This window comes from Suricata suricatta, chromosome 6 (genome assembly GCF_006229205.1).
Source record: "Suricata suricatta isolate VVHF042 chromosome 6, meerkat_22Aug2017_6uvM2_HiC, whole genome shotgun sequence".
Classification (NCBI taxonomy): Eukaryota; Metazoa; Chordata; class Mammalia; order Carnivora; family Herpestidae; genus Suricata; species Suricata suricatta.
Window position 1 is genome coordinate 114,863,311 of NC_043705.1, and position 61,044 is coordinate 114,924,354.

At 44.4% G+C, this 61,044-nt stretch overlaps 2 protein-coding genes across 3 annotated transcripts; one reads left to right on the forward strand and one right to left on the reverse strand.

Moving 5' to 3' along the window:
• Nucleotides 1–10,966: 10,966 nt before the first annotated feature.
• On the forward strand, nucleotides 10,967–31,454 carry HMGCS1 (3-hydroxy-3-methylglutaryl-CoA synthase 1). 2 transcript variants are annotated; one of them, XM_029940929.1, is made up of 11 exons: nucleotides 10,967–11,115; nucleotides 16,960–17,020; nucleotides 22,060–22,517; nucleotides 22,830–22,955; nucleotides 23,497–23,661; nucleotides 24,992–25,157; nucleotides 25,981–26,151; nucleotides 26,610–26,716; nucleotides 28,020–28,145; nucleotides 28,379–28,542; nucleotides 29,652–31,454. In XM_029940929.1, the coding sequence occupies exons 3-11, from the start codon at nucleotides 22,070–22,072 to the stop codon at nucleotides 29,739–29,741; spliced, it is 1,563 nt and encodes a 520-aa protein (XP_029796789.1). In that variant the 5' UTR covers nucleotides 10,967–11,115; nucleotides 16,960–17,020; nucleotides 22,060–22,069; the 3' UTR covers nucleotides 29,742–31,454. The 2 variants fall into 2 exon arrangements, with proteins under 2 accessions (XP_029796789.1, XP_029796788.1); XM_029940928.1 differs by lacking the exon at nucleotides 16,960–17,020.
• A 7,557-nt stretch (nucleotides 31,455–39,011) lies between these two features.
• NIM1K (NIM1 serine/threonine protein kinase) lies at nucleotides 39,012–56,704 on the reverse strand. Its single transcript, XM_029940931.1, has 3 exons — nucleotides 55,703–56,704; nucleotides 41,824–42,092; nucleotides 39,012–39,890 (listed from the first exon to the last, which is right to left on the reverse strand). The coding sequence occupies exons 1-3, from the start codon at nucleotides 55,992–55,994 to the stop codon at nucleotides 39,141–39,143; spliced, it is 1,311 nt and encodes a 436-aa protein (XP_029796791.1). The 5' UTR covers nucleotides 55,995–56,704; the 3' UTR covers nucleotides 39,012–39,140.
• Nucleotides 56,705–61,044: the final 4,340 nt, after the last annotated feature.

Below are 61,044 nucleotides of genomic sequence, written 5' to 3' on the forward strand. Positions count from 1 at the left end.
TAATGAAGTACTGGGGCTGGAGTGCATAGCGGGTGACTCTGTGTGGCTTCAAAGTTGCTGTGAGAGGGGCCTCTGGGTGGCTCAGGAGGTTAAGCATCCAACTTCGGCTCATGTCACAATCTCAGAGCTCATCAGTTCGAGCCCCCATGTCAGGCTCTCTGCTATCAGCAGAGTCTGCTTCGGATCCTGTCTCCCTCTCTCTCTGCCCACCCCCCTACTTGCATGCACATACATGGTCTCTCTTTTTCTCTTAAAAATAAAATAAAACATTAAGGGGGCACCTGGGTGGCTCAGTCAAGCAGCTGAATCTGGATTTCAGCTCAGGTCATAATCTCACCATTCATGGCACAGAACCTGCTTAGGATTCTCTATCTCCGTCTCTCTTTCTGCCCCTCCCCCTGCACTCTCCATCTCAAAATAAATAAATACACATTAAAATTTTTTTTAAAAAGTTGCTGAGAGAGTAGAACCTGGAGGTTCTCATCAAAAGGAAAAAAAATTTTTTTTCTTCCTTCCTTCTTTCCCTTCTTTCTTTTAGGATCTATACGATATAATGATATTAACTGAACTTATTGTGATCATAATATATGTAAGTCAAGCAAACATCATGTTGAACACCTTAAACTTATACAGTGCTGTATGTCAATTATATCCCAATTAAACTGGAAAAATACTTAAAAGCAAAGCAAAACAATACAGGGAAAGTCTGAGAAACTGCAATTGCTTAAGGCAACATAATAATGCAATATGATTTCATGGATGGGAAGCTGAACAAAAAACAACATCAGGTAAAAGCTGAGGAAATCTCAATTAGTTCATAGTAATGTATGAATATGGATTTATTAATCATGACAAATGTACCGTATGTAGGACATTAGCAATAGGGGAATCTGGGTGTGGCGTATAGGAGAACTCTTTGCACAATATTTGCACTTGTCTGTAGAGCTAAAACCCATCTAAATTAAAAGGATATCTTTTTAACAATTAAAAAAGTAGGTTTTCTCACTTCCCCTCAAAGACCTTTTTTTTTTGTTTTGCTTTGATTTCGCTCATTGACATCTCTGCCTTCTCTTTCCTCCAGGCTTGGAGATTCTAGCTCACTCACCTCTCTTTGAGAGCGTGTTCAGTTTCTCCTCTTGCCCTTGATTTGCTCCCCTGTCACTTGCTCTTATCCGGTACGTCTGGCTAGTTTTCGGGCTCCCTGATCTGTGGGTGTTGGTAGCACGCTGCCCTGGGCCGGCAGGGCAGGGCAGACCTGGGTGGCCAAGCTACTATTATCTCAGCAACTCCAACCTTGCCACCCATCTCTTGCCTCCTTTGAGCGGAGGTTATTTCTTTGAGGAACTGACACCCTAGCATTCTCATGTTTGGCACTAAAAAGCCTTAGAGGTTAAGAACATCATGGCAGGCCCTCTGAAAATCATTTGGCCTAAACTCTTATTTCAAAGATGAGGGCCAGAAGAAATCAAGTGAACAGGGTTATGTTCAAAACCAGGTTTCCTAATTCAGAGACCATACGTGCAATTAGTTGCACAATATTTTTAGAGAAATAGTGACCCAGATCAACTAGATTTAAATCAGAAATGAAGGATTTACTTGGGGCAAAGCATTGTACTAGATGCTGGAGGCAGGAGAAACGTGAGCCAGAACTGTCTCTGCCCTAGGCAGCCTCCAATCTAGGGATGCATGGGAAAGAACACCAATACGTGGAATAAATATGAGCAAGAGTAATACATGTGCCAGAAGCACTGTAAGGTTGTCAGGAGGGAGACATGACATCCAATTAAGGATATCAGGAAAGGATTCACGGAGGGGATTTCATTTGCAGTGGACTTTGAAGGGTGGGTGAGCTTTGGGTGGGCAGAGTTCGGGGCAGAGGCCGGGAGTTGGGAACAGAAGAGCATAGCCAAGCCAGAAATGGGAGAAAGGGTAGACTGCATTTGAGGAAAAACAAACCACCTTGTTTGGTAAGGAGATTCTTTGAATAGACTAGAATAGTGTTACGGAGGGCTCTCAGGGACTGTGGCTTTGGTATTTAATTCTGTGAGTAGTAAGGGATGCCCAGTTTGTGCCCCTGGTAATGAAGATGTGGGACTTTCCCTGGCGTGGTGCTTCCCACCACAGAATAGTGAGCTCAGAGCCTCACTCTACCTCCAACGTGGAGCCACAGCATAAGAGAACGGGCGGAAGGCATGTCCCGTGAACGAGGTGGGAACAGCTGGGGAACCCAGAGTGTTCTGTGAGGACAGGAGGCTAAAGTGGAACAACACAAGTGTCGCCAGTAAAATGTGTGAGCAGTGAGTTATGCAGCAAGCTGAGGGTGGGGGCTAGGAGTTTCAGGAAACTACAAATGAGGAGCTCATTTGTCTGGGAATATTCTTTTATGCTGAGCATCAAGAGCGAATTTACGGAAATAAAACTGGCACAATAGAAACAAAATTCCTAAGTGAGTGCTGGAGTAAGTTGCAGATTTTCAAAGGAAATGCTCAAACACTAGTTTCATAATTCTAAAAATACCCACTCCATAATAAGGGTGTCATGGTCAGTCGCCTGTGTCCGTTTAGCTAGGCTACAGACCCCAGACACTCAAAACGCGAATCTAGGTGTCGCAGCAAAGGTATTTGTAGGTGTAATGAAAATCCAAAGTCAGTCGATTTTAGTGTGGTTCTCTAGATAATCTGGGTGGGCTTGCTTCAATCAGCTGAAGTTGAAAAGCTTTCTTTAAAATTTTTTTTTAACATTTATTTTTGAGAGAGAGAGAGGGAGACAGAGCACAAGTGGGGAAGGGGCAGAGAAAGGGACACACAGAATCTGAAGCAGGCTCCAGGCTCTAAGCTGTCAGCACAGAGCCTGATGTGGGGCTCGAACTCACAGACTATGAGATCATGACCTGAGCTGGAGTCAGATGCTTAACTGACTGAGCCACCCAGGTGCCCCTAAAGTTGAAAAGCTTTAAGAGCAGAGCTGAGGTTTCCCTGAAGAAAAAGAAGCTTCACTGGTAGGGACACAGCTTTGGCTACTGCCAGAGAGTTCCAGCCTGCCCCTCCCGACGGCCTGCCCTACGGATTTGCCTCCACGATCATGTAAGTCAATGCCTTATAATACATTTCTTAATATATATCTCCTGTTGGTTTTTTCTCTGGTTGAACCCTGACCGACAGAACGAGTTGAAGGAGGAATGCTCGAGAGACAATTTACTAAAGAGAATGTCCTTGGACAGAGATGTTGGCCCGTGTTCCCTGACGTGGGGGACAGCATGGACTGACGGCACCTGCTGAGGCTGAGTGGTGGGCTTGCTCCTTTAGCAGAGGAGCCCCGAGGCCAGGACAGAGGCTTCCAGGTAGAGCTACAAAGGAAACACACACTGACAGGTGCTTCCTAGTTAAAGAATGATCATACGTGGATTTTCTAAAAAGCCATAAATCCAGCAGTGCCTGGGTTGCTCAGTCTGTTAAACTTCTGACTCTTGGTTTTAGCTCAGGTCATGATCTCACAGTTTTGTGAGTTGGAGCCCCTGAGTCAAGCTCTGTGCTGACGCCATGGAGCCTGCTTGGGATTCTCTCCCTCTCTCTCTCTCTCTCAAAAATATATAAAGCATTAAAAAAAAAAAAAACTCTTGGGGCGCCTGGGTGGCTCAGTCTGTTAAGCGTCTGACTTCAGTTCAGGTCATGATCTCACGGTTCGTGAGTTCGAGCCCCACATCAGGCTCTGTGCTGACAGCTAGCTCAGAGCCTGGAGCCTGTCTTCGGATTCTGTGTCTCCCCCTCTCTCTCTCTCTCTGACCCTCCCCTGCTCACACTGTGTATCTCTCTCTCAAAAATAAGTAAACATAAAAAAAAAATAAATAAACTCTATCATTAAAAAAAGACAAATCATACTTAGCCCCACCATTTTGCAGTCTACAGTGCTTTTATTATTACCAGACAGATCAAACACAAAGTTCAACTTATCAGGAATTAAAGTCCACAAAACAGAAAGTTAGCACAATGCTAAATCTTGGTTCCAAGGAGGAGAATCAAGTAAAAAAAAAATAGCCTAGATAAGAAATATTGAAGTTCTCATGTTCACTATATCACATGTGTTCACTACTTTTTAAACTCGAAGCATTCAGTATGTGGGTACGGTGATTTACTATTGTCTTCTCAGTTCAGAAATGGAGCCTCAAACCAATATTTAAAAATGGCAAGCAAACTTTTGTTTCACTTCTTCCTGTCTTTTCTTTTTTTTAAGTATTCGGCTTCAGTAACAATGTTGCTAAGTGTTCTGGTCAGCTTGCCCCCTTACTATTCTTTAACACTTGCTACAATTCAGGACTGTCATTTTGAGAGTAAGGTTTTGCTGGAATATAAAGTTACTATGTTGTTTTCATTTTTTCTTAAGAAAGAGAGAGAGAGAGAGAGAGAGAGAGAGAGAGAGAGAGAGAGAGAGAGAGCGCATGTGTGAGTGAGGGCAGAGCGAGAGAGGGACACAGAATCTGAAGCAGGCTCAAGCTCTGAGCTGTCAGCAGAGAGCCTGATGTGGGGCTTGAACCCACAAGCCGTGAGATCATGACCTGAGCCGAAGTCGGACGTTTAATCAACCGAGCCACCCAGGCGCCCCAACAGTTACTATCATAAAACAACTTTTTCATGAGATGGAGCTCGGCTGCTCCTTTTCCCACATCAACTCATCAGTCCCGAGACCGGACATACCTGCATGTATGAAAGAGAGTTTCAAAAATATATTTTTAAATATGTTTGTGAATTGACATCCCTTATTCTTGATTACATTTTATTTGCCTGCACTTTTTTCCAAGTAGCTATATTTGAAACTGGCAATCTGGATATATCATAGTAAGCATCAAAACTTGGTTGATGTGAGTGTACTTCTGATTACAGTTATGGTTCCCACACTGCTACTATTAACTTTACCTAAAATAAATTACTCTCGTCCCCCGTGCCCCCTCACCCTGCCCCATATCCAAGTCTGGCTAATGCCTATTAATTCTTTAAATTCAGCTCAGTCATGCTTGTCTTTTGTCTGTTCATCAGTCAGGGGTAACATATTTGTCTCAGAACCTTTGTACTTGCTGTTCTTCTTGCAACACCCAGAGCTTCCTACGACTGGCTCCTTCTAATCATTTCTCAGCTCACCTTTCACAAGAAATGACTGTTTTCCTAACTCCTTCATGTAGCACCATCCTCTTCCCAGCCAATCATATTCTGTCCTATTATCCTGCTTTGTTTTCTTAGTATTCTCTCTGGGAACATTTTGGCTTATTTATTAACTGACTTATAGATTTGCTTACATATTTCGCTGGTTCCTCCCCATGTTTAACAGTGTGATTTATAATTAGAAATGTATTTTTGGTCTGTGTCCCCCTTCTGGCACAGAGCTGCTAAAACTCTTGGAACATCCTAAGTGGTCAGAGCAATAAAGGTGTCATTATTTATAACAAACGCCTTTCAACGCCACCTGAGTTTACGAGGTGACTTTTGGAAAACACCTAAGGATGTTGGCTGGTTTTCAGGGGAACCAACCCTGTGTTTAGAGTATTTAGAAGTTATAGATACAAAAGCAAACCATGTCTAATTAAGAATGGGTCACAGAAGAAGAGATTAGGAGTAGATTATGTATCAAGTATTCTTTTTTTTTTATTATTTTTTTACTCTTTTTATTTATTTTAGAGAGAGACACGGCATGAGCAGGGGAGGGTCAGAGAGAGAGGGAGACACAGAATCTGAAGACAGGCTCCAGGCTCTGAGCTCACTGTCAGCACGGAGCCTGATGCGGGGCTCAAACCCACAAACCGTGAGATCATGACGTGAGCCGAAGTCAGATGCTTAACCGACTGAGCCACCCAGGCGCCCCTGTATCAAGTATTCTTGAGCCATTGGAAAAGCCAGTCTTAAAGTGGCATGGGTGAAGTTCATTGGTAGTTTCATGGCCTTAGCATATCTTCTCTCCTATTGGGAAGACCATCCTATTGAAAAATGGACACATAATGTTATCTTAACCTGAAGAAGAAGAAGAGCTTGAAAGAACTGTGTTTCTCATTTTCTTCCTAATTCCATGTTTACCAATCAATGTTCTGAGGATAACATGACTTCCTGTGTTGGTTAACCTAGAGAGTGAGTCATGTAGACTTTGAGGGTTGTGGTCCCTTTTGTACTATCAGCAGTAAACTGGCATTCTGAATTTAAGCATCATGAACTTGGTTAATGTAGTGCACCCCTCAGAGATGGACTTGTTCTTAGCAGGCTGCTAGAAATCTGCTCAGCCCATGAGCCAGGCACCAAACTGCTATATGGTAAGAGTCCCCAGGGTACTAAGTGCTGTCCTCTGAGGCCTCCTGGGAGAAGTTACCTACATTCCCTTACTTGACATCTACCCTCCCACCCCAGTCCACCCTCTCTGAACACAACCGTGTTTCTGTATATAGAATAGTAGAAGGAATATGGGTTTTGACATCACAAGACCTGAATTTGAATTCCATTTTTGCTACTTTTTAATTGAGTAACTTGAAACAAGTTACCTAACTTCTGTGCACCTCAGTTTCCTCATTTGTAAATTGGATTTTACACAGTGGTAAATTGGAGAGATCGTGTATACAATACACATATGATAATCTCTGAAAAACACTATATACTCAGTAAACTCTTACTACAAATGTTGGCAAGTGAGAAGTAGATTAACCTCAAGATCACACTGTGGGAAGAACATTTCATTGAACTCACTCCTTTTCCTCCCAATTGAATGGAAAAAATATCATAGTCTGTTCTATTCACATTCCTTTTACCTGAAAAACCCAGCACAAGGGAGAGTTCACTGGAACTCACCACCACTTGGACTCACGCTATCATTCTTGACTGAAGTTACAGTTTCCATATTGTACAGCTGATGGATCCCTTTCCCTGAAATTACGCCCCCTCCCTGGTCTGCGACCCAGGTCCGCGACCCAGATACTTCCTGCCACTCCTTCAAAACTCAGCTCAGACACGTGGGCCTTTTGCTTTTTATTCTTCAACCAGGCAAGCCTTTGCCCCTGCTGGCCCCTCCACTTGGCATCCCTGTGACCCCAGAGCTTCATAGACTGGGTCCCTTCTCATCCTTCCCGCGGCATTACTTCAGAGAGGTTTTTCCTATCTGCCTCAGGACCTGTCTACCCCACAGGCATTTTCTGTCTCATTGCTACACTGCATTCTTTTCTTCACAGTATTCTCACTGCCTGAAGAGACATCAACTTATTCTTTTTCCTACCTAATGTTTAGTTTTCCTTCACTAAGCTTGACTGGATCAGATACTGTGTCTCTGTCTTGTGTGCCACAATGAACCCCTGAGCCTAGAACAGGGCCTGGCACACCATAGTGCTCAATAAAGATCTCTAATGTGACAAATGAACAAATATCACTTGCTATGGAAAGCCGTCCTTTGCCACCAGGATGAGTTACATCCCCCTTCTTAAAATTTCTAGCGTCCTTTAGGCATGCTTCTTTGTATAGCACTTGAACTATGTGGTAATTATCAATTGTGCTACTTAAGAAACACCTGTCATGCACCCTCACACAGTAGTAACCCTTTCAGGGGTAAGGTGGGAAGGAGGAAGGGCAAGAGATAAAACCCTAGAGAGGAGTCGTGTTGGAAACACTACCTGATGAGGTAAAAGTGCTAAATCAGTAGAGTTTTCAGTCAAGTTTCCATTAAGAAATCTTTAGGGAGGGGGTGGGAGATGGTTCTGGGGACAGGAGACTATATCCCTGGGCACCACAAGCCCACTTTGGAGTGTAGCAGTGGAGGTGAACTAGTGTCACTGTGCTGTCAGGTTGGGACAGGTCCTGAGGTGTGTGGAAAGACTACAGAAACTCCGTAGGTCACACAGAGCACAGAAGAGAGCCAAAACTGGCCACGGTGAGGGATATGCTGAGGCAGCCTGAAGCGAGATCTGCCCTGAGGCTGCAGAGGGTGGACTGCTGGCAGGGCATCCAGTGAAAGCCACGCTGAGCCTTAGGATTCGGCAGAGCCGAGCCGGGTTCCGTGAGCACAGCGAGGCCTGTGCGAGGACCCAGGAGTGGGGCGGAGCGCCCTGCCCTCCTCTGATGTAACAACAACCCAGTGAGCTCTTCCAGACGCCATCTTGCCCAGTAGAAGGGCTTGTGGAGAAATAGCCCTGAGAGGGAATTAAACTTTGAATCTATGGAATAGGCAAAATAAAGCTGTCAAACCTGAAGAGAGAGGACTAGCAAATTTGAAAATTCCTCCTCCCCCACCCTCTCCTACTCTTTATCTAGTGAGATGGAAACCCAGCCTTTTGCCATATTTACTTTCCTCCATCCGTTAGACTATGAACTCTTTGAGGAAAGAGTTTTTTTGTTGTGTTTTCCTACTGTCTAGTGCAAGTGGGAGCCCAGATAAAGTATTACATTTTCCAGCAACTACACTAAAATGAAACAGGTGAATTTAATTTTAATCAAATACATTACTTAACCCCATAGAATCAAAATATTATTATAACATGTGTCAATATAAAGAAAATTAAGGTGCTAGTTCCTTTTTTGGTACTAAGTCTTTAAAATTGGGGGTGTATTTTACACTGATCCCATCTCACGTTGTGCTAGCCACTTTTCAAGTACTCAAGAGCCACGTGCAACTAATGCTTGTTTTATTGGACAGCATAGGCCTGGCACAATCCCTGCAGAGCAAGAAAAAAAAGTGTTTGTCCAAAGGATGAACTTATAATACTAAAGACTATCATTACATGTTCCTGCCTCTAATAAATTTTTGTTCCTGTCAAAGCAGGGCAAAACAATAAACCATATTTTGCCTTTGATGTGGAGCATCTATGGTGCTTGACCAACACGACTTAACATTCAATTTAGAACTATAAGCAAACATAGATCTTAGTATGTCTTAAAAATGCACATTCAAGTATGGCATTGACTTGACTATGCTTGTATAAAGTTGTAACTCAAAAAGACTTGCAGCTCCTTCCAAAATAAATATATGTCTATTTTTTCCTCAACTGCATGGGCGATAGCTGAGATTTGTGTAGCTTGGTGTTATCTATTATATTTCACAGAATCTCAGTCTTGTTCTTAAAAATTCAATTAAGATGCTCTGTATCTAATTATTAACCCATTTTGTTGCTTATTGCTTAGATTCCCAGGATTAATAACTGTCCTCACTTTGCTTAATTGAAGATTAACTCGATTAAAAAGACAATCTGTGCCTTGTGGGAATTTACTGTTTTGCAAGACGATTTTCCTTATAGCTATCTGCTAATGATTTCCCACTGTGAACTCCAGGAGTTGGAACTTTTGTTCTCCCTTTCTTTTTTTTTAATGTTTTATTTATTTTGAGAGAGAGAGAGAGACAGAGTATGAGTGGGGAGGGGCAGACATGGAGGGAGACAGAATCAAAAGCAGGCTCCAAGCTCCAGGTTCTGAGCTCTCAGCACAAAGCCGGAGGCAGGGCTCGAACTCACGAACCATGAGGTCATGACCTGAGCTGAAGTCGGATGCTTAACTGACTGAGCCACCCAAGGGCCCCTGATCTCCCTTTCTAAGGATAAAGCTGTATCTTCTTCCTTGCGGTTGTCCTTATTGCCTTTCTATTGCATTCTAATATGCCAAGAATATTTAATTCCCCTCTCAAAAGTGCTGCTGATCACAACCAGGCAATTTTTCTCTTTTTAACATCTACTTTTTACATGTATGAATCAGGCAATACTATGGAGCAATAGCCATTGAGTGGCCTGTTTCCCTGAGTAACTTATGCCACCACTTCACAATGGTTCCATTGCCAGTATATTTTGTCACTTTGCTGGTGAGAATGTCTCTTACTAGGTTACTATCTAGAGCAGATAATACATTTCATGTAACAGCAGTTGTGCAATGCACAGAATCATCAATGACCTCTTGTCAGCAGCATTCCTGGGTCTCAATGAAATAGAGGGGGAGGGATAGGAACGACTCTCAGGGTCCCCCACCAAAGCTAAGTTTTATGGATTCTCAATCTGAGGAAGTGAGGCAGAGTCTAATTTAAGGCCATAATGGCCCTCCCTTGCATTCTCTCAAATGGCATTCCCAGTGATTTCCTCCCGCTCCTCTCTTGCTCCTTTCTGTTTTCTAGAGAAGCTAGGCAGTTTATAGCCCATGGATTCGCTAAACCGGCAATTATAGGGCCCTTCCTTGTTTCAATAACCTTTTATTTGGCACCTACCATATCAAGCATAGAAGATACAGTGGGGTCCGATGGAACCCCTTTCCTCAGAGTGCGTGGGCTACCAAAACTCCTACAATCAGGATCAACTTCTCTGCTCAGGCCTCACTGGTGTCTAACCCCAAACTGTCTTGTTCCCACTTTACTTAGGAAGAATTGTACCAATAGCAGTCTCTTAAAATTAGTCAAGGTAGTTTTGAATAGAGGTATTAGGTATTTACAAATCGGGTGTTTAGAATATTTACATATTTACAAATTCTGAGTGACATCCTCTTCAACTTGTAACGTAGGCGCGCTTGGTCTCTGGAAACTAGAAAACGTTAAGATTGAATTCAAAGACAGTATTTCAGAAATCTTACAGGTGAAGCGCAGGTCTGTTGCTAGGCAACCGGACAGAGTCCCAAGTGGGGACCAACTTGCCTCCCACACTTGACCATCTCGCCCCAGCGGTGGGACGCGGAGACCTCATTGGCTCCCGTCTCCTCTCACTAAACTCCCATTGGTCGGAGAACCTCTCACTCCGTTCCCGTTGGCTCTCGCTGTCTCTCGCCGCTCAGTAATTGGCAGGCCGGCTCTCGGGCCACCCCACGTCACTCTCTCACCCCACTTCCTCGGCCCTCCAACTTTGTCCCCGCCCCCTTCCCCCACCCTTCCAGCCACGAGGGAAAGCCTTAGCAAGAGCCCGCCTCTAGTTTTCTTTGGATTGGTTGAAGCCGGACGGAGGGGCGGGCGCTGCCGGCCTACTCTGCGGGCCACGATTGGCTGTTGGACCCACTGTCCAGCCTCCCACCGACTGCCGGCCTTGCCGGAGTCGGGTGGGTCGGCGGCTATAAAGCTGGTGGTGGAGGGGAGGCACCGCGTACTGCCCTTTCGTGATTCAGTCGTTTTTCACGGCCACCGCCCGGAGATCACGTTTGGGTGAGTGCCCCGCGCAGAGAGGAGCTAGGTTGCTGCGGTGCTGCTGGCGAGCGGGGTGAGGGCTGGGCCGAGGCGGTGTCCTTGACTAGGCCCGTAGGAGGTCCTGCTTCGGCCGGGTGGGGCGGAGGTGTGGACCCGGCCAGAGGAAGGGGCGCCGCTAGCTGGGCCGTGGGGGTCCTTCCCTGCCAGGGTCCTGGGGTCGATCGCGGTACGTCTGACGAGGGGTCAGAGTCATGGAGAGAAGAAGGCGAAAGGGCGTTGAGGGCTAGCGTTCTAAATGACACAGACTGCCAGGTGCTGAAGGTACCGGGGAAGTGGCTGTGATCTCCGGGAGGGGCCTGGGGGCGGGGAGGGGGACGAGGAATGAGCTGGGCTGTCAGAGCTTTGGGTTAAGGGTGGACGCCGAAGGATAGGGAAGATCACAGTTAGATGGGGGCTGTAGGTCGGCAGTGGGTGTGTCCTCCTGCAGCCACACACGGGGAGTTGCTGGGAAGTGGGCAAGCATAACTTTTGTTCCCTAGCTCTGGTGCAAGAAAGCGTCACACTGCTTCAGATGTCACAGATTCCTGTCTCCCACGTTCCCGCTTCCGTATTTTTTAATGCACATATTAAAAAAAAAAAGTTTCCTTGGTGTTCTGAAATTCCATACCTCCCTCCTGCTAACAGCTTCAGGGCCAGCCCGACCTGATATGATGACGTAATGGCCAGGCACCCACAGGGCCTTCACACACAGTGGGTTTTGGATTAAGTCGGGGACATTTCAAAGCCAAGTGTACGGTGTCTTTGAAAAAGGTGTGTTCTGTTTGACCAGTGGTCGAGAAAAAGATTACTCTGACCTACCCTGGAAGAGGGATTTGGACAACAGGTAATGAGATTGTCTCTGCTTGTCACTTTTCCCCAGTGGCCTTGGCGGTCACAGGCTTTCTTTGGCTGCTCACCTCTGCTGCATCTCTTCCCTGCTACCGATGCTCTTGTCATCCGGCTGCAGTAGGATGAAATGTTCTGGTGGCTGCTGAGTGACATTTGCTCGATTACACAGATGAACTATGAAAAACAATGGCAGGATAAATGACAAAATTAAGACAAATGGAAGTGCTCATATAGTTACCAGGTTTTTTCCTTCCGAGATGGAGCTTGGACTTTCATTGTACAGATTCTGTTAGAAGGTACATTGGAAGCCCTTAACATGGGTCTGTTCCAAATGGTTCTTTACATCTTGAGACATCTAAGCAGTTTTGTGTTCTTCCTCTGATCAAAACTTTATTTTTAAAATTTCAGTTATTTCTGTAGGGGCGAGGAGGGCCAGGATAGCATAATTTATGGGAGAGGAGAAAAACTTTATTTTCTTGGGGTTTAACCTTTGTAGGTCTCTTTCTCCTAAGTTTGTAGGTTTATCCTTTAGTCAATTCTAATTTAGTCAGGAACCCCAGTTCTCAGAAAGCTGTTTCCAATGCGGAGAAATTATGGGATATTATGTTTGGGGCCATACAAGGCCACGTCATCTGCTGGCAATTTCTGGGCCTTGATTTTAATTTTGTTTCCTTTAAGTATTTCTCTAGAGTGCTTTTATACCTCGCCATTCTTTTTAGTTTGTTTATTTTTAATTTACATCCAAGTTAGTTGGCATATAGTGCGGTAATGATTTCAGGCGTAGATTCCGGTGATTCATCCCCTGTGTATAACAGCCAGTGCTCATCCCAACAAGTGTCCTCCTGAATGCCCCTTGCCTGTTTAGCCCACCCCTCCCCCCCACAGCTCCTCCAGCAACCCTCAGTTTGTTCTCTGTGTTTAAGAGTCTCTTACGTTTTATCCCCCTCCTTGTTGTATTATTTTTGCTTCCTTTCCCTTATGTTCATCTGTTTTGTATCTTAAATTCCTCATATGGATGAAGTCATATTTGTCTTTTCTCTAATTTCGCTTAGCATAATACCCTCTAGTTTCATCCACATAGTTGCAAATGGAATACCTTGTTATTCTTAACCGTGGATTGACTTTAAGATTTTTTGATTGAATTGAGATTTTTAGATAGCTTTTCTGGAAGGAAGTGCAAAACTCTGATTTTGATGTGATGCGTATTTCCTGGGTACCCTAGCATTATTTAAAACCATAAAGCAGTGGAACCGAATGAAGAGATATGCAGTTGAGGTTCCGGTTCGAGGAATTTGAAGGGCTGTCTGTCAGGATCTATATTTAGTTTCATGTGGAAAGGGTCAGAATCTTATAATTTTATGTTGGGTTACTAACAAACCAAATAGAAGGGTGTGATATTTTTATATTTTTCAAGATGGTGGTATAGATTCAGAAAGTTTGAAAACATGTTACCCAATCTAATGGGAGGGTGGTAGGGCTCAACTCTTAATAATCTATTCATTCTGACACTTCTTGACACGTGATGCTGTTCAGTTGCTGTCAACCGAGTGAAAGAGTTGTAGAGGAGAAGCCGATCTTTCCAGGCTCACAGTCTTCATCTTTGCAGGATGTGGGACTGGGGATGTATGCACATGGGAATGTTGGTAAGACCAATGGATGTTCTCTTATTCCATTTGGATTCCTTGCAGTTTTCAGTGGAAAGCCACTTTGTTTTATGGTTTTGTTTTTTTGTTTTGTTTTGTTTTGAGAGAGAGAGAGAGTGCGAGCAGGGAGGGTCAGAGAGAGAGGAAGACACAGAATCTGAAGGAGGCTCCATGCTCTGAGCTAGCTGCCAGCACAGAGCCCAACACAGGGCTCAAACCCACAAATCGTGAGATCATGACCTGAGCCGAAGCTGGACGGAGCCACCCTGGCTCCCAAAAGCCACTTTTCTTAAACACCTTCTGGGCACTATTTGGTGCTGCAGCTCACTTACAAAGTGATAGCAAAAGGAACTTACTAATGAGGGCTACTATATGTACTTGAAACTGAAAGATTTGTCCTCTAATTATGATAGCTCCAAGTTTAGCTCCTCAAAAACTGGCAGTTGAATGCCCTTTACTCCAGGGTCTCAAAGGGATTTCAAAAGAATCAAAATACACTGCCTCTCCCAGCAGGAGCCTAGGACTCTAGTATGGATAAGAAGACTGCCAAGAACTAGTTTTCTCTTGAGAGTAGAATACGAAGGGTTTGTGTGAGTCACATACTTGCTGAAGAAGTGCGGGACCCTGTTTAGAAAACTCTAGGAAACCTTCCTGGAAGAGGTAGCTTAGAACAGGGCCTTGAAATAGTAGAATTCACAAGCAGAACAGTAACTGGGGAGAGGCAGGAGTGTCTGTTTTTTACTTAGAGAACTAGACCAGAGTGTACAGGCGTCGCCAAAGCCTTCACAGTGGTTTTGCTTGCTTGCTCCCAAGGAGGAAAGGTTGCCAGCTCTTTCTCATGAGAAAGGATGTCCTGGATTTCTCTCCTTTTATAGTAAAAAAGATCAGCAGGTAACTGCTTATCATTTGTCACAGACCAAAATGTGTGCTGGACAAACTTTTCCCACTACTCGTTTGAATCAAGGCTGTAGGGGGATGTCGAAGAAGGAATTCCGAACTCGGAATAAACCGCGAGAGACAGCATCACTGCCTGAACCTTGTTGTCCCCAGCCGTCTCAGCAGTTTTCAGTTCTAATCTTTGCCAAACTAGAAGTGCCTATATTGGGCCTCTGGAGGCTCCAAACATGCTTTGTAGTAACATTAGTGCCCAGCCGCTTGTGATTTATTAACTGCTTATTATCCTGACCCATGCTGCTCCACCATTTGCCCTGAAAGGACCTTCTATTAGAAACAGGCTAATGATCAGGGGGAGACTTTGGTGGTGCTGTTTCAGCGAGGATAGAGAACACTCCCAGCAGCTTTCTAATGGGTTATTCCTTAAAGTGGCATTTTACACCCTCCATTTCCTTTCCCGGTCTCCCGGCCTCTCTTTCTCCTGAGAGGTTAAGTAGCACAGCAGTCCTCTGTGACTCTTTTCTTCCGTTTCTTTCTTCCTGGCTCTAATGCCGTCTTCTCTGTCTTCTTTTCTTTCCCCTCTTCTCTTCCCCCTCCTATTTTTCTCCTCCCCTCCTCTTCTCTCTGTGTGTCTCTTCCCAATTTAAATAATCAAAATTGAAAGAGGGAATATTGGCAGTTCAGGAGAAGTTTCCTTGGGAAAATAGTGTCAAATACATAGGACTACATGGTTTCAAGAAGAAATATTTTGCTAAGTTACTTAAATAGTCTCAACATGGAAGGGGAATCACCAGTGAGGACGAGTCCCTGTGGTCTGCTTAATTTGCAGGTTACAAAAGCATAATTGAAATAGTGAAGAACAAAATACAGGTTATTTCTCAAAGTGTATATGTAATTTTGTAATCAAAGAGATCTGTTGAAAAGTTTTTATTTAATGTTACTTATTCTTGTGAGAGAGAACATGAGCAGGGGAAGGGCAGAGAGAGAGGGGGAGAGGATCTAGAGTGGGTTCTGCACTGACAGCAGAGAGCCCAACGTGGAGCTCAAACTCACAAACCAAACCGTGAGACCATGACCTGAGCCAAAGTCAGAACCTTAACTGATTGAGCCACCCAGGCGCCCCAGAGAGGTTTTTTGGAATGTAGTAGTCTTATCTTTTCCTACAAAACTCAGGGATTTTTTACTTGGCCGGGAGGTGGGGGTGGGGCAGTTAAACTTAATGAAGTAAAAGGAAGTAAATCTGTGAGGAGCTCTTAAATGTGATCCTGTAAAAGGGATAAATCTTTACTAAATTATTTACTAAAATAATTCAGATACTGAATGTGGTGTCTGGTTAAGCAGTCAAGGGCAGATGCTAAATTTGCCAATAATTATGTAGAGAGCAATGGTAATTGTGTTTTCGTCATTAATATAGGAACTATTGTCTCAAGTAATACTCCTTCAGAACAGATGGACTGAAGAAAGTGTTCCAGGCTCACCACTGGATTTCCAGTGTCACCATTGTGTTTCCACATAATTTAAATGATGATAAAGCTTAATGCTCTTTTGTCTCGATACTGCATGCTTATCTTTTTAATACCAGGACTGGGGGGGGGGGGGAAATTACCTTTTAAAAAGTTGGGGAAGGGGAAGGGGGACCTGTTGAAAACTAGGGGCTTAAGATTAAATAAAGGAAGGTAATTAGGTCTTGCTAGAAAGATACATGCTTTGTTTGAAAAATTCTAAGAACTAGGATAACGATGAGTTGGTGCTTTATATTACAAAGCGTTAGTTACATATTTTATCACAAGAGAATGAGCGTTAGCAGGGGAGGGGCAGAGAGAGAGAGGGAGAGAGAGAATCCCAAGCCGGCCACACCGTCTGTGCTGAGCCCCATATGGAGCTCAATTTGACGAACCCATGCAATTAATGACCTGAGCCAAAATCAAGAGTTGATCACTTAATCGACTGAGCCACCCAGGAGTCCCTTCACTCCATTTTATAAAAGAGGAAATTAAAGCTCAGAGAGGTGCAAATCACTAACGCCACCAACTCTTTTAAGTGTAGAGCAAGCTCTTGAACATATAAATCAGTTTACTCCAGAGCTTGCCAGTCCTGTATTGATATTCCTTTCCTTCAATTCTTAATAATTCAAAGTTAGTGAAGACAACTAACACTCTCCCAGCATCACGCTTGGTTTAAAGCCTGAATCAGTGATGTGAACTTCCTATGTCAGTTCATTAGCAGGACCGAACCTGCCATTATAAGCGCTAATGAAATAAGGCGGAAACATTTAATAAGATTTAAGTACCATTTTTACAAACAAAGTCAAATTCTGTTTTATGTAATGTAATTGGAGAAGGAAATGTTTATTTTAACGCACTTGGAATTGGAGTCATTATTTGAATTCGTGTGGTGATTTATGACTTTACAAGAAGTTCTTATTTGAAATTCCTAGCGCCTGAAGGAGGAAACAGAGTGACAGACCTGGAGACTACAGGCCTTTATCCCTCACACAGGTACGGCGTCCTGTCATGCTGCTGAAGGAGAGAGTTCCTCTCTAACCAAGGGGGAAATTTAATTTGAATCCCAGGACCAGTAACTATTTGCGTGCCCCACACCTTCTCAAACTCCATTGCAGGGTTATAACGTGTCTTTAAACATTAGTTAATGCCGTAGTGCTTTGGGAGACCATCCAATTTTGTGATTTTTTTAAAGTGTGCCTTTTCTTTCCTTTTTAAAAATAAAATTTTAAAAGAAAAGGTCTATATTTTATTATAAATACAGAATAGAATCCCCATGATCCCACTTATATATTTTTTAATTGTGCATACAGAGCTCTGAAAAGTAAAAGGTTAAAAATATATGAAAGTAATTTTGTAACTGTCAGATTTTTTTTTTAAGTTTATTTATTTTGAGAGAGACAGAGAGGGTGAGAGTGAGGGAGGGGCTGAGAGAGAGGAGAAAGAGAATCCCAAGCAGGCTCCAAGGTCAGTGTGAACCCTGCAGAGTTGGATGTGGGGTTCAAGCCCTTAACTATAAGATCATGACCCAAGCCGACATCAAGAGTCAAATGGTTAACCAACTGAGCTACCCAGGCATCCCTAAACTGTCAGCTTTTTAAACTACATTCTATTTAGATTTTTTTTTATTGGGATATTCAGAATAGTGAATTAACTAGAATACCCCATTCTGAATGGAGTTAACACCATAATATGAAAATCTGGGATCTTTAGCTGGATTTTTTCTTCTTCTTTTTATAATTTATTTCCAGCCTCCTTCAGAGAGCACTGAGAGGACAATATAAGAGCATACGCTGAATAGGAGAGTTAAAAGTAAAGATTACGGATCAGAAACTATATCATATTTTTTGTTGTTTGAAATGCCTTGGAAGCAATTACTTCCCTGTACTAATTTTCCATTCTTTTCCTACTTAATCTTACTCTCCCTTAATTTCAACCAAAAGCTAAATATTTCTAATTAGGTGGCTTTTTATTGGGAATGTAATAAACATCTTGGCCATCAAACCCCCTCGGAGAATGAGCAGTATTGACTGGGTCAGATATTGTAAAAATTTTTCCATACCAAGATTAGGGTCATGGTTGATTTTCACCTTGATGTGAGTGGGTTAGTTGAGCCACATTTTTTACCCCAAATGAAACAAGGCACTTAATTTAACCTCGGAGATTTTAGAAGAACAGAGTTATACCTTATTTCTTAAGTACCATAATATAAGATCTGATCAGAGCTAGTCAGATTATGGTAAATATGGATTAATTCTCAAATCAAAGCCTTGCATTATTATGGCTTTTAAAAACTGATTTATACCTTCAGAAGATGGTATGTATTTGTTCATTTTATTTCTTAAAGCATGGCGAGCTGTCGGGCCAGGCAGGGGAAATCACTCGGTGCTCATGACATTTAGAGCAGTTTGGAGGGTTGGAAAGAACCTAAAGTGTCAGCTTGCGGGAAAGGCTGGGCAGGTGGGTGACCTCCTGCCCCTGGTGTGGGGCTTCAAGGGTAGCATGTAGGAGGGGTTCCTCTTCTAAGGAAATGGACAGGTCTTTGTGTGTTAACACTGATGGTGGAGCTCTTTTCTGTGGATGATGCAGAGGACTTCATCGTATTTTTCTATGAACTGAGAATCTGCCTAGTGACATTGTGTGTTCCTTTACGTCTTTATTTCAACGTCAGTGTAGCACAGTTTAGATGATCATAAACTGCTAGGTTTTCGTGGAGGAGAGGAAAGAATAGATAAAGGAAAGAGGTGTTCTCTGTTCACTTAGCCGATTGGATAGAACATCTGTCAAGTCAAAATGATTGAAGATAGAAACCTGGGAGCCATCCTAAACAATTCCTTCTTTTCCTAACTTCTAGTCAATCACAATTTCTGCCAGTGTTTTGCTTCCATATTTTTTTGAAGCCGTTCCTCCTTCCCCCCATGTCATGTGGTCATTGCTCTGCTTCATGACCTGTCTTGTCTGGATGGCTGGATCTGCTCCCTCTCTACACAGCACCAGCGATTGTGCAAAACATTGACTCACAAACTTTTTTGACTATGACTATGCAATACTTTACATTGCAACCCAGGGTATGTGTGAATAATTGAAATGGAACCTTCATGAAAAAAATTCTTAAATGTACTGTGTGCCATGCAATCTGATATTTTCTGTTCTTTTCTATTACATTTTTTAAAAATGTTATTTGCCGTCCACTAAACTGATTCCAGAATTGGAAAAACGTTGATCTGAACACTAATATGACCCATGTCATTCCTGTTTAAAACCCTTTGATGGCTCCTTAGTGTCTTCATGATGAAGTTGAAGCTCCTTCACATTAGCATACCAGAACTGTTATGACCTGACCCTGAGCTAGTTCTCCTGACCTGCTACTTACCTGATCTCCTCCTGGGGCCTCACATCTCCCCTAGTAAATTAGTAAAACTTTTCATAGTTCTTTGGCCTGTGCCTTTATGTATGCTGTCCACCCTGTTGAAAATCTCCTACCACCATTTGCTTCTATAGAGGTTTACTGATTACTCCTTACTCATTCCTAAGACTCAAGTCAGTGCCAGGAACCAAGAAGCCTCTCTCCCCACTCTTTTCTCCTGCCACCAGGCTGGGTTAGGTAGTTCTCCTAACATAATCTGTCTGTCTCTGCTGTTTCACTTGTTTAGTATTAGGTGTCTGTATCTTACACTCAAGGTGGTGAATATTTATTTGAAAGGGCGAGGATTATTTCCTATGAAATGGATCCCAAATGTTCGGCATATAACATGTTGCCATTGTTTGGATGAATGAGAAAGCATATACATAAGATTCTTGTATTTAGAAGGAAGATTCAATGACATCCCTTAAAACTTCTTTTTTAGTGTTTATTTTTAGAGAGAGTGAGCATGAGCAGGGGAGGGGAAGAGAGAGGGGGAAGGAGAGAGAGAATCCCAAACAGGCTCTGTGCTGTCAGTGTAGAGCCCACAACTGTGTGATCATGACCTGAGTCAAAATTAAGAGTTGGACGTTTAACTAATCGAGCCACCCAGGTGCCCCACCCTTAAGACCTTCGACTTAGATTTTGGGATTATATTTCTAGGGGCTTATTTTTTAGGTTTTAATATACTCATAACTTGATGACTTATGGGCTTAGAGTAGATTATTACATGACTTAAGGATAACCTCTCTGTTTTAGATATTCTCTCAAGATTTCAATAATTAACAACTCACTATGGCAGTAGTTTGCAATTCGTTATACCTAATATTATACCAGAGTTTGCAGAGTGGCAGGGGACAAATGACATAAATATAGGATCTCACTTTTCACTTTTAGGGGTCAAAGTAGTGAGTAGGTTGGTGAACCAGCAGGACCCAGGTAACTCTCATAAGCTAAGACCTTCAGGTCAACGAAGACCTGAAATTCTGTCACCTAAATAGCACCTTCCAATTATGTGATGCTAAAAAGGAAATTGAGCTGTAGAAGTTTATCTTTTTAAAATTTATTTATTTTGAGACAGAGCAGGGCAGAGAGAGAGAATCCCAAGCAGGCTCGATGCTCTCAGTGCAGAGCGCAACTCAGGGCTCAAATGTACCAGTATGGGGAGATCATGACCTGAGCTGAAATCAAGAGTCAGGCTCTCAACCACTGAGCCACCCAGGTGACCCAAGTTGTAGAAGTTTAAATAAGGAAAAAATCTCTCTCTAAAATGAATAGGCTGTGCCATTCTTCAAAGCCTGACAACTAGATTTCTCTGACTCCTCTGCCAGCTGGGTTTGGGTCGACTGCCCATGGAAGTACTCAAGAGAGATAGGAAGGTGGGAAGCAGGGGCGGTCTTGCTGTCAGTGGGGGAGGCAGGAAGGGTGGGGCGGGAGAGGGATCTCGGCTGCGGCTCAGTAGCAGAGGTGCTAGTACTGATACCCCCAGCAGGTTCAGTAGGTGTGTGAGCTCTTAGGATGTGAATAACTGCCCAGCCAACAAATTTGTAACCATTTCCCTGTTAGATTAGATTCTCCCTGTTAGAAATAATCTAGACTAACTTCTTGATTAATACAATTTCTAAAAGAATTGAGACTCTGGTAGGTCATGTGACATGACCGTAGGCATATAGCAATGATGTTGAGTGGCTAAAACATTTATTTTTACTGTTAGTAAATAAATCTAGACACTACTGAAAAAGTATGTATAGTGTGACAACAGTTTTCTGTAGTGGCCTTTAAAAAAAGTAGTAGTTTTGAGAGGTGTTATCTAGATGCCACATAAATAATATATGGATTACTAGTTTTCAAATTTTGCTTACCGTCCCTTAAAGTCAATAGCTGTGAATAAGCCATATATCTATGATGAGTGAGTGACTGACTTAATTAAACGTTCTTGGGTGGCCAGGAATAGATCAGGTACTTGAATTCTGATTTGTGGACCATATTACTAAATTGTCGTTGTTATTTTATCTTATAGTTCTTTACATCAGAAGTATCTTATTTGAGTTTTCCTTACCTTTCATAATCATTTCTTAAATCTAAAGAGGTCTAGGGCTTTTTTGTTTTTACTTTTTAAAGATTTTAAGTAATCTCTGTGTCCACCATGGGGCTCAAACTCATGACTCCAAGATCAAGAGTTGCACGTTCTATCAACTGAGCCAGCTAGGCACCCCTAGTCTAGTTTTAAATAAAGTGCAAATCTTTCTAAAAGTTGTTTTAAATAATAGTATTCCGTTCATACTATAATTGCTACTTCCATGTACTAAAATTGCCCCCTATATAGTCAGTGGTATTGTAACGGCATTGTATGGTGACAGATGGTAGCTAACCTGTGGTGTGCACGGCGTATTGCATGGAGTTGTCGAATCACTGTGTTGTACACCTGAAACTGATGTAATGTGTGTCAGCTATACTTCAATTAAAATAATAATAATAAACGTGACTGCCCTAAATAAAATATACTAAACTTAGAAACTAAATTAACATTTTGGGTGATAGTTGAACCTTTAATGTTGATTTCTTAAGTTTGAACTTGACAATCTGGAATTTATAACCTAAAACAACAGTTTTTCTGTTTTTCTTTCTAAAGCTCCTTCACCATGCCTGGGTCACTTCCTTTGAATGCAGAAGCCTGCTGGCCAAAAGATGTGGGAATTGTCGCCCTTGAGATCTATTTTCCTTCTCAATATGTTGACCAAGCAGAGTTGGAAAAATATGATGGTGTGGATGCTGGAAAGTATACTATCGGCTTGGGCCAGGCCAGAATGGGCTTCTGCACAGATAGAGAAGATATCAACTCTCTTTGCATGACTGTGGTTCAGAATCTTATGGAGAGACATAGCCTTTCGTATGACTGCATTGGGCGTTTAGAAGTTGGAACGGAGACGATCATCGACAAATCCAAGTCTGTGAAGACTAATTTGATGCAGCTGTTTGAGGAGTCTGGGAACACAGACATAGAAGGAATAGACACAACTAATGCATGCTATGGAGGCACAGCTGCTGTCTTTAATGCTGTTAACTGGATTGAGTCCAGCTCTTGGGATGGTATGTTACACGTTATTCCAAAGAAACCCTCCTTGAGGATGCATAGTCCCAAACGACCTTTTAATTGATGCTATGTGCAAACTTACCAGTTATGCTTATTTGAATATGTTCGGATATCTAGCTCTTTCAACTTATCTGAATTACAAACTTATTATCCTCATCATGTAGGACAAAATTATAGAAGTTTGCAATATTTTTTTCTTTGCCAAATGTGAGGAAAGCATATTCTAGAAAAAGAGAAGACTTTAGTTTATATGTGTGATATTTATAGTGGTGATCACCTTCTGATAGATTAACAAAAATGCTTTTCAGGACGGTACGCCTTGGTGGTGGCAGGAGATATTGCTGTATATGCCACAGGAAATGCTAGACCTACAGGGGGAGTTGGAGCTGTCGCTCTGCTCATTGGGCCAAATGCTCCTTTAATTTTTGACCGAGGTGAGTGTTTGAGAAAGCATTTCTTTTTTTATTGGCAAGGTGTGCTGAGATAGTTGAAAATAGAAACAGAAGCCAGGAATTACTGAGTGTTCATTAAATGTGGGTACCACCTGCTCAGTGCTTTATTTGTATTATCATATTTAGTCTCAGCAGCAATTTTATGAGGTACGTAATGTCATTTTCATTTAAAGAGAAGTAAAATGGGTTTAAGTAATAACTGAAAAGAGCAGGTGGCCCATAGTCACTCATTAGTGACAAGTTGAATTTGTTTTCAGTTCCCCAGTAGAGCAATTGTGATGTCCCATTTAGATGTATGAGGCCTGTGTAAAATGTTACGTATCAAAGAAGTCTCAGGATTATCTGTGGATACTGTTACGTTTCATTTCAATTACATATTGGTTTCATCTTGGGATTTTTATACTGCAAGTGGCAAGAGCGGACTAGATAATTAAGGAAAGTCCCCATATAATGGGATGTGCTTACTAACATACAAACATCAAGAAGCAGAAATACATATCGTCTTCCTTTTTTGTTCTAATAGGACTTCGTGGGACACATATGCAACACGCCTATGACTTTTACAAGCCTGATATGCTTTCTGAGTATCCTATAGTAGATGGAAAACTCTCCATACAGTGCTACCTCAGCGCGTTAGACCGCTGCTATGCTGTCTACCGCAAAAAGATCCGTGCGCAGTGGCAGAAAGGTGGGCATCCATTTTCCGTGGTTTTGGTATCTGTTGAGGGCAGTGTGATGTACTGAGTGTCTTTAGTGAGATGTTGCTTTGTGGGAGTCCTTCATGTCCTTTAACCATTTCTTCCTCACCTACCAGATTGCATTTTCCCATAATTTCTGGGAATGTATAATTTAGGAAAACAGGTAAGCTTTGGAAATAAGGTATATCTATGCAAAAATACTTAGACGTATCAGTAAAAAAACTAAAACTAGGGTAAAGGAAAGTGACTTGGGGGCCCTTGGGTGGCTCAGTTAAGTGTCCAACTCTTGGTTTCGGCTCAGATCACGATCTCCTGGTTCATGAGTTCGAGCCCCGTGTTGGGCTCTGAGCTGACAGCACAGAGCCTGCCTGGGATTCTCTCTCCCTCCCTCTCTGGCCTGCCTGGGATTCTCTCTGCCCCTCCCCCACTTGTGCTGTCTTTCTCTCTCTCTCCCTTTCAAAATAAATATACTTTAAAAAAAGAAAAAGAAAGTAACTTGAATTTTGTTCATCTTTTGAGAGGTACTTTTATAAGGCTTTAGTTTGTGGCTATGATCCAGAGCAAACTCTAATGAAAATAAGTGACTGATATGACTCCCTCTGCCAGTAGGCTGTTTGCATGTGATCTATGAAGTCATACTTGCTTTTTCAGTGTCCTCATTAATCTCTATCTTTAACCCTGAAAAAGTTCTTGAGATATACTCAGAAGTACAGAATCTGAATTTGAATTAGCCTAATATAAATAAGGCTTTTTCCATAAATGAACTTTGCTTTATAAAGGTTGTGAGAGAGGGTTAAAAATAATATTGAATAACATAATACAATTCATAGTGGAGAAGAAGCATTCTTGCACTGTGTAAAACATCATACAGCATTTAACAGTACACTGATTTTCTAACTTTTTATTAGGATCCATAGTACATTCTACATTGTTTGTGCTTGCTAAACTGAAACAAAAATATCAATGAATTCCTTATCTATGCTACAAGTTATGCAGTTTGCTTTTTTCTGCTGTATTGTCTTTCATTAAAAAAATACTCTAAGGTTAAAAAAAAAAAAAAAAGCTGGCCCCAACCCACTAAATTAATTACAGACTCTTAAGACTTTTAAGTATGAAAACAGTGCTGTGGGAGTGGATATTGTTCTATCTCTGGATGTCTTTTAATGATCTGCATTTTAAGCCATTAGAGACATTTCATTATGCAGTATATTTTTGGTTGCTGTTTAAAGATAGAAGAACATCCTAGCCTTGTTCTAAAATCACACCTCAAAAGTTAGTGGTTTAAATGAATTTCATAATTTCTTTGGGTTTCTCTTTCAGAGGGAAATGATAAAGATTTTACCTTGAATGATTTTGGTTTCATGATCTTCCACTCCCCCTACTGTAAGCTGGTTCAGAAATCTCTAGCTCGCATGCTGCTGAATGACTTCCTGAACGACCAGAACAGAGATAAGAACAGTATCTACAGTGGCCTGGAAGCCTTTGGGTAAGAGTTGTCAGGATTTTTTTTTCCCTTGTGTATGAGAGCATTTTATGAGTTTGTTAAACCATTATTTTTATAGACATGAAAATTTTAGAGTCAAAAGGATCTTAAAAGTCATCTAGTCTAACCCATCAGTGTCATCAGTGTCGTCAGTGGAGAAACGGAGTCCCAGAGAGGCAGTGGCTTACCTACACGAATTCTTTAGTCATTTCTACTCATGTTTTCTGATTTCCTCCTTTTAGATCTGTTCCTGTTGTCACCGTAATAATAGAGCCCGATGAGTGCCCCTGTTTACTCCTACAGCCTCTTACGTCTTCTCCCTGCCTCTCCTGTCTCTGCGCCCATCCCATCCCACACGCTGCCACTGTCGAGGATGCCTTTCCTCCTGCTTCCACGTCTTCCCCGCTCTTACAGCGGCCTAGAGTGCCATGCCTGTTCCTTCTTGCTTGTGGCCCTTCTACGTCTACTAAAATTCTGCTCAACTTCCTAAGACCTGGCTCGTGTAATAGCCTGACTTTTCTAACTAAATAGGCATTGTGGACTTGAAAGAGTAGTGTATGCAGCTTGGTGACGACAAAGCCTTAGTGAGTTTATTAACCCACTGGAATTAAGTTGTCTTAATGTGAGCATAAAAAACTTTGACAAAAAAGGACCGTATGTGTATAACAGTTACATCTTCCATCACAGTTAGCATGTTGCTACTTGGCTTTTAATAAATAGGGGAAGTGAATCATACACACAGATTAAAATAGTAGTGACATCCACTTGTATAATAAAAGTGTAGTCTTTGAGCATTGTAAGATGGTCTTTTTTCTAAATCTTTCAGGGACATTAAATTAGAAGATACCTACTTTGACAGAGATGTGGAAAAGGCGTTTATGAAGGCTAGTTCTGAACTCTTTAATCAGAAAACAAAAGCCTCTTTGCTTGTATCGAATCAAAATGGAAATATGTACACCTCATCCGTGTATGGCTCCCTCGCTTCTGTTCTAGCACAGTAAGTATTCACTCCTCTCGCTGGGGGACATTGGATCTCGAAGACCAAAGCTGGTGTCAGGCATGTTGCTGGCAGATCACAGGATGACACTGTATTGCTAGGCTCTCTGCGTGCTGTCCACTGACCTATAGGATCAATGGGATGTGGCTACAGTTACTCCCAAGTACTTCATTTCATACTGGCTTCCCTGGCAGCTGTTCTCATGGTCTTCTTGCTCTTGACCTGCAGTTGAACCGTGAATCCCTGGTTGACAGAGTAACTTATTTTATGGCGTAATAACTTTCATAAACCCCATCGTTCTCAGAGACGAAGACTTCTGTTTCCAGTGTGCTAATTGCAAAGTGCTAGGTTAGCTTCCTAAGGCTACAGGAGGAATTTTAACTCCCAGCTTAGTTTTCCCACACCTTGTAGTTTAGGGCCCGGGGGACTTTTTCATGACACTTCTTCCCCCTTTGCAGGTACACACCTCAGCAGCTGGCAGGAAAGAGGATTGGCGTGTTCTCCTACGGCTCTGGCCTGGCTGCCACCATGTACTCCCTCAGAGTTACGCAAGATGCCACACCAGGTAAATGCCAGCTCTCCCAACAAGTAGGCATTGAGGAGCTGCCCTACCAAGGTCGATTCAGTGGGCTTCCCAAGTGAGCGCTTGAATCTGTCTCACAGATAATTACATTTGAATCGTCATCACTTTTTTCAGCATAGCCAGATTTTTACTCTTGAAGAATGTGCCCTAACTGGTTAAATGGCAGGATTATATCTGAGTTGGGAGGTCTTCTTCCCTCTCATTGAAGTCAGAAAAAATATATAATGAGCTTAAAAAATCTTATGGCAGAGTGCCTGGGTGGCTCAGTCAGTTGAGTGACCAGCTCTTGATTTTAGCTCAGGTCATGATCTCCAGGTTTGTGAGATTGAGCCCCATGTTGGGCTCTGCACTGCGTGCCTGAGCATGTAGCCTGCTTAGGGTTCTGTCTCTCTCCCTCTGCCTTCCTCCCCTGCTCATGAGCATTCTTGCTCTTTCTCTCTCTCACTCTCTCAAACTAGAGAAAGAATGAATGAACATAGCACTGCACTATACTTCCTCCTCCCCCAAAGGTTTAAAAAAAATCTTTTTTAAAGGTTTTATTTATTTTTGAGAGAGAGAGCTCAAACAGAGGAGGTGCAGAGAGAGGGGGGCATAGAGGATCAGAAGCCGGCTCTGTGCTGACAGCAGAGAGCCCGATGGGGGGCTTGAACTCACGAACCTCAAGATCATGACCTAGGCTGAAATTGGATGCTTAACTGACTGAGCCACCCAGGCACCCCATAAAAAAAATCTTATGGCCTAGTCTTTGGCTTTTCTTTCTTCAGCAAGTAACTATTTTTATCTTTTGTCTCATTTTTAAAACATTTATAGCCGGGGGATATAGGTAGGGAAAGCAGTGCATATCTATCTACTGCAGGCAGCTTTCGAGTCTGATCATATGAGGAATAGCAAACCTTTGTTGGTTTGGTTTTATACTAAGATATTTGATTTTTATAGGTTTATGGTTTTGGCTTATATTTTAAGAAACTTTTGTCCCTTCCCTGAGCAGGAAGGAGCAAAAGCATGGAGAAAAACGAGTGGAAGACTTGGCCTCACTCTAAAACTGTGGCTTGACCATAGACAAGTTACTTACAGTTTCAGATCCCATTGGTTTCCTAACTTGTCTGTTGGCGGGTACCAAACAAACATCATAGGAAGTTGTGCCAAACAGACACCATCTTCTCTTGCTGTGTAATCTCCGGTGGCTCTACGGGGAGCAAAAAGTTGTTCTTCCCTTTGGTAGCATTTTGTTCAGGCTTTGGGGCATGCAACTTTTGTCTTCTCATTTTGACGTTTACTGTTTTAGGGTCTGCTCTTGATAAAATAACAGCAAGTTTAAGTGATCTTAAATCAAGACTTGACTCAAGAACTTGCGTGGCACCAGATGTCTTTGCTGAAAACATGAAGCTCAGAGAAGACACTCATCACTTGGGTAAAAATACCAAATTGTGTTTATAAACATTTAGGTATACACCTAAAAGCCCAATGGAGGGCTCTTATGGCCTGAAACATGTTACGTATCAGATAAGGGTATCTAGGCTTTATTCGCTGCTAATCCGGTGTCAGTGAAAATTGTGGGGAGATATGTCACTTTTTATCTCTAGTTTTATTACCAGGTGAATTGTATATCATAACTAACATTTCATATTCTCTTCTTTCCTTTAGTCAACTATATCCCCCAGAGTTCAATAGATTCCCTCTTCGAAGGAACATGGTACCTGGTGCGAGTGGACGAGAAGCACAGGAGGACCTATGCCAGGCGCCCCTCTCCCAGTGACGACAGCCTGGGGGAAGGAGGAGGACTTGTGCGTTCAAGTACGGCCACTGAGGTGGGTACAGCTCCTCGTGCTTGCGCTCTGCCTTTGACAGCATAAGAAGTTTCCATCCCCAGATCTCCGGGGGACCCGAGACTGAGCCACCTAAGGGAACGTGGATATGGCAGAGTAATTCAGAGCCAGGGCTCAGGCGTTGGTTCCAGCTGTGCCATTTTCTACGGCATACAGTGCTCTGCACTCAGATTATCAGCATTTTGAAAATGGACAGTAAATACTAGGTTTTATTAATAATACCAACATTTAAAGGAAAACTGATGTAGAGAGAAGTCTCGTTTGTGGGAATGTCTGGGTGAGGGAGGAGTCTGGAGCCCCCTCACCTCTTCTCTCAGGCCATTGTCAAATCTCTACACATCGTCAAATAGTAACAATGATAGCAATGGTTTGAATTCCTATTATATGCTAGGAACTTCATTTACATTTTCTTTTCAAGACAGAGAGATCGGGGAGGTCCAGAGAGAGAGGGAGACAGTGAATCCCAAGCTCTGTGTTTACAACACAGAGTCCGATGTCAGGCTCAAACTCATGAACTGTGAGACCATGACCGGAGCCCAAATCAAGAGTTGGATACTTAACCGACTAAGCCATCCAGTTGCCCCTATTTACGTTTTCTAATTTAATCCTTATAAAATCCATCTTGAGTAAATGATACTATCCTGGTTTTACAGACGAAGCTGCAAGAAGTTAGATGACTTGCAAAGATCATGGCCACACTTTAAACTAAATACTTTATAACCTTGAAGTTGTATCTGCTCATCACAAATTTGATGAATGCATAGTCTTTCTTCTTGTTCTTACACAAATTTAGGTAGCAAGTCGTGGCACTACTAGACTCAAGAGTTGGGAATGCAAGTAGAATACTGTGTATGGAAGGTGTCTGTGGTCTTCTGTCTCTTGCTCTATGAGTATTTGTGTAGTACTTCACCATAAGGTAAAGAATAGCTATTTAGTTCTTTCCATGGACGGTGCTATAGGATCTATGTTTAGCATTAACCTCTCCGAAGTTGTCCTTTCTCGGGGTTGTTTTTTTGTTGTTGTTGTTAGAATTTTAATTACCATTTTCTTTTTTATAAAAGAGTCAACAATTCTTTTTCCTTTGATTTTAGCATATCCCAAGTCCTGCTAAGAAAGTGCCAAGACTCCCTGCAACAGCAGCCGAACCTGAAGCAGCTGTCATTAGTAACGGGGAACATTGAGATACTTGTGTGACGTGGAAGACTTCGGTGTGGGTTCGGGGGGGGGGGGTATGTCTGGGAATGGGATGTCTGTGTCTGGGGACAGTTTTAAAGGATTACATGTTACGTAACTTTTTATGTGACTGACATGGAGCCTGGAAAACTATTGTGTTCTTGGAAAAGTCTCTTTGCTCAATTCGCTAACATGCTTCCTGTCGTGGTCTAGCCAATGCTTAATGTACCGGAATGATGTTTAAGGGCTCTGTAAACTTCATACCTCTCTGGCCATTTGTATGCATGAAACTTAGTTTTTAAATGTGGTATGACGAATTGTGTGCTTTGGGCGAAGAAAGCAGAGGTACTAGTCTCCGATTTTAATTTTTTTAAACATGTGAGAATTTTCTACTTTGAACAAACAAGCTTACTGAAAGTACCTGTGGTTTTTGAAAAAAGTTTCTAGTTTAGGGCATATGGTCTTAAAATGTGATATGCACAAACCCTGTTTAAAAATGGCAAGACAAATATGCTCTTTTTCTATTTCTATAATTTCTAAATCCTGAGGAGGGAGAGGAACTGGGATGATAGCACTAGTTCTGGAAACTGGAATGTTGCTTTAAATCCAGGCCAGCAGTAACGAGTTATTGTAATGACCCCTGTGAACAGAGATGCTAGCGTTGAGTGGCCGTCTGGTATAGACTGCGTGCTGCACTTGGGAGCTATGGGTGCAGCTCTGGGTCTGCTTCTGGATCATTGGCTCAAGGTGGATTATGCTCAACAACACGGAGATGTCGGTGGAGCTGTGCATGAGGAAGTGTTGGGATCCTTCCTTGCACCTTGTTTTGAAGAATAAATAAACTGCTTTCTGGCTGCCTTTTCAATTTTTAAAACAAAATGGAAGGATGAGGCCGGGCGTTGTTAGGTTACTTCTTGATGCTTCAGTGTTATAAATTCAACTCAAAGACTGACAGCCTAAATTCATGGTGTAAGTATTCCTTTTTTTTCTTTTTTTTTTTTTCCTTTTTTGGGTATCTTTTCAATGAAAATAAAAAACTGCAACCCATGTTTTATATAGTATGACCAGCCAAAAAGAGTATTCCATTTCAAGTTCTGGAAGTAGGATTTATAAAGCATTTTTTTAGACTTTCACCTTAAAAAACCAACAAAAAACTGTCACATAGGATGAATACGAAGACTGGTTAGATCGTTTTATAGATCCTCTTGGTGCTGAACTATGACATGAGCCTTATAGACTGTAACATAGAGATAGTTGGAACTAATGTACAGAACTCAATTTTTTAAACTTTATTTGCTGTTAAATTCTGTGAAGTTTCAGTTATCTCAGACAAACTTACACAAATATGAACTGTAATGTTTCAGATTGTAAGGTAATATGTAATGTAGTGTTTGTAAAATACTCTAATATTAACTAGTGGTATTTTGATTTGTACAGTCATAATTTGTTAAAATGACTTCATTTTAACATCCACTGATGTAGATTAATAATGTAAGTTCACATTTAAAGATTAATGGGAAAATGATGCATGTAATACTTTCACAAGTATTGGGAGTTTGGTATGTTTTGAAAAGAGTAATTTAACTTTTGGGTGTCAGGAAATGGGTTTCTCAAAGTCCATTGCCGGCAATGGGCAAGCCTGGTGATATTGGCACAGAGCATTAACTGTACACCTTATTAACAGTGAGGTGAATAACTTTGAATAAAGTTTTAAAGAAATATTTCAGACCTTTGAGTATTCTTTTTTCCCCCTCCTGAACTAAGAGTTTAGACCAGAAATCAGCCCATATGCTATTTTTAAATATGGGTATTTGTTTCATTTCAGTTCATTCATCACTAAGCAAACATTTGAAAACCTGATATAAGCAAGGCACTCTGCTTACGTCAGAATTAAGGTATCAAGGAGCTACCCATCTAGTATGGAAGAATTTATACTGGTAATTTATTATTCTTACATTTCAAAGACATTAATTCCCAAAGTGGATGGTGAGCATGCGTAAACTTGACCATAAATATTTATGAAGAGAGTTACTATGTTTTCCTAAAAACAACCCAAGATTAAGGGTCGTCAATTAAAGATAAAATTTTACAGCCAATGAACTGCTTCTAACCAGCAAGAGCCTCCAACTAAAGAGTCACATGGTGCTGGTGCTCCCTTGGATTTATAGAGACAAGTTTTGCATTGACAGTAATACTGGACCAGATCATCTCTAAGAGCTGTATCAACTCTTAGGATTTAGGATTGTATGAAATAGGAATTAACCTAGATTATTTTCTAATCCCAGTCTGCTCATATCATCAGGTCATGTCTAGATTCAATACATAGTAATCATTTCTTTTCTTTTCTGGGCCAGTCTATCCCTGTGAGTCATTTTAGAAAATGGGCTAGTGTTCTGTAAGCTTACTTCTGCAAATTCTTGGATCCTAATTAATAGGCTTTGAGAGTTCTATCCTTCCCTTTCTCCTTTTTGGAATTTGTGCTTTTTCTATTTGTGCGCTTAACTTAAAAAAAAAAATTTTTTTTTAAATGTTTATTTATTTTTGAGAGTGTGAGCAGGGGAGGGGCAGAGAAAGGGAGACAGACTCCAAAGCAGGCTCCAAGCTCTGAGCTGTCAACACCGAGGCCAGTGCGGGGCTCAAACTCACAGACCACAAGATCATGACCTGAGCCGATGTCAGTTGCTTAACGGACTGAGCCACCCAGGTGCCCCTTAACTTTTTTTTTTCTTTAACCTTCTGGGGTTTTGTTGTTTGTTTTGATGAACACTAATGAATAAGTTTAAGATTAGCAGTAGATCAAACTCAAACAGATGCAAACAGCTACTTTTGATCCTCTTGTGACTCAGTCGAAACATTTCTCTCATTTGCCATTTGAAATGTCCTGAAAGAAACACTAAAGAAGTCAACAGAGCAAGAAATGTAACAGGATCTTGAAATCATTTCAAGCTGGGTAATCTTGACATCAAAAACACTTCCTTAAAATTTCTAGCAATTAAAATTTAATTAAATCCTGGGTTCCTTGTTTTTTCCAAATTGGTGGTCAAAGAAATGTGTCATCCTGTGATTCCCCCCTCCCCCAAGTTATTATAATGGTAGTAATTTGGTGCTGAAGATTATGAATATCAATCCTCAAGAAATTTATAGATCATCAGAGTTCCAGCTTATAATAATAATACAATTTTAGTTTAAATATTTAGAAGAAACAGGAGTTTAGCTTTTACTTTTCTTTGCCCTGTTTCATCATTGTGCCTCTAAATAGTAAAAATAAGAAAGAAAAATGAAAGTTTTGTTAGACTAATTTTACAAAGGCATCCCCGTGCCTCCATGTCTTTCAGATGCTATTAAACAAGCACCTCCAACCCACCGTAGCAAAACGTTGTTGACCTTTGGGGCCTTATCTCAGGAGTGACTTCCTCCCTGAAGGCTGCCTGGACTGCCTTCCTCTGCAGTAAGCACATTTCACTCTATGTATCAAATTCCTTAGTCAGTCTTGCAAACTAGGGGGATCCCTAGGGGATCTGTTCTCTGCCTACTTACCACACTCACCAAAATGTACAATGTTCTCATCTACCCTGTTTCCTTCATTCCTCAAAATTCTTCCAGCCTTAGAGCCTTTGGTGTATGCATCAGAACCCTTGGCACTTTGCAGATGCTCTCTGCCTTGCCTTCACCTACAGCCACAAGGGTAGCAACTCTCTCCATTCAGTCTTTGACCAGGACCTTGGAGAACATGATAGCACCTCCCTTTGGATTCCCGATATAGACCTTTTGCTTTAGCCTCACTGTGACGTGGGGTCCCCGCAGAACTCACTTGGCAGTCACAATTTCAACAGCCTGCAAGTGCAGAGGAGTTAAGTGCCCATGGGGCCACCCTTGACCAATGGTGGACCTTTGGCTGGCGGATAAATGCTTCTTCCTTTCGTCCCTTGGGCAGACAGTTTTGAGAAGCATTCCAGAAGTTTCCTCAGAAGATCCTGCAGAATCAACTAGCAGTTAGCCCATGGCCAATTTGGCAGTGCATCCTTACGTGGCTTTCCTCTACACTGTTTTACTCCTTTGCATTTCCTATGCCCTGGGATCATTTCCCAAATATGTGAGTTGCATGTAAACTTTTGTCTCTGGATTGTTGTTTTTTTTTTTTTAGGATCCAGGCTAAGACGATTGGTACCCAGAATGGCCCTCTAATGCAGACCCTCAGGATAGGAGTGGAGGGCTGGTCTACTCACCAGTCATGCCAATCACCCTGTTGCTGTTTGTAGTAGTCATGTGACTCCCCCCATCCCCAAAGATGACCATCTCTGGAACTTGTGAATATGTTTACCTTATTTGGCAGAAGCAAATGTCATTAAGAACCTTGAGATGGGGAGATTACTCTAGGTTGTCTGGATAGGCTCACCCTACTCATGTAGGCCGTTAAAGGCAGAAAACTTTTCTGGGCTGTGATCAGAGGGAGATGTGATATAGAGAAATGGTCAGAGAGATGCAACATTGCTGACTTTGCAGATGGGAGCAACCCAGGACCACAAACCAAGGAATGTGGACAAGGAATTTGACAATTCTTCATCAGAGTCCAAGCCTTGATAAGAAGAGATTGGGATACTGGGGCATGAGTTAGTAACCGCAGTGTAGATGAACCTGAAAATGTTGGGAACGAGAGTCTGCTTACATGGGACTTGCAGGAGCAGCTGTTCTTCCTTGCCTGGAGCCCCAGCCAAGGTCTCTGGTCAGGCGGATGCCTGCAAGATGATGCATGACCGCCTTGAGAGCATCTTCCAATACCCTTATTATTCTCTAAACCCAGAACCAGGTCAGGCCTCAACACAGCTTCAACACAGCCTGAGAGACATATACAGCATCTGTGTGGGAGGAAATAGCTCCCGGGAGGGAATCGGGCTAATATGTGTTATCAGGAACCAGGGCAAAATGTGTTCAAGTGGATCTTGAAGATGGGCCAGGGGTGGAGGTTGAGGGAAGACTATCAGGTGGGATAAGGGAGAGCCAATCATCATGCGAGCACTCACCCATGACTTCGAGTGAAGAACTCATAAGCTGGTCCTAATATGCAGCTGGAATGGCTGTGGAGGCTTGGACGTGAGTGTGGCCTGAAGCAAATGAGGCAGAGCTGGCACAGTGTTAAGGAAAACGTAAGGAAGTTCTAGGAGATGCGAATATTAGAATGGATTCATTGAGACTGAAGAACCACGTATGTACATTCCCCAGGAGGACATTGCCTTCCCTGAGACAATAAAGAATGTTCTGGGGAGGGACGTACCAGCACCTGTGTAAAAGGTCAGTGATGGCTACACACTGCCGTCACTGGGAGTGGGAAATGGCTGCCATGGAGCCAGGAATGCTATGATCAGCGGGGATGAGAGGATTCCAGAATGGGAGAGGCCATGTGCTATTACTTACAGGTCAGAAGTGAGGGGGACGTAATAAGTTGGACAGTCTGGCTGGTGTGGAAATCAAGAAGCCTTGATCTGCAGAGCTTTGTGACAAAAGTTAATAGTTCACAGAGTGACAGCTGGCTACAGTGTTACCTGCCTTGTATGACCAAAAAAAAAAAAAAAAAAGAAAAGAAAGAGGCAAGCTGGTGAGGAGAGGCCGATGTAGCCTGTCACGAGGAAATCATGGTCCCAGAGCTAAGTTACTTTAAGACCCAGTGTGCAGTGGCTGGAAGGCCAGCTCTTGAGAAACCCTGTGGGCACTAGTGTATTCGGTATACATGCCCAGAATTTTTAAGGACTGTTGGCTAAAAAGGCCAAACTGCAATGGATACAATAGATACCAGGGAATCCAAGCCATGTTGGTAAACCACAAGCAATCACAGGAGGAAAGGCAGATATCAGTATTACCATCCAAACTCAGTTTCACTATTAAAAAAATTTCAAGACACAAAGGTAATGGGCTCCATCAAAGCCTCCTTTAACTCATCTGTCAGACTTCTAAAAAGAGCAGGCAGGCAGGTAAGAGAGGATGATGGCTGTTCTCTCTTGCAGCCCCCACGCAGGACATGGCATCCTCACTGGAAGCCTCTGGCCCAGACAGGCAGCTGTTGCTTTGGAAAATGCATTCCTTTCCATTCCCATCAGAAAGGAGGATCAAAGCAGTGCATGGGCCGGGGAGATGGTCTCATTTACTCTAGGCAATTGTCACTCTCTGGCTCTATGTCACAATATCGTCTGAAGGAGCTTAATTATCTTGACAATCTGCAGACCATCAGGCTAACCCACTGTATTGTGACAGGGCGCTAGGTGGGCTTAGCATCAGAAAGTGGCAAGAACTGAGATGCCCTAGTGAGACTTATGTGTGCCAGGGCATGGGTGATAAACCCCCTGAAGAATCAGGCCCTGTTACATTGACGAAGTATTTAGAGGACCAATGACCCGGGACACGCCTACACATTCCTTCTATGGTAAAGGACAGTTGCATCTTTTACCCCATAGTGTGAGCCAGAGGCACAGGCTTTAGTAGGACTCTCTGGGTTTTGGAAGTACATATATTGTACTTAGTATATTCTTCCAATTCTACCCATTTGTCATGGCTGCCAGTTTCCAGTAAATCAAACACACACACACACACACACACAACCCAGGTTCAGGCTATGACTGTGAGGAATACTGTGTGGGGTCCCCAGCAATCCCACTGGAAGGCTACAGCACAGCCCTGTAGGGTCCTGGAGTGAGGTCATGCCTTTCACAAAAGAAACTGTTCAGGCTCCTGGTGTGCTATGGGGCCCTCACAGAGACTGAGCACCTGATTATGGGACACAAAGAGACAAAGCAAATGGAGCCATCTCGTCATGTGCTGGGTGACTAGCAGATCCACGGAGTCGTGAATTCAGATGGCATAGCAGGGATTCACCGTACTGGAATTGACATCTACTCAGGATATTGATTTGCTTTTCCTGCTTGCAGCACACCCTCTAACACAATCATGCTCTGATGTAGAGAATATCTGATCCATTTTCATGGTATCCCTCATGGCATTTCCTCAAAGACTTTTGTGGCAAAGGCAACGGGCACCTGGCCATGGGATATACCCCTCTCACTATATACCTCCACACCTGAAGCAGCCAGCATAAATGGGACAATGAAGTAGTTCGGCCACGGCACTGGCTCTATAGGACAGTATCTTGCAAGGTTGAGGTTGGATCCTGACAGTCTCCAGGATTCGGTACTAGCACTTTAACGATGGCTGATGGCTATGTGTCCCCTGTTGTCAAAATACACAAGCCTGGTGGGGTGCCTGGCTGGCTCAGTGGAGCATGAGACTCTTGATGTCAGGGTTGTAAGTTTGAGCCCCACATTGGGGGTAGAGATTATTTAAAAAGAAAATATTAAAAAAACAACAACATAGGCCTGGGAATCAACAGGTAGAAGTAGGGTAGCCTTCTCTCACATCACAATCAGTGACCCACTTGCAGAATTTGTACTTCTCTTTCCTACCACCCAGGCTCAGCTAGATTCGAGGTCTGGCTTCCCAAGGGCAGGGGATACTTTCACCAGGGGACCCAGTGAAGGTCCAGTGAACTGGAATCCATGACTACCACATGGTCACTTTAAGGTCTCTGTGCCAGTTGACAAGCAGGCAAAGGAAGGAGCTATTATACTGTGGAGATGATTGATCCTGATTACCATAAAGGGATAAAGAGGAGAACGTCGGAACCCAGGCGGTTCACTGGTGTGTACCCTTGGGGCCTCATGATACCAGTGAACAGGCAGTTGCAGCAACCACGGCCTGACAAGGACAAGGCAACTAAAGGTTCAAGTCCTTTCTTTCTTTCTTTTTCTTTCTTTCTTTCTTTCTTTCTTTCTTTCTTTCAGATTAAAAAAAAGTAATCTTTACACTAAATGTGGGGCTCAAACTCACAACCCCAAGATCAAGAGTCGCATGCTCCACCTACTTAACCACCCAGGCGCCCCTAGAGGCTCAAATCTTTGATGATAAAGATTACACCATACTACCCAATCTAGACCATCTGAAATGCTAGCTAAAGGTGAGGGAAATTTAGAATGGGTGATGGAGGAGGGAGGGATGAGTCCAGTCCTAGCCTTGGGACCAGCTGCAGTAATGACTGCGGCTCTGTAGTCTTCAAAGCATGGTCCCTAAAGGCATCAGCATCACCTAGGAACTTGTCAGAAAAGCAGGTTCTGAATTTCTCCAGATACACTGAATCAGAACTCTGGGGGTGGGTTCTCAGGGTCTGTTTTAACAAGGCCTCCGGGAGACTCTGATGCACTGGAACCGAGAAGCACTGTTGTAACTTGTCCTGCGAATCCTCCTGCATGGAGTAGGGATGCAGCCATGACTTGGATTTAACAGAGGGCAGGTCAGAGCAGAGCCTGGGGTGGGTTGTGTTTGACAGCAACTATGCGCCCCATCAGATCCTTCCGGCCATGCCGATCTTTCCAACCACGCTTCTCCCTCCAGCCACTGAGGCAGGGACCGTTTCCATGCAAGTCTGAACAGCCTTACGCAGGTCTTACCTGACTGGGACTTGTCTCGGGCCACCTCCAGGGCTTCTCTTATATTAAGGCGTGGGAAGTACCAAGAACCCATCTGGCACTCACACATCATAATCTGCAAATGTTCTTCCAAAGCATGATGCAGGGGTACTTATACACATCATAATCTGGGGATGGAGGGCAGGCGACAGCATGGGACCACCCTTGACCAGTGGTGAACAGGAGGTGATAGGTAAATGTTTTCCCCATTTGTGCCCTAGGCAGCCACCTGAGATGCATTCCCTAAGGCCCCTCAGAGCATCTGCAGGACTGAGTGCCGACCACCCAGAGCACTGGCCTATTTGTGTTGGCTTTTCCTGTTTCTCTCCCCTGCCTTTCACCCCTCTCCAGGATCATTTCCCAATTTCCTATTCTGAGTCTCTGTCCTAGGCTCTGTTTGGGAGGAACCCAGCCTAGAACCCCTACATGCCTGGGATGTTCTCGGCCTGCTTTCCAAAAGTCACTGCAGCTTCCTATTCAGATCTCAGACTGTCTGTTCTGAGTAGCCTTTCCTAACGGTCCCATCCAAGGTAGCAAACCTCTCATACCATATCACCTTATTTGAATTCTCTTTGTCAGTGCCTTTGTCAGGCACTAGAATATCCTGCACAGGAGGGGAAGGGCCGGGCCTATGTCACTCTTTGCTCTTTCCTCAGCACCTTTAACAGTTCCTGGCACGAGGTAGGCACTGCAGAAATATTTCTTGCTTAAAAAAATGAATGGCTGCTAGAGTTTAAGAACCAGAGAGCAAATCTAGACTTTTCTGTGGGGGAGGGGAAATGCAGATCTTAAATTTAAATTTATTTAAAAATTACAAAAATGTCTCCACCCAAGTTGTCCATGAAAAAATTTAAAAGCAGCAACAGTGCTCTTGGTTAATTATCAGCAGTTTAACGCAATTTATAAAATTGAACAAAACTTAGATGTGTGTCTTATGCCTCTATAGACACGGGACCCTTTCTTTAGGTCCCTTTCTTTAGGGTCTGGTAGTATCATAATCGGGACACTTTCCAAAGCCTTTCTTCTTTGGACTCTGTGTAAAATGATCCGATAGACCCCTGTAATGGAGCTTCGGGCATCTCGTCCTTGGTTGTTTCGAATGTGCTCTTCTGTAATACCCAAGTGTTCTAAAGTGCTTTTGACCTCGTTTTCTTCTTCCTTGAGGGTGTTGGTTTCGGACAAATGTTTGGGATCCAGTTGAAAAGGTTCCAAAGGGGTGGGGTACGGCACCCCTTGCATCCACTCATTGCTCATGATGGAGTCGATGCCGTGCCTGTCAGTGGGCACGGGCTGAAGGACGCCACGGATGAGGCGGAGGCAGGGCTCGGACACATGTGGAGGCACACTGTACGTCCCCTCCAGGATGCTCTTCTTCAGCTTGGCCACGGTCTCTGCCCGAAATGGCATGGTGCCGGTCACCATGAAGTACAGAAGCACCCCCAAGGCCCAGATGTCCACATAAATGCCCACATAATGCTCGTCTCGGAAAAGCTCGGGCGCGGCATAGGGAGGTGACCCGCAGAACGTGTTGAGCATTTCGCCTTTTTTACTTACTGTGCTGAATCCAAAATCACCCACCTTCACACAAGTATTATTGGCATAAAATACGTTTTCTGCTTTCAGGTCTCTATGAATAATTTGGTTCTCATGCTGTGGAGGAAGACATAGGGAAAAGCTATCATTTTCAAGGAATAATAGTAAGGTAAGAAAATGTGTCAGTTGCTCTGAACAGTGAAGTGGTTGATGATGGGGTAATAACCAGTTCCAACGATGTCAACTCAGATATGCAAGCCTGGAGGGCTGCCCTGCCTTAACCTTTAGCCAACACAACACCCACACACCCCAAACAGACTAAAGATTCTATTCTTCTGTGGGGCAACAGTTGACATCTGTCCCATACACGTGACTCAGGAATTAGTGCCAGAACTGAAACCTGGGTCTTTGGAAACTGCATGCTCCCAAACACAGAGAAACAGTAATCTTTCATGTTTGAGGCCATGAACGAGTTTTTTGTCTGAGAGACTCCTGACTAGAGCCAACACCAAGATGGCTTTGTGGCATCCCCAACTTTTCAACCATGCTTGTTTGTGGGGGAGAATTCAGTAGAAGGGAGGAGGCTATATTCAGCAAGGTTCTAGCAGCAGGTCCCATTGAGAGTGGCAAGCGTGTACCCCACCCCGATTCTTGCGTTATGGATCCATACAGTCAACCTTGAAGATCCCTGACCTACTTAGTCCCAAAGCCTCTTGGGAGATGGTTTAATGTGACTTTGCTGAGCTTCCTGGTGTAAGAATCTTGGGCTTTGGAGCCTGATGCCTTGGTTAATTTTAGGTTCAATGATACCAGCTGTGTAATATGAGTGCTTCCCTTCCTTGTAAAACGAGATACCGAAAGCCACCTCATTAGATTGTTGTGAGGGTGGCACATGGCGTTGTAGCTGCAGTGCTCAGCAAAGTCCCACCACAGAGTGGACACACTCAGTGGAATCCGGATCTGTGTCCATGACTCACCGCCGGACAGCTGGGAGAAATGTCAGGGCATAGAGCTGCAGAGGCTGCAGTCTGAGTTCCCTTCTGCTCTCCCACCTGATTTCTTTTCCAAGTAGGATGTGGAAGACTCTTTTCCCATCTGTGCCATTGCTCACTGTGGGACTGGCTTACTGCTTGGCCCTGGGACAGTTCACCACAGCCTGGCGCCACCTAAACGTTTAGCTGGTGGAACCTCACATCTGAAACACCCCACCGCCATTATGGTTGGGCTCTTCTCCCTCACTCACTTTTTTTTCTTCCTCTTCTCCCTTCCAGTGCCTATCTCGGGTCCCTAGATCACTAACTTCCCTGCTAGTCATTTGTCCAGGAGGTCACGGATGCCAGCCTCCCCTCCACAGCTTCCAGAGGAATGAACTGGAAATAGCCTCTCAACTCACACAGACCCCGACAAGTGTCTCTTTTCTGCCAACTGTACTGAGACTGTACTGGGTAAAGTGGACAGCCCGGCCTCCTGTACTAATGGAGCCATAAAGACGGTGGCCAGGCCCACGTGTCAAGCTCCTCTGTGTGCGGGGGCAAAACGTCCAACAGTGGAGAGGGCACAGCAGAACCAGTTCTGGGTGGAGGTGGGGGGGGTGTGCTTTAGAGTCCAAATTTACCTAAGGAAATGATCGGATGACTAAAGTAAGAATGACATAAGTGTTAATCTGCTGAGCACAGAGGCAGCAAGAGCTGGAGGAATTCACCAAAGGCAAGAAGGATCGTATGAGCTGATGTGACACTGAAGAAAATTCCAGACAGAGACAAAACTGAGCGGAATCATGCAGGGTGGGTAGGATCTGGAATGTGAGACACGGTAAGAGGGAAGAGAGACACAAAGGCAGGTAGACAGGGCCATGAAGGAGCGCGGAGCCAGCTGTCTGGCGGTGGGAGGTGGGGGCAGAGAGTGTGATCTTGTCCAGACTCACAGAAGGGACTAGTGTCGCCTTTGCAGGACTAAAGCCTCCTGGGACGCTTGGATGGTGGCAAGGCGGAGCCCACGCTCCCACTGTGGGCAGCGTGGGAGCAGGACTCCATCCCTCACCCCCACTCACCATGTGCTTCACCGCAGACACAATCTGGGAGAAGATGAGCTTGCTTTCTGGCTCTGAGAGTTTCCCTTCGGTGCTAATTTTCCCAAAGAGCTCCCCGCCCCCTGCATACTCCATCACCAAGTGGAGCTTGGAGAGGGTCTCCACCACTTCATACAGACGGATGATGTTGGGATGGTGCAGTTTTTCCATGCTGGAAATTTCACGGGAGAGTAGCCTTTGGGTTTTCTGGTCCAGCTTGGTCTTGTCTAGGATCTTAATGGCCACCTTTTCTGGAAAAAAAAAAAAAAGTCAAACGATGTGCCAATGTTCATGGGCACATAGAAACTTAGACCTGAGAAACCTAGATGGGCCCCTTTGTTTTACGGGACACAGAGGTTAAATGGCTGTTCCCAAGCTCACAGAGCTCGCCAGCTGTGATGACAGACCCAGACAGGAGTTCCTTGAGCTCACAACAGCGCTCATCCCTGGAATCAGTGTGAGTCGTCCACACACAGGCTTTGATACAATTCCTGCCTTCTGAGGAAGGTTTAGTTTCATGATCTCGAACTAGTTTTCTGGCTTAAGTTAAAACTTCTTTGCTTAGCCCAGAAAGCCCCTCCTCATCAGACCCAACCCACCTCTTCTGTTTCACCCTGCATCCCTCCTGTCCACACCCCCCACAGCCCAGACCCACGCACAACTTTAGTCCAGCTATTCTCTGAAAAGGAACTGAATATCCATGCCTGGGGCCCCTTCTCTGCTGGATCATTTCCTCTACTTGGCTTGTCACTGCTTCCCTGTTCTTAGGTAACTCCAGATCACCCTTCAGGGCTAGCCTCAGAACGAGCCTCTCCCAGGACCTTGGTCCCGCGTATTCTCTGTATGATAATCTCAGCATACCGGCCTATAGATGCTGATTTCTTGTCCGTCTCCCCCTCCACCCCTTTCCCCCAAAGGCTACATTTTATCTGACTTCGGCAGCACGAGGCACATAATGTAACAGTACAGGCCACACTGGCACTCGGTGTGTGCGGAGGGTCAGGGTGTGGCGTAAGGGTTCTCTGGTATGGTGGTTCTGGACTGCAGTTTGCTATTATGTATCGAGAGCCTTAAGAATGGCTGCCTGCTTTGAGCCAGCCATTTTGCTTTTGGTGATTAACCTTAAAGAAATACCCTGACACGTGCACCAGATGCCATGGGCAAGAAGACTTCTGTGACACTGGGAACAGCACCCAGCGAGAGAGGTGGGTAAAGTGAAGTGTGGTCCATCCATTGCGATAATGGTATACCATGTAGCTGTCAAATTAATGACGCTGATCTTTATTAATTGACACAAAGTGATATTCAATATAGAACAAGTAAGAAAAAAATACAAATACACGTGCATAGAAAAAAGTCTGGCAAGTTATTCACCACAATGTTTAGAATAGTTATTTTATTAAGAGGGAGATCATGGGTGGTTTTCCTTTAAATTTTTTTAAACTTATCTGTATTCTCTAATTTTCCTGCAATTAATTATTCAATTAACATAAATTGTGCAATAAAAATGGTTAATGTTTGAGAATGATGAGTCTACTCCAAAGTAAAACAATTCATTTTTTTTTTTTTTTTGCTTCGAATTGGACCAAAGTTTTTATTAGGTAAGAAAGAAAGAATTTTTCAGGGGTGCCTGGGTGGCTCAGTCCATTAAGCGTCCAACTCTTAATCTCGGCTCAGGGCATGATCTCACGGATCATGGGATCAAGCCCTGCACCAGGCTCTGTGCTAATAGCAAGAAGGCTGCTTGGGACTCTCTCTCTTTCTCTCTCTCTCTCTCTCTCTCTCTCTCTCTCTCTCTCTCTGCCCCTCCCCAGCTTGTGCTGTCTCAAAAAGAAAAAGAGAGAGAGAGAGAGAAAGAAAGATAAAAAGAAAGAAAATTTCCAGGCAAGTAAATGGGAAAACAGGACTGCAGGACCCCTGAAGACCCACAGCTGCTTTGAACAACTTTGGCACAATGGCTGTGGGCATGAAAATAGATGCCACTCATTAAAAATAGGAGTGATGTTTGTATATTAAAGTCAGTCCATAGGGCTTCTGGAATGGAAAGGGGCAGGTTCTCTGGTGTCTGATGTGACGCTTGCTCTGGTGGACGTAATTCTGGGGAGGAAGGAGGCGAGCCATGACGGAGCAGAACCCTTGGGGTTTTGTATCCCCTCGGTGGGCAATCAGCCCCAGGGATGCACCACCACTACCAACCGTCTGGGCCTTCTGTCTCCGCCACCCTCCACCCCCACCCTCTTTCCCCCCGCCCCCCACCCCGTCGTGTCTTTCCTACTGTAAGATCTGTTCACCTGCTTACCTGAAGCAGAGACTTTTGGTTTTGGGTAGCTTGTTAGGTGAGCTGTTATTTTAACGGCTAGAATAATGAGCCCCATCTCCGCCTCCACTCTTCCCTGATCGTGACCCTGATCCTGACCCAGACTCCTGTTAGGGTGTGTGTCCTCTTGACTGGCAGGGGCACGCTGTCGCCCACACTGGGGGTGCCCAAGAACCAGGTCATGGCGAGGTCAGCTGCTGTCACAAGCCTTCCTTGAGAACAATCCTTGTCTTATTTTTTTTATTTTTTATTTTTATTTTATTTTTTAAAGTTCATTTCTTTCTTTTGAGAGAGAGAGCAAGCAATGGAGGGGCAGAGAGAGAAAGGCAGAGAGAAAAGCCCAGGCAGGCTCTTCGAGGTCAGTGCAGAGCCCGGCGCAGGGCTCAATCCCATGAACTGTGAGATCATGACCTGAGATGAAATCAGGAGTTGGACGACGCTTCACTGACCTAGCCACCTAGGTGCCCCATTTTTTATTTTATTTTATATTTGAGTGGTTCTTGGCAAAGGCTGCCCTCGCAGGGCCTGGACCCGAGTAAGGCAGGAGAGGAGCTGCAAGGCGGAGGCCTTTCTTAACCTCTGTTAAGGTGTTCTCACTCCTCTCCACCTGTTTACTCGGTGTTAAATCAGACTATCGCCATGCCTCCTAACATCAGTGGTGATCATAGAAAACATGGAAAGGTCTCTGGTATTCTGGATAGTCACTAAGCAGTAGAAACTGCCCTTCCACGAAGAGAGAGGTCTCCAAATCCACTCTTTCAACAAGCGTTCAGTGAGTACGGACACAACGCTCCAGGCAGTGGGAAGACGTGTCCCTGCAGCCCAGTAAGGGACAGAGACTTTTAAAAAGCCCGTGTTACAAGTGCGGCTCATGTGAGGAAGGGGTGCAGGTAGGAGCACGGAAAGGCCTCCCTGGGAAAGGACACTTGAGAGCCGTGACCGAGAGGTGAGGAGGGAGGAATGGCCTGTGTGCCCACAGAGGGGCACCGTGTGTGCTCAAGGACTTGAGCGAGCCCACTGTGCTGGGCACAGAAAATGAGAGGAGCCCAGTGGGCACACAGGATCAGAAAATCCAGGGCTTTGGAGGCTGCCTTAGGAAAGGCAGACTTTACCTGTAGGCCAGTGGGAAGGCCGTCCACGGTTTTAGGGGGAGGGACAATCTCACTTCTGTGTCTGAATGAGCACTCAGGCAGCACTGAGGCAAATGGATAGAAGAGAATGGGCCTGAGAGCAGGCTGGCAAGTTGGGAGGTGATTACAGCAATTCCAGAGAGAGGACTCTCTTGGTGCTGGCAGGAGGGGATGAGGGAGAGAGAGAAAGAGAGAGACTAGACACATTAAAAAATTTTTTTTGATGTTTATTTATTGTTGAGACAAAGAGAGACAGAACATAAATGGGGGAGGGTAGAGAGAGAGAAGGAGACACAGAATCAGGAGCAGGCTCCAGGCTCTGAGTTGTTAGCACAGAGCCCGACATGAGGCTTGAATCCACAAACCATGAGATCATGACCTGAGCCGAAGTCAGACGCTTGACCGACTGAGCCACCCAGGCGCCCCGAGACAGTAGCCCCCCCTTTCTCCAAGGCTAGTCAAGAGTCTGACATAGGTCCCATGGAGTGGGCAACACATTCCCGAAACTAGGACTTGCGGACTGAATATCTTGCGAGGCCAGGGTGGTGATGGGGTGGTGGGGGTGCGGGGCGAGCTTACATAAAGCAATCCGGAACAGCAGGGGACCGTGGTGTCTTGAGGACATGCCCCCATGCAAAATCAACTCCAGACAGTTGTCACTGTTTGCAACGTAGACTTGGTGTTGTCACATCAGAGTCTTTCAAGAGAAGTCAGACATCTGAATTTTTATGCAAATGTTCCAATCGCTAAGTGTCAGCAATTAATTCACATTTTTAAAACAAGAGTGAACCAGGCAGAATATATCCACAGGACCAAAGGGACAAGGGGAGAAAATGGATATTAGAATGCAGAGTGTTGGGTAGAACCATTTGCCATGAGAGGATCTAAGATCTTCTTCACAGACACACAGCCAGCGGCTGGGAGAACGGGTGTCAGGCCTCCCTGTCCTTCCTTTGATCTCCTGGGAGAAACCAAAGCCAACTGGGACCCAGAGAAGTAAGGAGACATGACGTGGTCAGGGGCAGAGAGCAGAATGGGGGCCGGAGAGTGGATCAGGAGTGGCAGGTGGAAGATGCTGGGCCAGCAGGCTTGCAGGGTCAGGGTGTGGGAGGTGATGTGGGCATAGAGCAAGGGTCTGTGCCCCTAATCTGGGGGTCAGGAAGATTTGTAGTGCTTTCCCTGGAATCTAAGTATTAGCTAGAGGAAAGTAGTGGAGAGGCAATGAGGGAAGCTTCTAGTGGTAGGGATGTGTAGGAAAGAAGATCTTAAAGCAGGAAAGGCCCTGATACCTTAGGGTATTGGTGTATGCACCTTCTGATTGGCTTTTTTTATCCATGAAATATTTTTGAACACTATTCTGGGTTCACCCAGAGGAAAAGTCCTTCCTATGACATAATGACCCCACATGATCTGGTTGCTGTGGTCCCCAGGCCTCATCCCTCTGGCCCTTCCTCGAGTACTATAGACACACTCCCTCCTTAGGCTTGCTCCTGACCCGACCTGCATGACCGCTCCTCCCCCACATCTGTGGGTAGCAACCTTATTTCTTTCAGGCCAGTGATCACCCCCTCAGTAAGCCTGCCCCTACCAACTTATTTAAAATGTGGCCTTCTCTGTTCCATATATATACATATATATATATATATATATATATATACATTTTAAATGTATATATAATCATGGAAATTAAAAGGATATCGTGACAAATAAATATAAATGGAAATCCTTTTTTATAAGTTTACTTACTTATTTTGAGAGAGAGAGAGGGAGAGGAGGGAAAGAGCAGAGAGAGAGAGGGAAAGAGAGAGAATCCCAAGCAGGCTCTGTGCTGTCAACGCAGAGCCCAATGTGGAGCTCGAACCCATGAACCGTGAGGCCATGACCTGAGCCAAAATTAAGAGTCACTTAACTGACTGAGCCACACAGGTGCCCCTGGAAATTCTAATATTGCCTTCCCTTATCCAATAAATCATCTCGGGCACCCCCTAGGGAATGTGTACTTACTTTGGAGGCCTCTTGGGGTCAGCAATGACCCCCAATTTGCTAAGACCAATGGTTATTTCTTATGCTTTATCCCTTCTCCTCGAAACACCTTGATACCTAGTTTCTAGGGCACTTCCTCTCTTTTGTTTATTACTGCAGCATAGCTGACATACAATGTCACATATCTTAGTTTCTGGCATACAACATAGTGATCCAAGGGGCACACCCAATGCTCACCTCAGTAAGCCCTCCCCGTCTGTCACCACACAACGTTACTGCACTATTATCGTCCATCTTGCCAGGGCTGTGCTTTTCATCTCCGTGACTTACTTATTTTATAACTGGAAGCTTGTACCTCTTAATTCCCTTTGTCTATTTTACCCATCCCCCCACCCTCCTTGCCTCTGACAACCACCAGTTTATTCTCTATATTTAAGAGTCTGCCTGTTGGTTTTGTTTTTTAGATTCTACCTGTAAGTGAAATCACAGGGTGTCTGTCTTTTCTCCTGCCTCTTCTATGTCTAAACCTCCTTCTCTGTGTCCTTTTCATCTTGAGGGCCTCTGAATGTTGGCTACCTGGAGGCGTAGTCCTTGGACTCTCTCCCTGCAATCACTTGTTTAGGGATTCCAGATGCAGAAGCACGTCTGCCTGCATGATCTCTCTGCTTAGTTGTCTTAGTTTGGGTTCTGCCTGCAGCAGAACCTGAGGCAGCAATGTGGTTGCGAGTAGTTTATGAAGGAGATAACCCCAGGAAACACAGGTAGAAGAATGAGGAACCGAGATGGGAAAGGAAAGATGGCCAGTAAATGTTGTGTTACGAAGCAAGTTACCGTCAGTCCTGCTGAGTTACTGTGCCTCGAGATCATGAGAAGAGCTGGGGTATTTATATATCAACGGCTGCCAGTAATTGGTTGTTGGCTACTCCTGGGGGATGTAAATTCCCCTCTATTTCTGGCCTCCCATGCATGTGGGAAGAGCAGGCTCCAGCAGCTAGGGAAAGTCCAGAGGCAGAGAGATAGAGAGACTGGCCTGTGAAGGTTAGGCTTGCATGCACTGAAGTGGTGAGGTTCTAGGAGACGTGGGCAAGGCCCCGCCGTGTGTGTGTAAGAGATGCGTGACAAATATGTACGACCGAACATATTTAGTACTGTGTCTACATCTCCCCCATCCCAGACGTGCTCCTCCTACAGTCTTCCCCGTTTCAGTAAACGGAAACTCTATTCTTACACTTGTCAGGACCAAAACCTTTGAGGATTTCACTCTTCTCTTACACTCTACTTAGAATCTGTCAGCAGATCCCTCCTAGATACAGCCAGAACCCAGCCACTTCTCAGCACCCCATGGCCACCGTCCTGCTCCAAGCCACCACTAATCTCTTGCCTGGATAACTACAGTAGGCGCCTAACTGATCTCTCCTTTTCTGCCTTTGACTTCTCGCAGTCTATTTTCAACAGAGCAGCCAGGGCGATCCTATTAAAGCATAAGCCAGATCGTGTCACTTCACGGCTCCCTCAAAGGGCTCCGGTTTCACTCAGAGGAAAAGCCAGAGTCCTTCCTATGACATAATGACCCCACATGATCTGGTCGCTGCTGTCCCCAGCCTCATCCCTCTGGCCCTTCCTTAGGCTCACTACCCCACCACATGACCGCTCCTCCCCCACCTCTGTGGGCAGTGACCTTATTTCTTTCAGGTCGGTGATCACCCCCTCAGCAAGGTTGACCCTGCCAACTTATTTAAAATGTGGCCTCCTCTGTTCCCTCTCCCCCTTGCTTGATGTCCTTCCTATCACTTACCACTATGTAACATAATGAATATTTTCCTGACTTATTTTTGTCTGTCTCTCCCCAGAAGAACATAAGTGCCATAGCACAGAGTTCGTTTTCTATTTTGTTCGTTGCAGATGTCTTTGGAATGAATGCTCTGGTCTAACCTCACAAGAACCCAGGGTGAAGAATATCATCGCAGAGTCAACTCTGTTTGGCACTTTGCTTTTTCATTGACTATTCTGTTCCATGCACCTTCCACGTTACAATAGACTCTTCATTAATCCTGATTTTCAATGGCTGTGTAACCTTCTATCCAGTGTATATGCTCTACTTTACCGGACCATTGTTATATTTTTGGATCACATAAGGGATTTCTAGTCCTTTGCATTATAAATAACATCCTCAATGAGCATTTTTTGGTTAGTGTATTTCTGATATTGGACCTATTTAGGGTGGATTCATCAAAGCCGCTTTTAACCATTTTAAAAATAAGAAAACATGCTTTAGGGAGCCTGGGTGGCTCAGTCGGTTAAGCCTCTGACTTCGGCTCAGGTCAGATCTCACGTTTATGGGTTCAAGCCCCGTGTCGGGCTCTGTGCTGACAGCTCAGAGCCTGGAGCCTGCTTCCGGTTCTGTGTCTCCTTCTCTCTCTGCTCCTCTCCCTTTCATGCTCTGTCTCTCTCTGTATCAAAAATAAATAAAACATTAAAAGTTAAAAAAAAACATGCTTTAATTGCTGTTTTAATGAACGTGTTAGAGAGGAAGTATCACTTCTTTAAAATCCGTGAGCCTTCTCTATGAAGCTTTACTCTAGACTGTCCCCAGTCCTGTCTGCCAGGAGGTGACAGCAGAGAGGACCTACCAGACAATACTGCCATTCATTGCTCCAAAATCTCTTTCCTGTCACCACTGAGTTTTCATGAGAAGTTTTTTTACTAACTTAATTTACCAAATATTTGTTGAATGTTTACTCTTTATAACCCATGTGGGGAAACTTCTAAGGATCAAAACGATACAAGAGACTTACTACATCCAGGATTTGTTAAGCCCCAAATCTTTATTTCCCATTCCTATTTTCTTGGGCTCCAACGTCGCTGCTAGACTCCATGACCTTCGTGTTCCTCCAAAGCACTGCTTCCAAATCTTTCCTCTCAAATCCGCCTCTTTTTCTACAGTCACTACCCACTTCTAAGTCGTTAAACCTGGGGCCCTCAGGATCACCTTCAATACCTCTTTCACTTCCTGCTCTCATCTGTGCAACTGACCACAGGCTTTCCCAATATTCTGAACTATTTCTCAAAGGCATCCCCTTTTCTCCATCCTTTCTGTCACCTCTTTAGTTGAGATGGACGTCATCATTCATCCGGACTTTAGACTAATACTTGTTCTGACTTCCCTAACTCTTGTCATGCCCCAACTTCAACTTGCTTTCCTCTCTGAAAGCTGATCATATTAATCTCTTGTGCTAATTGCTTGCTTAAAGCTCTTTGGTGGCTCCCCAATACCTAAATGACAAAACCCAAGTGTACAAGAAGACTCTCCATGATCTAGTCCTGGCCTGCGTCACCCTCTGTACCCACCTTGCTGAATTCCTTTTAAATCTCCAAATGCTCCCCTCCCTGGCTCATGCCCCCATGCGCTTCATAAACCTCAGACCTACCGCAAGCCTGTCCCGGTCATGGCCCCTTCCTGCTGCCCTCGGCACAGCTGAACACACCCATTGCCTCACCCTGCAGGAGCACCGTCCAGTCCTATCCTGTCTCCGTTACCTACTGTGAGCTCCTAACAGCTACCACTGTTTCTTACTCATCTCTGTAAGGCCCAGAACAAAATATGGGTATGGAAGAGTTTATTGTATTTTTTAAAAGGGGGGGCATGAATAAACTGATAAGTAAATTGAGAGAGAAAAGAAGAAAGAGTTCTAGAAACGTGAGACTGGAGTCATACACCGGAAAACCAGGGAAGAAGAGGTCAGGAGGGGAAGCAGCAGAGAAAGGGACAGCACCTGTGGCCTCATTTACTTTTGTTTGTGACAACAGATGGAACATACAATATTCAGAAGCTGAGTGCATCATCTCTTTTGAGAAATTTTTAATCAGCTTAAAAGGGGACTCTTAGCTCTGTCCTATCAGCTTGCAAGACCCAAGGGAATCTGAGCTGTTAGCTATAAAAATAAACTCTAGCCAACAGGGGTCCCTTCTGGAGCCTTCCTTCTAGAGATCCGGAACAGCAGGTGTCCTTTGAAAACGACTGTCCTGGGAGCTGCCACTGAAACCCTCCACTCTCCTGGGAATGGCCTCCACTGTCTTATCCAGGCGGTCCCTATTTCCTAGAAAACCCGATGACGATTCGGGGCAGCCAGCTTCGATGGGGACCACACTGCTACAACCACTCCGCGACGCACAACCCGATGGGGCCGGCCAATGGGGCGGCTGCCTGAAATTCCCAGCGAGGCTTTAGAAGCCACTTGGCCGATAAATCTCCTTCCTCCCACGGAGATTTAGATTTGGGAGATTTGCTTTTCTCTTTCCTTTCCAGTCAGCTTGGGGTGCCCAAATGTCCCTCCTCCTTTCCTCGGGCCAGGTCTTCTGGTCCCTGAGACTCTACTTCCCAGTACCTGAAACACCCTCCTCTTTCCCGAGCCCTCCCTGTCATTTGCATCTGGGGGCTCCCCGTGTCCCCCCCCCCCAAGCTCTCAGCTCCCTTCATTCTCCCCTTCCTGCTCCATCCTGACTGGGGGCCCACTGCAGGCAGAACTGCCCAAGAGAGCTGGGGCGCCGAGTCTGGACGATCCCATCCGAGGATGGGCCTCCCAGTGAGGCCCAGGATTTCCTTTTCTGTTGCTCAGTTACCTGCCATTACATTTTCTGTTGTTCAGACTTGCTTGGTGAGCTGATTTTTCCACTGCCTGTGCTTTTGACCTTTGTCCCTTCTTTTGCACATACATCCCTTTGCCAGAGGGTGACACTGAACCTTTGACAACAGGGCTGCTCTGTGGCAGGTCAGCACTGAGGAGAGCAGGTCAGTGAGGCCACTGAGGCACCCACTTGCACAGCAGGAAAATGCTGTGCTCTCTGAAACTCAAGGAACTAGAGTCAGTTAATTTTGTAACACAACAGACGAGAAGCCTTCAGCATTCGAGCAGGTCACCATATAAATACCAGTTGTTGTTACTTGTCTTTTCCTCTGCCCTCCACACTTAACAGCCTGTCTGCAGACTTAGGCGCTTGCTCCTGGCTTGTGCTGATTTCTCTGCTGAGCTGCTTATCGGCTCTACGGTGGATGTGCCCGTTGATTTGCTGTGCTCTCTCCTCTCAGAGATACTACTTTGGACCTCAGGTTCCACTGAGAGAGCCGTGGGACCTGAGCCCTAGAGGCTGTGACTGACCTGACGCAGGTGTGCCCTTGAACTCAGCGGTCATCGGTTAGTCAGTGAGCAATCACACTCTCTCTTCAAAATCTGAGCTGTCATGGAAGAAACTAGTGGTATGGAAATGGGTAATAAAGCTGGGACATTATGTAGATGTGGAACTGGCCACAACCATTCGTGGCTGTGAGTCTTCTGAAATCATGAAGAGAAAGCCACTCTGCAGAAGTATAAAGATGCAACACTTCCATCAAGGGAAGCAGAAATGAGCAACTGTGAGCCCCAGAGAAAGAAGAGAGAGTGTACTACCTTGAGACCCGGCTCTGCTCCCCTGCTGTGGGCCCCCAGAACCCCCCACCCTCTCCCCCTGTACACAATCCACCCCTCTCCGCATGAGCTAATCTGCTAGGCTTCTGTTCCATGAACCCAGCGACATGCGACTCGGCAGCTCTAAAGAACCTAGCCTTTTTTTTAAATCGGACTGGTAATAGCATTTGATGAATAGTTAGTGTGGCTCTGTCTAGCCCATTGTAGATATTCAATATTTTTAAATTTTATTCATGAAGAAATGGAGGCATAGGGACACCCAGGTGGCTCAGTCAGTTACATGTCCTACTCTCTTTTGGTTCAGGTCATGATCTCACGGTTTGTGAGACTGAGCCCCACATCGGCTCTGCACCGACAGCGAGGAGCCTGCTTGGGATTTTCTCTCTCCCTCTCGCTCTGCCCCTCTCCCTCTCACTCTGCCCCTCTCCCTCTCCCGCTCTCCCCAACCCCCAAGAAATAAACATTAAACAAATTGAGGCACAGAATGATAAAGTAACTTGTTCTGGGTCACACAGAAGTAAAAAGAACAGCACTTCCACCCAGGTCTCACTGAGTCCAAAGCTAGTGTCTTTCCACAATATTTACTGCATGCCTTTCTGCTACTTAACGGCACGGCTGTCACTTAGCCACTGCCTGAGCAGGGAGAAGGGCCAGTAGAAAGTAGGCTGTGACATGCAGGAGGGCTGGGTGAGGTCAGCATTTCCCAAAGTGGAGCGTGTAACGCTCATGGGCACGAAACGATTTTCGTGCATGGAAACCGCCTTAAATGGCACTGACGCACAGCAGAAAAACGCCATTCCTGCTCCAGTTATTCTTGAATTCTCCTAATTAAGGCAAAGAGAATGTCTCAGATTGGCTTTTGGAGTGTTTTTACCTTTTTGTTACTTGGGGTTTTCCTTTAAAACCTTTTGAAAGTTCCTAAGAGACTAAATTTTAAAAGTTCTCACCATACACATAAAAATCCTAACTATGTGAGGTGATGGGTATTTTAATAACCTTACTGTGGTAATCATTTTGCAATATATACTTAAATAATACAATCACTGTGATGTGTATCTTAACCTTACCCAATGTTATACGTCAATTATGTCTCAATAAAGCATGGCAAATGTGTAAATGATAAATCATTTCAATTTGCGTAATACCTGTTTTTGCCATTGTCTTCTATTCATAGCAAGTGACACTGATTTTTTTGTTACTTAAATACTACATTTCCTTTTGAAGTAAGTTTAAGTAAAAAACCAAGTTGTACCAATGATAGCTGCCTTTTATTGAGTGGCTACTATGTGCCATATACTTTGTGTATGTTATTTCTCATTTTCCCAGCAATTGTAAGGTAAGAATCATTATTTCCATTCTATGGCTGAGGCAACTAGGGACCAAAGAGAGAGTGCCTGGTAAGGGACTGAACCAGGACCAGAAACAAATTTATCTGATTCTGAATCCCTGTTCTTCCCACTGCCCCACTCTGCTTCCTCACCGCTAGAATCTAACACCTGCACCCACACTCAGGAGAAAGCTCCAAGCTGGCCCCATCTGGTGGCCTTTGCTCAGACTTTTGCCCCATGGCCTTTCCACTGCACTGGGCATGCTCTGCTTTCTGAGTTCCTCCCCTGTCTTGCCTTTACCCAACTTTTCTTCTCCCCTTCTAATCATGTCTTCTCTCTCAGTTTCTGGCTCCCATGTCTTACCTTTCCCTTTCATTCTTGTTCCAGACCACTGAAAAGCAACCTGTGCCCCCATTAGATTTGAGTTACAGCACTAGATCTACTTTTGTGGATAAAGTCAAGCACTGTCCCTGGCTGCTTTCGGTAAGGGAGGAAGATGAGGCTCACAGAAGTACTGTCATTGCCCAGGTAAGCAAGGTGAGTAGCCAAGATGTGAGGGTATGAACCCAGCTCCTTGGGCTCTGAGCAAGACAGAAGGGCACTTGGAGCTGCAGTGACTTGGGCCTGTGTGTTGGGGGGTGGGGCCAAAGATAGGGATGGAATTGAAGGTTGGAGAAGAAAGCAAGAGTCAACTCTATAGAAGAAAATAGCGACACTGGAGATATGGTAGCAGGCTGGGTCTATGGTGAGAAAATGTCAGTCCAGTACTCTCAGGAACAGGATAGAGTCCACGGGCTTTAGGAAGTTGGTAAATTATACCAAGTTACAAGCATTCTTTTCCTGCCTTACAACTCCCACTGATAATCTCTAGGCTTCAGCTAAGTTTCATGTGACCTGGGAGGAGTCTGCACCGGGCTGGCCAGCAAAGGGCTGCTGAGCTATCTGCATGGTTCTTCCCTGAAGCCAGAGAGGCAGCCCTGCCGGTCTGGGGCCCAGCGTGCCTGGAGCCAAGGAAACACGGGTCTTTGGTAGAGAGCAAGGAACCAAGCAACAGTGAGAATGAGACTCAAGAAGACTAAAGAAGACAAGGTCCTGCAATCAAAAGACTTTTCACCAAATATAACAAAAGGAGCAGCCTTAGGCAAGGAGGGAAGACCGAAAGCTTCCAGATACCGACAGTGGTGACCTGGGAGGCCTCTGGTGCCATTTGCATTGACACAAACAGAAGTGAGAAGTAAGGCCTTGGAATATTAGTTACCTGGGAACCAGCCCCCTCCTCCAGCCCCCACTTCTCTGAGGCCTGACTGGACACAGTTCCCTCCACACTGAGTGAGCTCACCTACATGGTACAGTGGGAGAGGTTTTAGAGTCAAAAATCTTCTGAACTGAAACTGCCAAAAACCACATTGAATTTCTTTGGATCTCAGTTTCCCTACCTCCAAACAGAAATAAAAATCCTGACCTCACACTGTACTGTGGAAATTAACTGAGGCAATAATGGAAGGTGTGCAGCACAGGGCTTGCGCCCAGTGGGGCTGCAGTAGGGTCGCTTCACCTGCTTCCCTGGCCATGGCCTCCTAACCCTGTCCCCAGCCTAGATCCCGCCACCACAGGAGATGATTCTGGAAGGTCAGATCCTACCTTTAGTTAGGGAGTGAATCCCCAGCTTGACTTGGGAAAAGTTCCCACTTCCAATTTCCCCCCGGATCCTGTAGAAGCCAATGCGCTTCCCCAGCATGATCTCTCTCACCACCTTCTCATCCTTGGACATGTCCTGGGTCAGCTTCTCGAAGGGTGTCAGCTGGCGGGGCTGGCCCTCCTCATCGTCCTTGCTGCACTCCGTCTGATCGCCACTTTCCACGCTATCCCGCCGCTCCCACCTGGCATAGTGGGGGTTCACCAGGCCGCCTCCATTCGCGCACACTGTGGTCATCGTCCACCACAGGCTCTACATCTCCATCTCGGCCAAGGGCGCCGATCGAAGGCAGGCTTGAAAAGCAGTGCCAAGGACCCAGGGAGCGGGAGATGGGAGTTGGGGCCTCCCACGGCCCCGTGTCTGTGACCACTGGCCTGCAGAGCAGGGCAGGCTCCTTGATGAGCAGCCCACTTCGTGGCTTCAGTCAGAGGAGGGCAGAGGCAAACGGGCCCAGCCAGGTCAGGGGCGGCCCCCCTCACTCACCACATCTCCCACCTTCCCTCACGTTGCACTTCCCAGTCTCTCTGTAACACATTCAGTTACCATAACCTGCTCAGGCTCCAGGAACTTTCTGGCCCACCATGCGGTCTGATGCTCTGTGGTAGGTGTCTGCGTCCCAGGATAAAGCCTCCAGTTTGCTATTTCCTTTGATGGCCGGAAAATCTTCCACTGTGGTGTGTAAGAGCCCCATGGAGGCCCCCAGGTCCCTGCTGCTGGCGTTCCCCTCTGACCTCCTTCATTTTGCACTTCTGCTGCGGGCCAGCCTCAGGGTCCCAGAGACCCAAAGACCTGGAACCCCGGAGAGAAGAAACTTGCAAATCAGCCTTCTGGTCACACGGGCTGCCAGAGAAGGATTAAATCCCTGCAATGTCACTTTAGCCGGCCTTTATTTAGATGAGCCTTCCTCTAAGCCGTGAGCTGTCTCAAAAATTTGGCAGGTGCGGATTCACCCTAAGAACAGAAAATGAGAAAATGTATTAGCCTACGCTAATGTACTATACAGGATTTATAACAAACATGAAACTGCCTTGTAAGCATTGATCTAAAAAAAAGCACTACACAAATTTCTGTTATGACTGTCAGTAGTAAATGCTTGATTATAGATGATTAGAAAGAAGAAAACATGCACACACACTCCTTAATCTTTTCTTTTTAGAAAAGCCCTCACAGCCTATAAATAGTTTTAGCAAAATTATTTTTCTGTTTCTTGATGTTTGGGAAAATACACATGTTGCCCTGAATTGCTTTAAAGCCAGACTTAAAATAATAATATGGTATTAATGATGATAAAGATTTCCTATTAATATCAGCTTTCAAAAATTCTTACATTGATTCTAATAACAATGTGCTGTATGTTCTTATATAATATTTCCTATATTGGTTGTTCCCACTCTTTTTGTGTGTGTGTGTACCATTTGATGACAAAAGCTAATTTTTCTCCAAGCTTATTTTCTGGGTATATCTGATCAGGTATTAACTTCCAGGCCCAACAGCTCATTCTGAAGGTGCAGAAACAGAGGATAATGTTACTGGAGGGTAAACGTCTATGGCATCCTCAATGATAAGAAATGCTGTCCAGCATGCTTATCTTCGTGACTTTTTCTCCCATACCTCCAGTAAAAAATAATCACTTTCCAAATCCCTACTATGCTTTGTGCTTTTTTCCAAAATGTCTTATCACCATGAAAGTGGCCACTGGGTTTAATTCATCTGTGTTTCCCACTCCCCTCCTTCCTCCCTCAGCATGAGCACAATGCCTTACATAAAGAAAGTCTTTGCCAAATGTGTGTTGAACTTGACTTTTGAACGTGAGCATTCTGAACCAAAAGCCTGAGTGAACATAAGAGATTGCCTTGGAAATGTGAATTCGCAATTCTGTTTGATAATATCACATTATTACCATTAAGTACAGAGTTGCTTATGTTATTACTGTGGTTAAGTATGGGGTTGCTAAATAAGATAAATAAAGACAGACAAAGAGTAAAGTGTCACCCAGCTCTGTTCCTCTTTTTGGACAGGGAGAGAGGAAGCTGGAAGAAGGATAAGGGATAGAGGTTTAAAAGGGGCCGGGTATTAGGAACCACACACATCTCTAGGTTAGAGTCTGATTAGGATGTTTTAAAAACATTCTTCAGATAAAAGATCCTTAACTAGGTTTAAGAAAGTCTAGCCATGGATCCTTTCTTTCTTCCTTTCTTTTCTCTCTTTCCTTCTTTTTGGAGAGAGAGAGAGAGAGAGAGAGAGAATGAAAGCACGAGCTGGGGAGAGAGACAGAGGGTGAAAAAGAATCCCAAACAAACTCCATGCTCATCATGGAACTCAACATGGGGCTCAATCCCATGACCCTGGGATCACAACCTGGGCTGAAATCAGAAATCAGACTCTTAAATGACTGAACCACCCAGCTGCCCCTAATCGCTGGTTCTTAAGGTTTCTGGGATCACATTCTCCTTTGAGATTCTCATAAAATCTATGACCCTATCCCCAGGAATAAAAAGCATGCACCCATAATTTGCAACCAATTTTAAGGGGTTAACAGACCTTCTGAAACCCACCCTCAGATTAAGAATCTCTGTGGGGGGACGCCTGGGTGGCTCAGTCTGTTGCGCAGACGACTTCGGCCCAGGTCATGATCTCATGGTTTGTGGGTTCGAGCCCCGAGGCAGGCTTTGTGCTGACAGCTAGTTCAGAGCCTGGAACCTATTTTGGATTTTGTGTCTCTCTCTCTCTGACCCTCCCCTGCTCGTGCTGTCTGTCTCTCAAAAAAAAAAAGAATCTCTGGAGATCAAGTGGCACTAGATCTCCTCAGATCCCTGGCAGAAAGTGACCACACAGATGATAAGTGGAGTAACATTAATTATAATTCTGAAATTATAATTCCTTAGCTTTACCCACATAAAGAGAGTAGGGATTTTATTTATTTATTTATTTATTTTAATTTTTAAAAAATGTTTTTATTTATTTTTGATACAGAGACAGACAGAGCATGAGAGGGGGAGGGGCAGAGAGAGAAGGAGACACAGAACCGGAAGCAGGCTCCAGGCTCTGAGCTAGCTGTCAGCACAGAGCCTGATGCGGGGCTCGAACCCACGAACGTGAGATCTGACCTGAGCCGAAGTCAGAGGCTTAACCAACTGAGCCACCCAGGCACCTGAGAGTAGGGATTTTAGACAGGAAGCCGTACTCCGTCACCCCATGTCCCAGTAGGCTCTATGAAGAACTTCTTGGCTCTGTGTCCTTCCTGGGCCTTTCATGAGACTCCAGGCATGCCCCTCTCAGAGCGCCTCACCACTCTGGTGTCTCTGTCGCTGACCTGCTTGTACCCCGCCTAGGTGAGCCCCTGGACGGCAAGGACCTGCACCTTATTCTACCTCCCAGAGCTCAGCATTATTGCCTGGCACTTACATATTAAACATTTGATGAAGAAGGAATGAATCAACTTATCAGTTTATCAACCATTACACTTGGGTGTGATTTAGTAGAGGTAAAGATTTTTATTTTTTAACTAATGGCACTATCCCAAGATGTATTTGAATTATTTCAGAAAGCTTATTTTGGCCCATACTTCCCAGGCCAAAGCTAACCTCTACCGGCTGTTAGGATTCCTGGCCTAAACTTGTGTCAGTGAAAGCTTAATCAGAATTCCACCAGCCCAGGGAAAATTGCCACAGGGCTGCTTAGAAATGCAAAGCCTCCTTCATTCTTGCCCCTTCCACAGGATCAGCCCAGACACCCACACCTCACCCAGGCCTCCTGGAACCTGCTCTCTGACTCCCCCAGCTCGGCCAGGACTTCTCTGCTTTCCTGGTTTCCCCCATTCTCCTGATTCAGGCTCTGTATCTTGAACTCTGTTCGCCTGGGATTTACAATTGGGTTTTAAACTTGCTACCCTGATTAACTTCAGGTGCCCCGGGAATTCCCCCCTTTTCTCTTCCTAATTTGACATTGGGTCAGACACAATGGTCAGGGGGCAGGATTTAACTTGCAAAAATACCCTCTACCTGCAAATCAAATTTCTTGCACAATGACCTTGAGACCAATTGTCTTGCCATAATAGCTAGGGAAATAGTCTCCTGTTTATATCAGATAAAGAAGTTTTGCAATTTTGAAAATGTTGCCATGTGTTTGTATTGAGGATGAACTGGGACTTGAAACAAGTCGCAAGTCGCAAGTCGACTGGAAAAATCTGAACCCCTAACTCATCCTACTCCCAACAGACCACCTGAGTAAAAGTAAAACAAATGAAACCATAAAGTACTACAAAAAATTTTTAAAAATTTTTTTATGATCTCAGAGAAGGTCATAAAAGAAAGCATCAAATTTGACTACATCAAATGCTCACTTTCTGTTTGCCAAAAGGTAACATAAACCAATAAGGCAAATTAAATGACAAACTGGTAGCTAAAGCTTTCCAACTTGTATGAGAGACAAAGGGCTAATTTTTAGATAAAGAATTTTTACAAATTGATTAGAAAAACGCTGATATCCCCAAAGAAAATGATAAAGAACACGAGCAGACATTTCGTAGAAAATACAAATGACTCTAAAATATAAAAGACAATGTTCAATCTCACCTAAAACCAAAGAAATACACATAAAGCTACACAAAAATTAGATTTTTTTAACAAAGATATTTGTTTTTAAAAATATTTTTTTTAGCATTTATTTATTATTGAGAGACAGAGCATAAGCAGGGGTGAGGCAGAGAGAGGGGGAGACATAGAATCCAGAGCAGGTTCCAGGCTCCAAGCTATCGGTGCAGAGCCTGCCACAGGGCTCGAACCCATGCACCGTGAGATCATGACCTGAGCCGAAGTCGGATGCTTAAACGACTGAGCCATCCAGGCGCCCCTACAAAGAAATTTGGTAGCTACAAAAACATTTTTGGTGACGTCCTGGTGAGACGGGGTTTGCAGAGACAGGGACTCTCATTACCACTCTCATTACTACTGCGAGTCCAACAGCTTGGAGGACGATTTGGCTCTAGCTCTGAAAGCACAGGGGAACACACCCTTCCTTCCCTTCGGGGTGTATGCCCAGATTGCAATATCCTCAAAATCCAGAGACTGCCGGGGATACTGAGTCACGTATGCAAAAGCAAAGGGCGTTTATTCGGGCTTAAGCTCGGGCTCTCAGACCTCACCAACGCAGTGGATCTGTGCTGAGAGCCCTGAACAAAGGCTGCGTAGGGATTTTATGGGGCTGGAAAAGGGGGGTTACAGAAAATTACGACATAGGTACAGTCATCCAGTCATCATTGTATAACAGCCTTAGCAACAATTCTAAC

Bases quoted from the DNA above. Each gene is read 5' to 3' on its own strand.
- NIM1K (XM_029940931.1), bottom strand. From the start codon at position 55,994: ATGACCACAGTGTGCGCGAATGGAGGCGGCCTGGTGAACCCCCACTAT. The intron at 42,093-55,702 runs GTAGGATCTGAC...TTTTTTTTCCAG, and splicing joins GATTCACTCCCTAACTAAAG to AAAAGGTGGCCATTAAGATC. The intron at 39,891-41,823 runs GTGAGTGGGGGT...CTTCCTCCACAG, and splicing joins TGTCTGCGGTGAAGCACATG to CATGAGAACCAAATTATTCA.
- HMGCS1 (XM_029940929.1), top strand. From the start codon at position 22,070: ATGCCTGGGTCACTTCCTTTGAATGCAGAAGCCTGCTGGCCAAAAGAT. The intron at 28,146-28,378 runs GTAAAAATACCA...TCTTTCCTTTAG, and splicing joins AGAAGACACTCATCACTTGG to TCAACTATATCCCCCAGAGT. The intron at 28,543-29,651 runs GTGGGTACAGCT...CTTTGATTTTAG, and splicing joins GTTCAAGTACGGCCACTGAG to CATATCCCAAGTCCTGCTAA.